The 72,089-nt window shown below is 41.8% G+C and overlaps 2 long non-coding RNA genes across 2 annotated transcripts; both read left to right on the plus strand.

Moving 5' to 3' along the window:
* Positions 1-17,648: 17,648 nt before the first annotated feature.
* Positions 17,649-24,382, plus strand: LOC136872647 (uncharacterized). Its single transcript, XR_010859968.2, has 2 exons — positions 17,649-17,940; positions 24,196-24,382. It is a non-coding gene; the product is annotated as an uncharacterized lncRNA (long non-coding RNA).
* A 14,618-nt stretch (positions 24,383-39,000) lies between these two features.
* On the plus strand, positions 39,001-46,180 carry LOC136871876 (uncharacterized). Its single transcript, XR_010859841.2, has 2 exons — positions 39,001-39,050; positions 45,568-46,180. It is a non-coding gene; the product is annotated as an uncharacterized lncRNA (long non-coding RNA).
* The last annotated feature ends 25,909 nt before the right edge of the window (positions 46,181-72,089 follow it).

The following is a 72,089-nucleotide window of genomic DNA, read 5'->3' on the forward strand; positions in this document are numbered from 1 at the left end:
TTCGGTTGTTTATATGATCTATGACTCTGCCACTCGAGCTTCCGAATAATGTCCCATCTCCTTGTTAGTTGACACGTGGTCCATCTATTCGACTCTTGGTCTATATCTCGTTCTTAAGCCAACTACCTGACTTTCAAAGAAGGCCTCAGAATGCTTTGTTGGTTCATGTTGTGACTAGGGCGCGGATTTGTACGTGGTATAAACATTCATTTTAGGTTTTTAGTATGCTTAAAATAGATTTTTTTTTTTTGTTTTCCTCCGTGGATGCAGCTGTTGATATCTTCTAAGAATGTTTTAATGGTCGAGTTGGTTAGTAAGTTTCATGGGACGTTTGCAGACACCAACATCTGGCGTAGGCAAAAGTTAAGGTAATCTTCAGGATTGCCAACTGTGAAAGAAATAAGGGTTTGCTTACTCTTGCTGATGGACTTATTTCACCAGATCACTCCGTGTTATGAAAACAGTATTGTTCTTATGGGTATACAAGGAGCGTACACAACCCCTCTTAGACACACATAATTTCTCGTGATTAAGGAATATTATAATTAATTTATATTGTATTATGAAAGAAAGAAAAATTGATGAGGCATTTTCCTGCCCGGTACCTTATTAAAATAACTACTGAAGATTTTCTATTTAATAAATACTGTAAATTCGCAGTGAGAAAGCACAATGGCGGAAACAGTCATCGCTTTCTTGCCTTCCTTCATTTTTCTTTTGTGTCTCACTGGTACAAGTAAGCCTCAATCCGTGTTACTTTGTTGATCCTGGCAGCTTATAATTGAACGGATGAAACCATAACGGTATAAGTGATATTTTTTTAAATGAGTTAACTGCAGAATGTAACTCCGGAAGGACGTATCTTTTCACCAGCAAAGAGATACAAGTGAAAGCGGTAATATTCTGCGCTCTAGTGATGGGTGGTATAACTACAAATAGCATGCTTTATATAAGTGTTAAGATGTTTAAATGCCTTTTTCTCTGGATGACCAAAATGCCACTTATACCCAACGACATGAAAGATATAGACTGCTAAACATACTCGTTACAGCGCCCCTGGTTGAAGGACAGCGAACTAACTTTTGCCTGTAACTGTCATGGCGGCTGCCACTTCTTGGTCTTGACAGTTAGCCCTTATCAGTTCAATGAGTTGATGAGATTATAGTGTATGTTAATGCAAATTAAAGATTTATTTAAAAATAAACTCGACATTCTCAAACATGCTTAATGTTGCATTGATGCTATAGTGAAATAAGCGCAGTAAATATGGTGAGCATTTGCTTGGTTAAAACAAGAATTATGTATGTAGAAGGATGGATAATTCGGCGTCGTGCACTACCAATAAAGTCATTCACTACAGAAAGACGTGTTATACGTACAGCAGTTCATTGAGAAGTCACACGCGTAGAGAAAGATGCCACTGCCTTTTCATGACATATCTTCAGTGTCATTCTGGTATAATTTTTGAATTTTGCTTCTTAGTCTGGTTTGTTACGTTTTATGCTTTTTGCTACTTATGGCTACTTTCTAAGAACTGCTGTGCAACATGCAGCACATATGTCCGTTGGTTGCGGTGTAGAATATCTCTGCGGCATCCTCTGCCTGTCGTAAGGGGCCATTAAATGGGGTAACCCCAGATTCTAAAGTTGAGACCACCGGACCCCTGGTTGAGTGCAGCATTCCTTCCACACACGGTATCCTACCAGCTTTACCACTTTAATATTTCTACCGGACCTCTCTTGGTCAAAGCTCGCCTAACTTCATTCTACTGAATTTATAGCCTAAATTTATTTATTTATTTATTCATTTATTTATTTATTTATTTATTTATTTATTTATTTATTTATTTATTTATTTAGTTTAACCTTGCACACCTTCTCAAAGAACGTACTCCATCACGCAACAAATTCTCCAGATCCTTTCTATGGCAGATTCAGAGGAAATAAGCATATGTTTTACCTGCAAGTGTCATGGCTGCCAGTGGTTCAAGTAGATTCAAAGATGGCCATCAGTTTAGCAGTCTATGTTTTTAAGGTCGTTGCTTATACCGTTATGGTTTTCATTCATTCAATTGTTGTAGATAAGTTGTCTATTTAGGTGATGCTTATGGTTTTTTAATATCAGTGCGTACTTGCTTTGTGTTGAGTGAGTGTTATGTAAATAATTAGTCAACGTGTGCGATTTGTTTCTCTAACATTAATACAGTGATTTATTTACTTCATGGATGAAGGTGGGGAAGAAACTGTGCTTAATTTGCAGGGTTTTCTTCCTCTTTTATCTTAAACTTAAAACTTTCTTGGAATATGTCAGACAGAAGAATACTCGACCATCCATCGTTTAGTTTCGATCTGTAGCAATCCAGTTTTGATTGCGTTTTAGGTACGGTTTCACTATACAACATAGAATAGAATTGCAGCAACCATTAGGCACGCTTTATGCCAGTTGTACTCTGTGTGGATGACTGGAAGTCAACACGTTACCTCCCTCTAACCTACCACTGCATCGAGGTGTCACCAGACGTCACATTTGCAATAGGAGGCATGGGATGTGCTGCATTTGATGATAGTAACCTGAACTATCTCCGTTATGCTGCTTATGGGAGTGGTGGAAATCATTTTACGATACGATTCAATGGGAAGGTAACATTCTTCATTTGAATGAGGCAAAACAGCTATTTAGGTTATTTTAGAAAGGGGCCAATGACCCAGATGTTAGGCCCATTTAAACGGTAAGCATCAACATTATCATCATATTTTAGGCGTCAAACCCCTCATTTAGGTATTTTAAGATACAATGAAATTCACAAAATCTGCTTCAGTAAGTGTGAGATGAATAAATCTCTTTAAATTTATTCATTAAATTACCAGGAAAATTAAAGGTTAAAACATAAAAAATCCCGGCTCTAGTCATGATGTCACAAAACCGATGAATTGTGGCTCTTTCAGCGTGTTAACTACACTGTTTCGCAGTATAAATTGCAGGAGGCACATTCATTTCTCGCACGTGTACTCACCAACTAAATTAAAAATATCCTTTATTGGAAAGTTTGATCTTTAATATACATTGTATGTTTAGGTTCCCATAAGGAAAAGATAATATCGTTGTAGGCCTTATTTCCTTCAAAACACTATCCACCAGAACGGCGGTTGTGATTATTGCACAACTAGTAAAACCATCCTCTCATTACAACTGGGCTACCATCTTCACCAAAGCGCTCCTTTAAGGTTCAGTACAGTACAGTTGAACGACAGTTTACAGTAATGGAACATATTTTTGGGTCACAGAAGTTTTTATATACAGAGTGTATCAGAACTATACCGACAAAAATTCAGGGTTGCTCTTCGTGTTATGTTAAGACCGGTGGTGCAATCGGAATGGCGGAGAAATTTTTCTTTTCGAGAACATGAGGATACTTTGCTACTTCCGGATGCGCGATTCAAATTGACCACCTTGCCTATTTGCTATTCCAGAGAGCCCGCCGCTGCCTGTTGATGTGCATCAGAGGAGGGAAGTGGGGGACAGAGGTAATGCTCGGTGCCAATGCACCAGTTTGTCGTTCGTTTCGCACAGTCGCTTCCCAGCCCTCGTAGGAAGCGTGCAGTTTATGTATTTATGTATTTATTGATGAAGAACATTACAGGCTTTCGGCCTAAATACATGTTCCCGTTACAAAGAAAAAATGTCAAATTAAAAAAAAAACTAAATCTACTATGTGGACTCTCACATGGGCGGAGGAGCAAGAGCCACCCTCATAACTACCTTGTTCCCGTTATAATGAAAAAAAAAATATATATATATATAAATGACTGTTTGTATGTATGTATACAAATGACACATCTCCTCCTAAACCACTGGAGAAAAATCAAAGAATTTTGGTACACTCATATCTTACCATCTGGAAACGAGCACTGTGGGGGTAAGCCATCCCTAGCATCCCTAATAGAAAATAGTGTTGAATACATAGTTTTCGGATTCGCTGACATGAATAGTGACACGCCGGACTTTGTAAAAGTCCAAGTCAGCCCCCTTCGTGAAGGGGGACGAGGGGGCATTGATATATAAAAATAATCGATAATAGCGTCGAATCCATTGATTTCGGGGTCGCTGAGATGAATAAAACACTCCGAAAATTTTTAAAGTCCAACTTCAGCCTCCTTTGGAGTGGGGGGTTCCGAGGGGGAGTGATATATAAACATAATCCAAAATAGCGACGAATCTATAGATTTCGCGGTCGCTGAGGTGAATAGTGACATTCCGAAATTTTTTTTAGTCCAACTTCAGCCCGCTATGGAGTGGGGGGCGATTTGTTAGTGATACATGAAAATAATCGAAAATAGTGTCGAATCCATACTTTTCGGGGTTGCTGAGATGAATAGTGTCACTCACGATATTTTTAAAGTACAAGTTCGGCGCGCTTTGGGGTGGGAGGCGTATAAATATTACCTACTATCTCGAAAATATACTGTGGGGGCAGGACGCCCAAAACACCCATAGGAAACGGGGTTAAATATAACCCATATTAATAAATGAAAGTCGGTTTGGAACTATCTATATACGTAGTATACTGTACTGTACATATAAGTTAAGGCATAAAAATTAAAATAGACGTGAATTAATTATACACTTCCAGACATCCTAGAAACTTAAAACTTGGTACCAGAGACGCTGATGACTTCAGGAATCCAAGAAAAATAGAAAATTTTCAAAATACCCTGAGGGGCCTCGCTGGGAGTCTCAAATTTGGGGGTCAGCATAAGAACGCAGTCGGATATATTTATCATAAACGATAACCTATAGGTTTCATGGGCTTAAAAGTCTCGTGAAGGTCCTAATTTTTAATCCTCTCCCCCATATCAAGATGGCGGCAAAATCTGCCAGACGAGCTAAAAAATGGAAATTGAGCAAAATTATAGCTTTTAGCCTGTAATCGACGGAAAAATTACGAGATGTTAAAAATGTTTATTTTTTACCCCCAAAAAATATCGAAATATGGAGGCAGTTTTAAAGACGGCGCTGACCTTCCTTTTGAGGTATTTGGTGGCCAAACGGTAAGTCGTATCAGAAAACGGATGGCACATACTCAGTTCAATTTGGAGTGATCTACAACTTTGGTCCTATGACTATCCCTTATACGTTAAATTTGACTGTATTTCTGGATTGTACGTATTTTTTGCACTTTTTACACGTATAATTGGTAGTTTGATTCACTTATCCGAAAGATAGCATCATCAACTTCTACGTGAACCTTGGCCCACGCAGTAGCTATATGTGTACCAAATTCTATGTTTGTAGTTGCCACTTATGTGTCCGAAGAGTAATTCAATGTAAGAAAACTTTACCAAAATTTCAACATTCTAACTCAATCTTACCCAAAAATAGATGAGATACGAAAACATATCATATGACCAGCCATTTAGACCGTTATATATGGCGTCTCATCGTAGGCCTACAATCCTTTTGTCGATATGGTGTACCTTTTAGAGCAGTTAATCTTCAAATGAAGGTAAAAATGCACTTACTTTCGTATGTCGATCTCCATTTATTCATTTAAATCGATTTGTAGCTATCCAGAAGGAGTTTGCGTGCCTTTGTAATCAATACTTTACAAATCGATAATGACTCTCAGCAGGAGGGCATCTACTATTGTAATCAGTACTCCCCACATCGACTTAAACTGGCAGTATGAATGGGGTCTATCTCCAACTCCTGTGTACCATCATAATGAATATTTTCCTTCTCGATTTGACTGGCAGAAGGCTAGGGAATATGCATTTTTTTTAAACTCCCATAACCGATTGTGTTTGGTATTAGGCTGGGGTGCTCGCCATTATAAACAAATTTGCCCATCTAAAATATGCTTGACGTTAGGCATAGTGGCCTGCTATCATAATGGAAACTCACCAACTCGGTGTGACTGGCAGTAAACTGACTGGCATTAGGAAAAGGGGCCTGTCATTATATTGATAACAGCACAACTCAATTTTGACTGGCGGTAGGGAAGGTGCCTACCATTACAGTAAAACTTCCTCGATTGTTATCTGTCTGGAAATAGGAAATGGGGCCTGTCATTGCAACGAAAACTCCCCAAATATATTGTGACCGCGCAGCAGGCAATGGGACCCGTCATTATAATGAATATTCCCAAATCGATTGCGAAAGGCAGTAGGTTAGTGGACCTGCCGTTATCGTCACAACTCCGCAACTCGCTCTTTACATTAGAAGCAACGCATGTGGACCTCTCTATGCTGTTTGTCGGATAACGCTCAGAGACATGGAATTAAAGAAACATGTTATTCACTGCATGTACAGTAATTTACTTAGATATCCGTATACAATATAGAATACCGTAGCGAAGCACGCGTACATTTGCTAGTACAAAATAAAATAAACTAAGTCTACTATGTGGACGCTCACATGGGCGGAAAACCTGGCCACATGCAAGCGCCACACTTATAACTACCTTATTCCCTTTACAATGAAGAAAGGAAAAACATATAAAAATAAACTAAGTCTACTATGTGGACGCTCGAATGGGCGGAAAACCGGGCCACATGTAAGCGCCACCCTTACTGACCAGCCGTGCCGTCCCCCCTGGTGAGGAAAGAAAAGGAGCCGTCCTCCCTGGAACGACACGTCTGGCCCTCTACACAGTTGACAAAGCTATATACTCACCATTCCGTTTGATTACAGACCACACGCGTTCTGGAATCCAGCACCCCATGTGCCCCGTCTCCCTCTCTCCCTCTCGACCTCCCTCTATTCACCTTTGCCAAAAATATTTGGGATAGGCCCGCCCTATCCCTCCCTCTTGTGTCATTTCCTCCCTCCTCACAAGAAGCGTACAGGTTGTTCTGCATAAACTGAATACTATGCGAGTCCCGTAGAAAGAGAAGATGAACTTATACCAATAATTCAGGCAACTTTCCAGTTCGTTCGCGACACACCACACATTCTGAGCATAGTCCAAAGGTCGCTATTACACCGTTGTGAACTGTGCATCAAAGTAGGAGAGGGCATATTGAACATCCACTGCAATCAAACAATTGGATGTGTTGTTTCCTTCGTTCAGTATTTAAATCCATTGACAATGTTGTGAGTGAAGGAATACACAATCGTGGGGCGGCAGCGTAGCATCTTCGAGCATCTTAAATAATCGGATTTTTATGCAGTAACCGCTTAGATTGCAAACTAATTTGGTTAGTAGGAAGTGTCGGCCACCCGCTCTTGCACAATGTAGCAAGAGTAACATAAATTATAGGGGTTTTGATGGGCCGTACCCCTATTGTTTATGCAAACCCCGTAGCATAGTCGTTGTGAAGGCAGACTATACTTGTTACTCGGTTCAGGAAGTTTGCATTCTAACCTATTACTGCAGAAACATCCGGGCCCTAATAATAAAGAATGTTACTGCGACCAACAGACGAGAGGAAAAACGGTCTGGTGCATTCCTTGACTGACAAAAGTGTCTATTACAGTGTGTTGGATATTGTCGGAAATCCTGTGCGAGTCAAACAAGGAAACTTGTACGTACATGCTGTCTCCATCATACACCCCACTCCCCTCCCTCCCCTTCCCATCCCCGAAGCACGGTAGCGCCTTTTGCTCTGACACAGCAAATATGGCGAGTTCGACAATTTGAATCATGCGCCAGGAAGTAAAAAAATAACCTCATTTTATCCGCCAACTTCACGAAAAGTATCCCTGATTTTTTTCCGGTAAAGTTCTGATACACACTGTATAACTTTGGATTTTATGAAATTCAGTCCGCTGTCTCTCCTGATTGATTGTTTGACTCAGATGTTTTTGTCAAATATAATAATTTTTATAGAGTGAACAGCTTAATGTAGACATTTTAAAAATAAAGTTAGCGGTAACATAGGAGGTGCGATATCACATTTTAGTGAGGAAAGCAATGGCTACTACCAGAACCCTCAACATGCCTTGCAGGCCTCATTATGGCTCTGCCATCGGTTTTTGCGGTTTTCCTATAGCCGCACAATACCGGGTGGGCAAAATAAATCTGGCCCAGAAAATATTAACAACAGAACTGACGCGGGAATGACCCCTGGTAATGAACATCACAGAAGATGCTGGAAATGACCACCGTTGACGCCGAAGCAACGTTGTGCTCGATTAATCAATTAATCAAACTGTGAGACACGTATTATTATTGGAATACACCTGTTCCTCCGTCTTGTTAAAAATATCCGTACAGTCGTTCACCGTCTGTGAGCTGATCCACATCTAGATTAAACAGTGTCTGGACACAGCGGTTAGAATTAACAGTTTGGTGAAAGAAACGTGTTACGACGCGGACACCGGACATTGCGCATCACACACCAATCTTGAGATTCTGCAACGGCTCTTCGACGTACTGATGAGGATTTTCTGATGCATAATGGCGTGTGTTCTGTGAGTTCACATAATCTGACTGGCTGAACCAGGTCTCATATGAAGAAATGAAGAACTGAGGATCCAAAAGTCCTGACTACACTTCATTCAGAAACCACAGGCAGAACTGAACACGCGATGGCCCGTCTTGGACGCTTTTTTTAATAAATCGAGTTGAGCCTCTATGGACTGCGTGGTAACAACCAACTTCATTTTAGTGTCTAGGTCTTGTTCTTGTTCCGGCTTTGACTTCCTGCCAGTATCTTTTGAGCCCAGCGACGAGTGCCTCTTTATACTCTTCAGACAAAGGACCTTTCCGTCTTCTGGAAGTTAATGCCATTTTGAAACCTTGATAGTTGTTCACCAACCTTCTGAATGCGTTCCTGTCAGGAATTTCTTGGTCTGAAATACCAATCTGCCTCAGATCTTTTTCGCATTCCTGGAACCATCTCGGCCTTGTTGCTTTAGATTGAATACAATTCCATATTATTTGTGTTAGTCGATCATCAGTCATCCTCAAGAGATGACCGTACAATAATAGCCGTCTCTTCTTAATTGATGCTGTGAGAGGTTCTGGACGCTTTAGCGCACGCACATCAGTAATTTTTATAAGGATATAGACGCAGGTTGACACGACGATGTCTTAATTACCACTTGCACAGATAAACGGCCTTTAGATTTCGTCGGACCTCGTACCAGGCTTACCTTCACACGGGAAATGATTTCTGGTGATCGAACTCGCAGACATGTAACATGTGACAGCAATCGATTGGTATATCAAAAACACGGTTTCCAGCATTTCTTTTGATGGGAAATTCTCCAAGGGTCACTTGCACATCAGTCTTATAAATATTTTCCGTGCCAGTTTTATTTTGCTCACCGTGTACTTGATAGCGAATTTTGAGGATCTAACCACCTTTCGGGCTGAAAATTAACAGATATATTTTCAAAATTTTTTCAAAGGTTTGTCAAATCAGGTCGTTTAAGACGTTTCGTAATCATAGTGGCTCACGTTATCCCCTGGCTTTCAAGCGTTTGCTCACTCTCCTTTCTTTCACCAAACAATTGTATAAAATCGTTGGAAAAGTTTGATCCAACTTTATCTGAAGTTGATGAAATTGTACACAGTAAACTCTGTCGGTACGGGACGCAGATGAATAATTCACCCACGGTATCTCCTGCCTGTACTAACATTCGACTAAAAGGGGTTGCCTAGCTGCAGAAGTGGATTGCGGCTTTGGTACAATGAATTATATTCTCGATAAACGGGTCTGAAAACATCTACAGGTAATCCATGCCTGTCGTAGAGGCAACTAAAAGGGTCATGCAGCCATTGGACCGCAACTTTCTTCTCCCTTGGGGATTGCTTGTAGACCGATCAAAATTTGATGTTAGTGTTGCTTGTGGAAGGACTACGAAGAACTAGGAAGGACGTGCGCGACAACGCTCGAAAGCCAGACGGTATCCTCAACCCGTCGAGTAGGAGCAAAATGTACTCGGCACTAGTATCCACGTGACAACGCAGGTCTCCGCGTAGCCGAATGCCAGAAAATATTACTTATGAATTTATGTGTATTTCTTCCTTTATCACTCAGTATACACTATGTGGCACATGTTATTGTGGGTGACTTGAGGAATGGTGTCCTAGTGCTCATAACCTCAGTCAGCCCGTATTAGACATCATCCAACATCGGACCCACGGCATTACCTGCTATGATCAGGTGGGAATTGCCTTGGCTGCTTGGCTCGGCTAGAGAGGCCCACGATCGGAGTGGGTGGCATTCAGGGAAGATGTTTCCGGACATGGAAGGAAACAAACGTCAAAAGCGCTGTCCTCCACCGAAGCCCTTAATGCTTGATTCCCACAGGGGGGGAAACCTCTGGGAAAAAGCGCAGCGTGAAAACATGGGATCCAGTTTTCCCAGGTTTCAGATTCCTACCAGAACCGATGGACAAGATTTCAAACTGGTGAAGACTATTTTGTTCAGTGGACACATCGATGGTGTCTACGGCGAATTTGAAGAATTGAAGAAATGCTCAACTGTAGTTTTATATTGAAGACATGCAATAAAAATCAGGCTGTCCAGTTGCATAAGTGCAACCACTTTGGCGAAATCCCTGTCAAAGTGGAAGAGCACGAATTCTTGAATTTGGTCACCTTCCACTGCGACATCATTTTAAATACTGACGATGATTTGATGGAAGATATGAAGAGCCGTGGAGTGGCACACGTGCGGCGCATTACGAGCAAAATAAACAGTGAAGACATTGCCACCGGTTCCTTCACTGTCTCCTTCGAATTATCAGAGTTAGCAGAAAAGGTCAAGGTAACAACCTATCGTTACGATGTGAGACTGTACATCCCGCCTCCCATGCCGTGCTATGAATGCTAAAGGTTCGAACATCTGGTATCTCGTTGTTCGAATCAGTCTGTGTATGGTACATGTGAAAGGAAAGCTTGTGGCGCGGAAGAGTACACACCTCCGAACAGGTGCACTAACTGCCCTGGTTTTCTTTCTCCTCAAGATGGAAACTGTCCTGTCTATCTCTGTGAGAATAAGATCTTGGAGATAAAGAGACTAGATGATCTTTGCTACCTGGAAGCACGCCGTAAGTTTAATTCTATAAACGCACCTTTGAAGACACTCGACGTCAGCACGGCAGCACAGAGTCTACCAGGTTCGTCGTTTATTCTTGCAACATATGTAAGAACCGCTGCGTCCAAGATGGCAGTTGGTCCTGTGGGCAACGCCTCGAAGAGTAAAATCTCGAAGGTGGGGTTATCCTAGCTTTTAAACACAAAGGAGCCTGTGTGGATAGGAAACCTAAGCCGACACAGAAGTTTCCCTCCCACTGGAGGTCGGCGAAATCATTGCCCAAGCCGGTGAAGATGGCAACGATGAGTGGAGGAAATGCAGGCCCTAACCAGGCGTTACCTAACCCCTCTTTCGAATGGCGAAACACGCCCTCCATCCACAGGGTACGTGTCAGCCTCAGCAGGTTTACCTGCTGTAAAACCTCTGGTTTGAACTCGTAAGAGGAAAGTCCATTACCGAAAAGTGTTCAAGAAGCCTTTGGCGTACGTCGCCTGGAGGTTTGTTAGCATTTCGCTGCTTACAACCAAAAACTTCTTTTAAAAGGCCACGCTATGGCACTCTTACATTCGAACTGTAATTATCATGATAGGCATCTTACTGAGCTTCGCCAGCAAATCAGTCAGTTTACGGCGAGTGTTGTCTGTATCCCAGAAACTAATCTCACACCAGGTCATTACACGTTCTTGGGAAAATAACTTAGACTATAATGGACAGAACCGGATTATGTTAACCAGGCTTCCGGTGGTGTTGGTATTTACACGGTCTACTCTCCTTTATTGGATTGAAGCTTGGACGATAAAATAGGCCACCATAAAAAGACTGGAAGCCTTAGAACTTTCGCTTCATAGAAATGTTTAGAGCCTCGTGGAGTGGCCATGCCACTAATGAACAAGTATTACAGAAAGCAAAATAAAAAATAAAAAAAACGAACTGGTAGCCACCATCAAATGAAGAAAAATTGCATTACTAATGCATGTTATGCGTGGTGAAAAATCAGCAGTTTTACATCTAATTTTGAAAGGGAAAATTGAAGGGCGCTGAGGAGTACGCAGGAGGAGAACAACATGCATTATAGACATGATGCTGTATAGGCTTTTGGACTTATGCCGTGTCGAGAAAATAAGGTAAAATTCCTTTACGTTTCGCAGAGAACTGTGCTCTGCGTCATCGCAGTCGAGATTTTCTTCTGATGACGCAGAGTACAGTTCCGATGACGCAGAGCACAGTTCTCTGCGAAACGTAAAGAAATTTCACCTTATTTTTTCTTGACACGGCATAAGCTCAAAAGCCTATACAGCATCGTGTCTATAAGTACGGGCCGTGAAAGCATCAATAGCAACATGCATTATGAATATGAAAGACTGGACAGGCATAACAAGCACTGAAGAACTGCACTGTGTTGCTGAAGACAGAAAAGCACTCTCCACATTGATCGCCAGCGTCCGGGAGACTGGGCAGGGAGCATAGAAGAAGCAGGAGAAGAAGAATTGGCCTTACAGATCAGCACCCACTTACTTTCCTGCTACTGGGTGATTTTAACATCCATCATCCATTATGGGGCTCTGAAATGCCTTGCCCCAGCGGAAGGGAGTCGGAACAGTTGACAGTAGAGCTGGATTTATGCATTTTGAATACAGGGAAACCAACACATTTCAGCGTAGCACACGGTACCTTCTCCGACATTGACACTAGTCTGTGCAGCCGTGCGCTCGTTCCTCTGCTTCGATAGGGTGTAGCCGAAGCGTAGACGATGTTATATCTTGCATCATAAAAATTATTCTTGCTGCTGCTGACGGGTCAATTCGATCTTTTTCTGGGATACCTCGATGAAAACTCTTTCCTTGGTGAAACGAAGAAATTGCAGCAGATGTCGTCCTCATAGACGCTATTGAAGGCAGCTTACTGTGGCCAACTTGACAATATTTAAAAATCTCCGCATTAAGGCGAGTGTTCTCATTCGACATAGTAAGAAATATCCATGGAAATGAAATGTTTCGTCCATAATGTTACATACACCGTCATCTTAAGTGCCAACTTCGACGAATTTCGTGTGTACAAGGGCCATCCTTAGTACTGGGAACTTCCACTGAGGCAGTATGATCACCCACGGTTGCTAATTATGTAGCAAGTTATTTCGCATATGTATCTTGTTTCTGGAATGACAAACCTGAATACTTTGTTCTGAAACGCGAGGCGGAACCTATGTTTTTCCACTAACGCTCCATTGGATTATAACGTACCCTTTGCCTAGTGGGAAATCCGCAGCGCCTTTACGCTTTGCAAGAACACGGCTTCCGAACCAGGTAAGGTCAATAACAAGATGTTGAAACACCCAGCGAAGACAGCCTATTTTATGTTCTTCGGGTGTTCAACCGAACCTGGATAGAGAGTGGGTTTCCGTCACAGTGGCTGGATGGATGGATGGAGTAGTAATTCTTCTCCTCAACCTGACAAAAGTCCTACGTATGCAGTAAGTTACGGGCCTATCTGTCGTCTGTGGAAACTAGTTGAGAAGGTGGTGAATCGACGATTTGTGCGGTGTTTGGAGAAAAGTGGACTTTTGTTTGAGTACCATTGTGGTTTACGAGCTGCTCGCTCCACCACTGATAACTTGGTATGCCTGGAGAGTTCCATCCAGGACGCGTTTTCCCGAAATCAGCATTTGGTGGCTGTTTACTTTGATAGCGATATGTCATCATTTCGGTCGTGCATCAGTGGTTCGAGGGCAGAAGTTAAATTAGGTTGTGCGTTCATTGTTGATAATAAGATGTTTACTTTTTCTCTGCCAGAAATCTGTAGTGAGTACACAGCAGAACTTCATGCTATCCTTGAAGCTCTGCGGTACGCGCTGTCCGATGAAAGTCAGCACTTTCTGCTTTGTACTGACTCCTTGAGCTAGTTACAATCTATTGATGCATGTTTACCGCGGCAGCCTATGGAGAAGCGGATCTAGGACCTTCTGTGTGGATGGTAGAGAATTAGCACCAGAATTTCGTTTTTGTGGCTTCCAAGCCACATTTTTGTAGTGGGAAACGAGTTAGGTGACAGGGCTGCCAAAGGAGATGGTCACATTGACCCCGTTTCTCTGCAAGTTTCCAGCTTATGATATTCGTTCTCAGCAGAGACATTTGATAAAATCCCGTTGTGAAATGGAGCGATAGACCACCCCTACTTCAAGTAAGCTGAAAGCGATTAAAGGAACTACGAGGGACTGGAAGACATCCCTTTGTGTTTCTCGGAGAGATACAGTGGTATTATGTTGTCTTCCAATCGGCTATGGTATAGTACCTCATTCCTGTTTACCTAAGGGAGAAGCCCCCCACTGTGTACGTTCGACGGTCATGGCGGTCATCTCACCGTAGTACACATTCTTACGGCGTGCACGGACCTGGCCGATCTGTGCCGTAGTCTGAAATTTCCGAGTGCATCTTCCTCACTTTACGAGATGGCGAGCAATCAGTAGACCTTGCCATCCGTTTTATTAGGGTAAGTGGCCTGCTTTTCGTGATCAAGGGTCAATTCTCTATTTGTTTTCAATTTTTCATTGTTAACTGCGTTTTTATTCTATTAGCTCTGTTTTAGTCTGATTTTTTGTATTGTTACAGTTTTTACCTTTAATTTGAATGAAATATATAACTGACTGGGTTGGAGGGGCCCTGTTCGTTGTCTTTGTGCATTCATGTGTGGTTGGATGTTTGATTTCCTAAAACTAACAGCATTAGTGGCATGTGATCGTGATCGCTGCTGTCAACGGGTGCTCTCTCCCACAGCAGATCGTCATTCGCGACTGGGGATTTTTATGTTCATTCTCTTCGTCCATTCTTATGTAGTATAATAAGGATGTATAATATGTATGGGGTATGCAACATATACTATCATTATGTAACATTTAAGGAATTGGAATACCTTTGGATTTTTGTTTCTTAATGTTTGTTTGTCTTTTGTTAGTTTGTGTGTTTTGTAGTAAGTTCAAATCTAACTCTATGTAATATTTCAGTTTACAATAAATCAATACGCTCTCCCCAGTTGGTGGTCATCCTTGACTGGAAGAGAATTGTATTCATTCATTCATTCATTCAGAAATATATTATTTAGTTTCAAAGTCAATGCCTTATTCCATTTTGGTACATTTAATCTCTTTTTAAATCACTTATGAGGAAATAAGGCATTGCGAATCAGATCCACTGATTATTTTAAATTGATAATAATTTTGTTCACATTATTATTTTAAATTTTAGTCAATGGTTAAATTTTAATTATTATTATGTTTATTTTTATCTCGTACCATTAGGAGCCGATGACCTAGATATTAGAACCCTTTAAACAACCATCATCATCATTATCATAATCGTCATAGTACACCGTAAAGCGTATGCTTAAAACTGATATCAAAATAATGCCGTCTAATATCAAATGCTCTCCAAAAACCGCCTAATAGACTGGTATTTGACCTCAAAAAGCACAATACTTACACTAAGGGATTATACTTTGTGTCTTTCTTCTAGCACTTTGGTGCAGAAAGAGACTTAACTCATTATGAACACATGTATCTTTCATTTTTGTCTTAATCAGTTAATAGCTCAATTACCCCCAGGACCAACGAATTTCATCTCTCTTCCCCTTCTCTGATTAGCTATTTGGCTCAGCTATTTTTGTCACTGGACCTGTTTGTTCAAATATCTTACGAAACATCCAGTTTTCGTCAATTTATTATATTTTGTAAAATGTTTTAAAAAATTATTTGATTAAATATCTGACTGCACGCAACGGGCTCAATTCATAGTGTATGATCAAGGAATGTTGACCAAATCTCAAAGTACCTAATGAAGATGATAAAAATAATTGAGGCCGAGGAAGTCGAGTAGTTTAGTCACTGGTTTTCTCGTAATGATAACCGCCGTTCGAATCCTGGCCAAAGTATTTGGGACTTTTGAAATGCAAAAGCTACATTCCTGAGGTTCGGGTTCCAAGCAAAACTGGAGGTAGCATTCGCGTAGAATTACAAGCTCGCTTAGGATTAAAACCAACTGTATCTTTACTAACCCGTCTTTTAACAGACAAGCAATCGAAGGTACCAACATTATATTTTATGCTTTCTCTCTTCACGAATAACCTGCAACTGATGCAGTCAGTTAGGTAGTATTATGTTGCCCTTGTCCATAGGATAGTTGTTTTCTTATAAGGATTTCCTGTCAGTTAAATATAATTGGCTTAGTACCTAAAATATAATCGAAGTGTAATTTTGTCTTAACACATCTCGCTTTGTCCTTTGTGATAGATACTGTAAATGAAGATATAGGTTGAAAAGTGCTGACCATTATAAATTGCTTGAGTTTCTCTGTTGCAGTGTTCCTAGTGGTTATTTGTCAGCTTTTTCCAGTATGGAGCCGAAGAAAACATTACCACCCACATCCCCCACCTCCGCCACCTCCTCCACCATCCCCTTACAGGCATTACCCTCCACCACCACCACCACCACCACCACCACCACCACCACCGCCACCCCCACCCCCACATAAATACCCACCACTACCACATCCCTATTACCCTCCATATCCACCGCCTCCACCACCACCACCACCACCACCACCACCACCACCACCACCGCATCTCTATTACCGTCCACCACCACCCCGCCACCCACCGCCACCTCCTCCACCACCACCGCCACGTCCACGACACATAAAATATCTACTAACAATCAAGCATCCGCCTCTTCTTGCTCATCCACCTCCACATCCTCCCGCACATCCCCCACCTCATCCTCCTCCACCCCCTCCTCCACATCCACCCCCTCCTCCTCCGCACCCCCCTCCATACCGACCACCACGTCCACACCGCCATCGTCCTCCACCGCCACATCCTCCTCCCCCACATCATCCTCTATACCCTCCTCCACCCCCACCCCCTCACCCTCCTCCACCCCCACCCCCTCATCCTCCATACCCTCCACCGCATCCACACCACCATCCTCCTCCACCGCCACCCCCTCCTCCTCCCCCGCATCCTCATCTATACCCCCCACCACATCCACCTCCTCACCCTCCTCCACCCCCACCCCCTCCTCCTCCACATCCTCCTCCATACCCTCCTCCACATCCACCCCCTCCTCCTCCGCATCGTCCTGCATACCCTCCACCACATCCTCCTCCACCGCCTCCCCCTCCTCCTCCGCATCCTCCTCCATACCCTCCACCACATCCTCCTCCATACCCTCCACCACATCCTCCTCCATACCCTCCACCACATCCACCCCCTCATCCTCCTCCACCCCATCATCCTCCTCCGCATCCTCCTCCATGCCCTCCACCACATCCACCCCGTCATCCTCCTCCACCTCCACCTCCTCCGCATCCTCATCCATATCCTCCACCACATCCACCCCATCCTCCTCCACCGCCACCCCCTCCTCCTCCACATCCTCCTCTATACCCTCCACCACATCCACCCCCTCATCCTCCTCCACCCCCTCATCCTCCTCCACCCCCTCATCCTCCTCCGCATCCTCCTCCATGCCCTCCACCACATCCACCCCGTCATCCTCCTCCACCTCCACCTCCTCCGCATCCTCATCCATACCCTCCACCACATCCACCCCCTCATCCTCCTCCACCCCCTCCTCCTCCACATCCTCCTCTATACCCTCCACCACATCCACCCCCTCATCCTCCTCCACCGCCACCCCCTCCTCCTCCACATCCTCCTCTATACCCTCCACCACATCCACCCCCTCATCATCCTCCACCCCCACCCGCTCATCCTCTGCCTCATAAACCCCTCGCACTTCCCCTACCTCCTCATACAGTGCCAGTGATAGTTCTCCTGCCAAAGAAGTGCCCAGATCTGTGTCCATTGACATATAACCCAGTGTGTGCTGCCAGTGCTACTCACCCTATGAGGACTTTCCAAAACCCGTGTCTGTTGAAGCTCTACAACTGCAAGCACGATCAAAGTGAGTTCAATTTCAGAAAATAATATCATACCTATGAAAATATATTATTCCGAAAAGTCAAGAACAGTTCCATGTAAAATAAACCTGCCAACCTTAAAGTGTGTTACTCGAGTCTTTCAAAATGGTCACTCTCGCAGTCAACACATCACTGCCACGGGCTCTGTAGATTTTCGAAGCAATCATAGAAATCACCACTTCACTTAAAATTCAGTACTCTCTTCATCTGAGAGAAAAAGTAGCACGTGTTGGGAGTTTCTAAATCAGCATCTACTAGCCCTCTGCACTGGAAAAATCCACTGTTTCTTTAAAAATACGTTCATATAATAAGGCTCGATGTAAGTAGACTTGTGGTTTCAGTGCCGTCCTTCGAATGTTAAACACTAAATTTAACACTCAAGCACTACTTCATTTCTGTCTTTGCTACCAACAATAATCAGCTATGCACCCCCTCCTACCAAGCGAGAACTGCCCTGGAGCCAACTTCAGATGCGCAAGAAAAGGAACAGTTTCTTCAGTAAGTTTTTAAGGACAGGGCCAAGCATCTACACGTCCAGGCAAGCAACTCAATGTTGAAGACATCCTAGGGATACGAGCTACGTTTAGGTAAAAGAATATAATGAAATATGAAAGTCCGCCTCTGTGGTGTAATGGTTAGTGTGATTAGCTGCCACCCCCGGAGGCCCGGGTTCGATTCCCGGCTCTGCCACGAAATTTGAAAAGTGGTACAAGGTCTGGAACGGGGTCCACTCAGCCTTGGGAGGTAAATTGAGTAGAGGTGGGTTCGATTCCCACCTCAGCCACCCTGGAAGTGGTTTTCCGTGTTTTCCCACTTCTCCTCCTGGCAAATGCCGGGATGGTACCTAACTTAAGGCCACGGCCGCTTCCGTCCCACTTCCTTGTCTATCCCTTCCAATCTTCCATCCCCCACAAGGCCCCTGTTCAGCATAGCAGGTGAGGCCGCCTGGGCGAGGTACTGGTTATCCTCCCCAGTTGTATCCCCCGACCCAAAGTCTGAAGCTCCAGGACACTGCCCTTGAAGTCGTAGAGGTGGGATCCCTCGCTGAGTCCGAGGGAAAAACCGACCCTGGCCGCAATCTCCTCAATTCTAATCACGTAGGCTGAGTGGACGTCTAACCAGCCCTCAAGTCGAGAGAAAAATCCCTGACCCACACCACGGGGCCGGCGTGTAAGTATGAATACAGCATGATAAAGAAGAAACATCTTCTCATAAATGTAATCGAATATCAACAGCTAGCTGAATGTGTCTGCACTACGAATGTTTTTTTTTTTCTTTTCTGATAGCCGCAATACAGAGAAAGCCACGGAAAGTGATGTGAACCTAATTAAGCAGGCTGAAACTTAACTGTCATAGCAGTCCTCGAACTACCGCTCCGCAACATTGCCCATTTTTTCATGATTTTATTCTCATAGAGGATTATCACCTACGGGTAAGGGTGGTGGAATACATCCACAGTATGTCGCAGAATCGCGATCTAGAGGGACTCTCAACTTAGGAACGTGGGGTGGTTGCTACGGTTCTCCTTCGCATTGCTTCCACTTAGTTGTGGCCGACTCCCAACTATCACCAATCCTATCCACCTTCCCTTGGTCAACTCTTGTTGTTTTTTGACCCCGACGGTGTTAGGTTTGCAAAGCCTGGGGAGTCTTTCATTTTTCACGCTCTTCGTAGCCGTTCCCTCTTCATAATTCGAAGTGTCCGACCTCTTCCAGTTTTCCTCTGATTAGTATTAATAGAGAAAGACTAGCAAATGTACCCGTGCTTCGCTACGGTAATCTACATTGTATACGGATATCGACGTAAATACTGTGCGTGCAGTAAATAAGATGGTTCTAAAATTGCATGTCTCTTAGCCTTATCCGAGAAATAGCATGAGGAGGTCCCCATACGTTGTTTCCAATGTAAAGTGAGAGTTGCTGAGTTGTGATGATAACGGCAGGCTCACTTGCCTACTGCCATTCACAATCGAGTTGGCAAGTTTAGATTATAATTGCAGGCCCCATAGCCTACTGCGTGGTCACAATCGATTTGGGGAGTTCTAGTTACAATGGCAGACCCATTTTCGATTTTCAGACAGATTACAGTTGAGGAGTTTTTATTATAATAGCAGGAAACTTCCCTACCACCAGTAAAAATTGAGTTGTGCTGTTATCATTATAATGACAGGCCCTTTTTATTGCTGCCAGCCAGCTTGCTGCCAGTCACACAGAATTAGTGAGTTTCCATGAAAATAGCAGGCCACTATGCCTAATGCTAGTCAAATTTTAGATTGGAACATTTGTTTATAGTAGCGGGCACCCTGGCCTAGAGCCAAACACAATAGGGTAGGGGACTTTCGAAAAAAACTGCATGATCCCTTGCCTTCTGCAAGACAAACCGAGAAGTGAATTATTCATTAAAATGGTTGGCCCTCCTTACTAATGCCAGTTACACAGGAGTTGGAGAAGGACCCCATTCCTACTGCCAACAGTCAAAGTCGGTGTAGGGAGTACTGATTACAAGAGCAGACACACCATTTCTCGATCGCTACAAATCGACATCAATGAATGTATATAGATGGACATACGAAAGTATATGCATGTTTACAATATTGCAGACCTTCATTTACAGATTAACTGCTGCTAAACGGTGCGTCATATTGTCAAAGGATTTGTACCGTAAGGCGCAGTATTTAGCGATCTAAATGGCTGGTCCTATGATATTTTCTCGCATCTCATCTACTCATGGGTTAGATTGAGTCGAAGAAGTTGAATAGGTTGAATTTTGTGTACGATTATCTTACATTGCATTACTTTTCGGATAATTATGTGACATAGCATTTGGCTCACATATGGGTACTGGGTGGGCCAATGTTCGCGTAGATTTTGATCATACTATCTTTCCTGTAAGTGATTGAAAGTATGAATTATATAGGTAAAGAGTCCAAATTTACTTAAAATCGAGAAATAGAGACGAATCTAACGTATAAGCGATACAGATACGACAAAAAGTCATAAGACCAAGGTTGAAGATCACTCCTAATTCAACGAAAATTGTGCCATCCGTTATGTCATAGGACTTCCCGTTTATCCTACGAAATACCTCGAAACGAAGGTCTGCACCATCATTAAAATTGCTTCCATATTTCGATATTCTTCGGGGATAAAAAATGAAAAAATTAAGATCTGTGAAGTTTTTCGTTCGTTACAGGCTGAAACGTATAATTTTGCCAAATTTCAATTTTATTGCTTGTCTGGCAGATTATGCTGTAATCTGGATTTTGGGTGAGGGGCTAAAAACATGACTTTCAGGAAATTAAACCAAAAAATATGCAAACGATCATTATTACCCCTCAAACGGGTATCTGTACGAAAATTTCACGAAAATAGTTAATGTACAGGCAAACACAGTCGTTACGATTTTATTTATATAGATAGATAAGGAATCTGCTCCACGTACAACACATTTTGGCTACGTCCGCTGGACTTAACCTGCAAAACCAACCGTTTATGTTATCTCACTTATTAATCATCATGTCGAAAATTTCACATGGGAACAAAAGTTTTAGAAATGGATTTCCATTTAGGATTGTAGATTTCGATTAATTTGGGATGTGCATATTTTGAGGAAGTGCAAAATCATGGTTCCGGTTTCGGATAAACCCCCAGTAAATTTAGGTATTCAGAAATAACATTGGCCCTAAAACCTACACAAGGACAGGTGGATTCTAAATATCATGTTTGGTAGAAATATATTCAGTAGTTCTCAAGTTATAAAAACTCATAAATCAAACCGACAAACAGATACCAAAGTAAAGAAATATGCAGATGGTCATTATTACAACTGAAACGGATAACTGTACGGGAATTCCGCGAAAATATCCAATGTATAGACAGACGGTCTTTGCGATTATATTTATACAGATGACAGATATGCATGGGCACGTTTGAAAGTGCAAACCTTCATTTCGAGATTTACTGCTCCTAAACGGTACATCATACCAACAAACGGTTTGCACCCCCAGACGTCCCTTTCATCGCTCTACACGTTTGGTGTTAAAACATTTTCTCGTATCTCACATATTTATGAGTTCGATTGAGTTACGATATTTGAATGGGGTAAAATTTGGGTACATTTTCATCATTATTTTTCACATACTTATGTGGAAGCTAGAATCATGAATTTGGGTTCGCATATAGCCATTGGTCGTGTCAATGTGCGTGCCAAATTCGATGACCCTACCTTTTCTATAAGTGTGTCAAATTAAATAATACACGTGTAAAAAGCACAACATTTACGAACCATCGAAATATACAGCCAAATCTACCCTATAAGGGAGAGAGAGAGAGATACGACAAAATATCACAGGACCAAAGTTGTAGACCACTCGAAATTGAACGGAGATCGTGCCATCCGTTTTGTGATAGGACTTGCCGTTTAGCCGCGAAATACCTCGAAACGAAGGTCTGCACCGTCATTAAATTGCCTATATTTCGATATTACTCGCCATAAAAAGTGAAATATTTAAAGATCTTGGAAGTTTTCCGTAGGTTACCGGCTAAAACGTATAAATTTGCTTAATTTCAATTTTTCAGCTCGTGTGGCAGATTGTGAGGCAATATTGATGTTGGGCGAGGGGGAGGGGTAAAATTTAGGACTCCCAGGAAACTATAGCTAAAAAATATGCAGGTCGTCATTATTACCCCTTAAACGGAAAGCTGTACGAAAATTTGTCCAAAATAGTCAGTGCACAGACACACGGTCCTTACGATATGATTTATCTAGATAGATAAGGAATCTGCTCCACATATAACACCTTTTGGGCTATGTCCGCTAGACTTAGCCTGAAAACCGACCTTTCATTATCTCCCTTATTAATCCTCCCGTTGAAAAATGCACATGAGAAAAAGAAATTAGAATTGGATTTCCAAACAGTTTGATCGATTTCCAGTTAGGTTGGTCTTGTACTTTAAATCTTGTGGGAGAGTAAAAATCGCCATTTCGGTCCCGTATAAAACCCCAATCCATTCCGCGAATTTGAAATGCTATAAACCTTAAAACCTACCCTTGGAGGGGTGGATGCTAAATATAAAGTTTGGTTCAAATATCTCAGTAGTTTTCAAGTTGTAAGAAATACGCTTTACGCGCACCCGCTCTTGCGTTAAGTCCGGTGGGACTTGTACCAAAAAAACGGTTCGTTAATGATATCTCCGTTATTAATCCTGGTATCGAAATGACGCACATGAGAAAAAAAGTTTAGAAATTAATTTTCATTAAGGCAAGTAGATTTCCATTAAGTTCGGTTGTGTATACTTTGAGGGAGTGCAAAATCACGGTTTCGGTTTCGTAAAAATCCCCACTCATTTCAGGGATTTAGAAACGATATTTGCGCTAAAACCTGCCCAAAGACAGGTGGATTCTAAATATGTAGTTTGGTGGATATATATCCAGTATTTTTCAAGTTATGGAAGGACAGAAAAACAGACAAACAGACAAACAGACAAACAAACAGACAGACACCACAGCTAAAAATTATGCAGATGGTCATTATTACACCTGAAACGGATAACTGTACGGAAATTACGCCAAAATAATCAATGTACAGACACACGGTCGTAACGATTTTATTTATATAGATTGCTCAGTTGTAGTTCTTGTGTACGCATAAAGTCATCAGCCCGAAGGTTGGGTGGATCATCAACACCTCCACCATCAGCTGTCATAGATGGCCTAGGCATCATTGAAGAAGCATAATAATGAAATGAGGAGTGAGGTAGTTTCCCGTTCCTTTCCTCACTGAGTCAGAAGTTGCTATTACATAATATATCAGCCCACTGAAATGCACGCACCAACCGACCCGATGAGCAACATTTTCATACATTCCAAGCAGGGACTGGCTGCTTAAGGAACGGCATTACTAGCATCGCTCAAACTTCAGTCAGTTTTATATTATCTAAGCCAAGGATAAGACTGAGACAGATCAATGAAAGTAACAAAATTGCTCTAGCACATTCCAGAAGAAAACGACACTGTAAACACTAGGTCTCACCAGCAGAGGCATACCATCACTCTTATGGTGGTTGAATTTTTCAAAACGTTGCCTTAACTTTTACTTATGAACTTGATAGTTCTGAGATTTCGAGATTGGTGATGGAGTGTGTGTGTGTGAATGAACTTCATATTCTATAAACATACAACTTATTTAAAATGCCTTACGTGGTCTAGGGAATAAAGTACTTCTTTTCCTTTGTTTTCAGGTCTTCGTATAGTCGCACATGGGCCATGTAAATGCCATGGTTGTGATCCCACTCCTGTTACAGTCTAACTTGAAACGTAAGAAGAAGAAGAAGAAGCATACCTTTATTATTTAATTCACATACATATATCATTGTCTATATTGTACCAATTTCTATGAAAGTGTAAAATATATGTTTTAGTTAGTGACGTATTTTTTCCATTAAAACACACATTTTCTTTACCTATATACAGTTTTTTGTCAACACATTTTACAGTGGCAACAAATATGAAAATACAAACAATTATTTCGTGTGGCTATTTCTAGCCGGGTGCAGTCCTTGTAAGGCAGACCCTCCGATGAGGGTGGGCGGCATCTGCCATGTGTAGGTAACTGCGTGTTATTGTGGTGGAGGATAGTGTTAAGTGTGGTGTGTGAGTTTCAGGGATGTTGGGGACAGCACAAACACTCAGCCCCCGAGGCATTGGAATTAACCAATGAAGGTTAAAATCCCCGACCCGGCCGGGAGTCGAATCCGGGACCCTTTGAAGCGAAGGCCAGTACGCTGACAATTCAGCCAACGAGTCGGACAAACAATTCTGTAAAATAATATTATTAGTTCGGACAATATAGGCCATTAATAGGCGACCTGCGCGTCGTGATGAGGATGAAATGATGATGAAGACAACACATACACCAAGCCTCCATGCCAGCGAAATTAACCAATGATGGTTAAAATTCCCGACCCTCCTGGTAATCGAACCCGGGACCCCTGTGACCAAAGACCAGCACGCTAACCATTTAGCCATGGAGCCGGACATCTTTCCCGGTTATAATAAATAATGAATTCTTACCATTCCTGACTCATTACGACAAAGACAGCTTCATGATCACTTGTACCATCTATCGCTTCACTTTCTCTATAGAGCTCATTTGGGTTTTATTGCACCATGTCTAGAATATTTTTCCCTATAGTTGGTTCCATCACTTTCCGATTAATCTGTCCTTCCCATATTAACGTATTCACCATTTGGTTGTCATACTTTCTGCCGTTCGCTTTCCCTTCCCGGTAAACATTCGGTAGGTTCTGATCACCCGGTACAATAACGTTCCTTTCTGTGTCGGTCCGCACATAACTGATCGATCATCTTATCAAATAATTCCGCATCAACGTGAGTGCCAGGCTTGCAGGTCTGTACACCTCATAAACCTCAAGTTGCCTGTTATCTTTAGAGGTAAGTTTTACACCTAGAATTTCATATTTCTCATCCTTATTTTTTTTTCGTATTTTACTCATTCTCCCTTCACTAGTATGAATACTCCCCCTCCTATCGTTCCTAAACTGTCTCTGCGGTAAACACGCCAGTTCCGTGAGAAAAAGTCCGCATTACGCTATGAAAAGGAGCACAGAAAACTGTACCGTTACGTCATGGACGTCATGCACAGAAGAGATGTGAACACTGCAGGATCCTACACAGGTTTCCCGGAGATATATATTCTTCATTGTTTTCCATAATACAATAAATATGCATCAAGGGAATATATAAGCCTTTTGAACCACAGAAATTTCTAGTTTACTTAATATACTAAATCATTCCTCTCTCCGTGCTATGTGATTGGTCAGTTGCTGGTATTTTGAAAAGAAAGCTTTAGTTTGAATCCCCGCCCGCGGAAATGAGATTTTTTTGAAAGGGAAGCCACGTCCTTAAGATTTGGATTTCTCGAAAAATCGCTCGTCCTGTGACATTTGATAATGATGTTAATAATCACGTAAAATGTTAAACATTCTCATTGGATCTCTTCAGGAATTTTAATTCGTTAAGAAGTAAACGCTGAATCAGTGGCGTAACGTTAGAGCTTGCAAGGTCTGATGCAGGCGGGCCTAAGGGGCCCACAGACCTCCCAAGAAAAATTAAATGAATAAATAACTTTACTCTGCACGGGAAAGATGACATCGTAATGTGTTTGTAGAATGGGCAGAAAATGTTTTTTCTACGTGCCTGCCTCTTAGCCGTGGCCCCGGGTTCGTTTCCCGGCCAGGTTCTGAGGGATCTGAGGGCTGGTTCAAGGTCCACTCAGCCTGCGTGATTACAATTGAGGAGCCATCTAACGATGAGATGGCAGCCCCGGTCTAGAAATCCAAAAATAACTACAATACGACACCTCGTAATCTACATACCTTCGGGCTGAGCAGTGGTCGCCCGTTAGGCCATAACCCTTCGGGGCTGTTGCACCATGGGGTTTAGTTTTGGTTTGGTTTGGTGGTACCTTAAGTAAGATCACAGTCGATTCCTTTAGAATTCTAGCCCTTTCTTATCCCATCGTCGCCATAGGACCTAAAGATAACGTTGCGACGTAAAATAAATAGCAAAAATAAATATTCGTTATAGACCCTTATGCCTCTCAGCGTTCAGTCTGCAAGCCTCAGTGAATTAACTTAGCGCCCCCATAATATTCTACTTACAACTAGCCATGTGGTCACTTCTAATCATCAAATTAAAGACAGGCCCGTTATTCTCCTAGGTAACCTATCCTGCTCCATTCACCTCACATGACCCTACCACTAAATCCGGTTTTATACCAACAGCTACACCCACCGAGTGTATTCCCAACTTATGCTTTATCTTCTCACTTCGATTTTGTTCTTACCTATTTGTATCAGCAATTGTTCACACTACTTGCATTTCTGTTACATCTGAATATCTTCAATCCATCCACCTTTCACTTGTGTGCACTAAAGCCGGAATGAAAACAGACATGTTTTGCAACACCCCTGTGTGCGATTTAACTGTGTTGCTATCTTGGCCTGTCCTATGCAGACCGGAAAGACGACCCTTCGGATGTCTGTAATCATACAAATCCACATACCCCAACTCACATCAGGCAGAACGCCACGCTCAAAGAAGGCAGTATTTTTTTTTTTTTTTTGCTAGTTGCTTTACGTCGCACCGACACAGATAGGTCTTATGGCGACGATGGGATAGGAAAGGGATAGGAGTGGGAAGGAAGCGGCCGTGGCCTTAATTAAGGTACAGCCCCAGCATTTGCCTGGTATGAAAATGGGAAACCACGGAAAACCATTTTCAGGGCTGCCGACAGTGGGGTTCGAACCTACTATCTCCCGAATACTGGATACTGGCCGCACTTAAGCGACTGCAGCTATCGAGTTCGGTAAGGAGGCAGTATTTCAGTTGTAGTATTGGTATGGAAGCATTAGAGCCAGTGCCGGATTAAGGTGTTTGGGAGCCCTGGGCTATTTAAAAATGTGGGGCCCCTTCTTCGTAACATCACGTAAAACTAGCATACTAAAGTCGTTATAGAACTACTTCCACTTAAATTGATGAATGGGGAAGTGTTGAAATAGACTACAATTTTTCACGTTAATATTTCATAATGCGAAAAAAATTTACCTTTGTCTCATCATCACTATCAAATCGACATACAAAACAGAATTTACATTTTTTTGGCACCACTGGGATATTTTCTATCCATTTTAATAAGAACATTATAGTTGTAACTTACGAATGGTTCAATAATTAGAGGTGAACTGGAAGTTCTCTTCCTGATACAAATATATAGTATAGCATGCGCATTCCACCGTGCTTCCCTTGTACCCTCCCGCTCATTTCCTAGACCTCTCCCCCCCCCTCTTCCCCCTCTGCCCGTACTCGCAAGCTGCCAGATTTAAATTTTCGTTAACAATAACCTTTACAATAATTACAGTGCGTAAGTAGCGAGAATTCGTGTCGCCGGGCGATTGATTCTTGCAGTGATTAAATACTAACGCGGACAGCTGATAAGAAGGAAGGAAGGAAGGACGGAAGGAAGGAAGGAAGGAAGGAAGGAAGGAAGGAAGGAAGGAAGGAAGGAAGGAAGAGTGCGTGTTCGATATTTTGCGAGTGTAAATATTCATATACATGCACGAAGGTGGAGCAGCAGGCCTTTTTATACAATTTTAGGTTCGGCCAAGGGCCGGGGCCCCTTGGCACGTGGGGCCCGGGGCTGCAGCCTCTTTAGCCCCTCCTTTAATCCGGCCCTGATTAGAGCTGTGTTCTTAGCAGTGTAGTGAGCATCTAGGATGGCACGTCGTACAATGTCGACCTGTTATCGTCCACGCATAATCACATTATGTCAAGAAGGATGGAGTCGTCTCCGAAAACCGTGAAAAGTAATTAGACGTTAGAGGGACGTAAACCAATAACATTGATGTTATTAAGAAGAATGGTCAAGAAAAGCAGTTTCTCGACGTGTGGGCCGTAATCAAAGTGATGTGGTTCGAACAGATGATGGTTGGTGGTGATGATTATTGTTTTAACAAGAAGTACAACTGGGCACCCACACTCTATGTGGTACAGCGAGACAGGAGCCGTTGATGACTTGCCTCGCAAGGACTACGACAGCAGTCGATGACCGTTACCTTCCAATTTAAGGTCTAGGAAACCTTAAACATTTTAGAATAGAATAGAAACCGAGCTCGATAGCTGCAGTCGCTTAAGTGCAGGCAGTATCCAGTAATCGGGAGATAGTGGGTTCGAGCCCCACTGTCGACAGCCCTGAAGATGATTTTCCGTGGTTTCCCATGTTCACACCAGGCAAATGCCGGGACTGTACCTTAATTAAGGCCACGACCGCTTCCTTCCACTTCCTAGACATTTCCTATACCATCGTCATCATAAGACCTATCTGTGTCGGTGCGACGTAAAGCAAATAGCAAAAAAAGAAAAAGAAGAAGAAGAAGAATAGAATAGAATAGAATAGAATAGAATAGAATAGAATAGAATAGAATAGGATACTCTCGTCCCTTGGTTCCGGATCGCCTGGATCTGAGGAGAGAGTAATCATTTATTGCAATCAAATTAATTGTTACATGCATACTTTTTTTATTTCAATTAATTTATAATAATAATAATAATAATAATAATAATAATAATAATAATAATAATAATAATAATAATAATAATAATAATAATAATAATAATGTTATTTTACTTTACGTCCCAATAACTACTTTTACGGTTTTCGGAGACGCCGAGGAGCAGGAATTTAGTCCCTCAGGAGTTCTTTTACGTGCCAGTAAATCTACCGAGACGAGGCTGACGTATTTGAGCACCTTCAAATACCACCGGACTGAACCAGGATCGAACCTGCCAAGTTGGGGTCAGAAGGCCAGCGCCTCAACCGTCTGAGCCATTCTGCCCGGCTATTAATTTATCTACTAGTACCTTAAAATTGCAATTACACCTAATCGCTATTTACGCCCAATCTCTAAATTGTAGTTTTTAAAAATGTACTAATTTTTTCCCTAGACATTAGCAGGATTATATCGTCGCTGTTCGGTCATAAGATCATATCTCACAATGCTCTTCCTATCCATTACTTTCCTTATGACTGGTCGCGCCTCCCAGGTACGTATGCATATGTAGTCCATCTGAACCATTTCCGTTGTGTTCATTTTAGTACGCTAACGTTAAAGAAAAATAAACCTTAAGTACTGTACATTATACTGTAGGAGTGCGTTAGTAAGTCATGCAAACATACATTCCTCGAGTGTGGTACGGTATGGTTCATTTTCCTTTACCGGGCGAGTTGGCCGTGCGGTTGGGGGCGCGCAGCTGTGTACTTGCATCCGGGAGATGGTGGGTTCGAACCCCACTGTCGGCAGCCCTGAAGATGGTTTTCCGTGGTTTCCCATTTTCACACCAGGCAAATGCTGGGGCTGTATCTCAATTAAGGCCACGGCCGCTTCCTTCAGAGTCCTAGCCCTTTTCTATCCCATCGTCGCCATAAGACCTATCTGTGTCGGTGCGACGTAAAGCAAATAGCAAAAGAAAAAAGTTTTTTTCCTTTACACGTAAGCATAGGGAAATGAACACAACGAATGTTGTTCTGATGAACTAAATATCGATATGAAGCTGGGAGGCGTGACCAGTATTAAATAAAATAATGGATAGGAAGAGCATTGTGAGATATGACCTTGTTTCCGAACAGCGACGATATAACCTAGGACAACATGTATCTTACTCTTATTAATAATTAGTGCAAGTATTTGTTTTGTTACGAGTCCGAACAGATTTCTCCTTAGCTTACAATAGACTTTATGAATTAATTGAATGACTGCACTACGCCCTTCTCGCGTCCAGGATGGGTCACGTAAAAGAAATCCCGGCCAGTCTCTCAGAGTTTTTGATTGAATAGTTGTTTTACGTGGGATCAGAAAAGAAAGTCGATACGCCGATTAATTATTTTATGTACCATTAGACTCGATGAACTTCTCCATCCGACGTATCCATAAATCATATGAATACACAAAATTCCATCACTTCGACTCTATGGCATCTTATGCTATCATATCAAGCTATAAATAAGACATACAGTAAATCTTAACTACTATGATTTATTAATACAAATCAAATCTTGGAAGAGAAAAGTGGAATAATAAAATAAAACAAAATTCAAATTTAATTAAGTTAACATTTGGTAGGTTGGAATTATTTATTAACAATCACATTCTTCGTAGCATATTTTATATCATCATTGAAATAAGCCAATGCTGTATTGTATTTACAATATTTTCAACATAACATTGTTAATAAATACAAGTTGAACATGGGAAGCTTGGTTATATTAAGGTACCATATTCCTTGCAGCTAAGGTCCCTATCCATTGTAATATTCTTATTTGTCCATAGAATATTTTGATAAGATATTGTTTAGTGACTTCTAATGGTGAATTATCTCATAATGTTTACTATATCTCCTCACAAGATTACGGAAAAAGTGATAAGTTTCCAGTTATTCAGCAAATCTTGCTTTAAGTCAGTTGAAATTATCTATTCATTCAAATTCATATCTCAAAATAACCTTCCTATTTACATTAAAGTAATGATTAAATCTAGCATGGTATCCTTAACCCATAGTGGGTCTCAACATGACTGTGTGATCTCGCGTGGTTCAATTAAAGCATTAGGGAAAATTTATTTTTGAAGATACTGTATGGAACAAACTTATTTGCATTCTTATATACAATAGCAATGATCCTTCATGTTAATCTAATTATGCCATACTCAATTTTAGAAGAGTGCAACTTTACAGAAGAAATCCTAAGTGTAATACGTATTCGTAATTATAATGATATATTTTGATGACCACGTCTTAACATCCTATTCTATGAAGGTTAAGATACTCCAAAATTATTGTTATACATGGATTCTTGACAAAATATGCAATGTTATGCCATCTCGAACATAATTGATCCTAGTCTGCGCCAATCATCTCCTATCTTACTTTAAAAATTCCATTTCTTCTTTCATTTCATCGTGGAATACAATTCATCCAACTAATCTTTCATTTCTTTCATATAACATATCTGTATCCTCTTCATTTACTCATTTCAACTCGCATCTCTTCCTACTATATCCAACCTTTCACATAACCACTTCTTTCTGGCGCACAAATAACCCCATTCTCATGTCTTCTCATCATTGAATCTATATCTTCTTGAATTACAATAACATTCCCCCTGTCTACTGACATTTCCATATTTAGTAATACTCTTCTTCATTATAGCAACCTATCACCTGTTCATATTATTTAAATATATCATCTACATTCATATTAACCTATCACTTAGAATGTATACAATATCATATTCTTCTTGTCAGCACTTCACATCCGCTATGGCATTACTTGGATACTCTTTTCTGTATCTAAGGTTTGGTTATATTTCTGTAGAAGACTGCTTAATTTATTTATATCGATCTAGTGAAAAATCACTCGCGAGAATCTAACACGATAAAGTGTGATTTGAAGATTATACGGCCCAATATCAACACTTCATCTACCAATTATCTACTTAAAATAATACCTACCTAACTTCATGTTCTTATTTGTGAAACTTATCACTTTTCCGTTGCTTTTTTGGGATAATTCATGCATCATTCATTCTCCGCTGTGTAGGGTGATCTCCATGCAGCGTGGCTGGCTTTGCAGTCGTCATCTGCAATGTCGGTCAATCACCGTTCAGCTCAGGTTATCCTAGATAGCCTGTCACCCATCTTGTTAAAGAACCATCATCTTGTCTCGTTCAATTATAGAAATACAGAACATACATGAAATCAGCTGATACTTGTGGATGCTAACAAAGCCTTTTGATGTAACAATTATTTATCTCGTTTTAGAATTTCTTTGACTGATCTGTAACTTTTATCAGACTCCCAATATGTCTGCAATATTATCAAAATATTATGATTTATGCTAGCAATGGTCTTGCGTTCTTTCGACATTGATTCTCTAGTTGATTCGATTCCCTTGGCGTCTTCAATTTGACTGATTTTCAACTCTTGGTAAATGTTTCAAGTGAAATTAACGCGTTTTTTGTGTTCAAATATTACCTTGTTGCGCGTTGTTTCGACGAATAATCGTAGTTGATATCTTCTTTGACCAAACTCTCTTCTTTCTTGATGCTTTTATCTGATTCAATTCGCTGCTTACTTGAGATACATCTACTCGCTGGAAAAGTCAGTCATTTAGTTACTTTCTACAGTGTTGGGTCCATTATTTAACAATCCGGCTCCTGTTTTATTGTCATTGTTTTCACTGCCATTATAATTATATCTACTTCGATATTGCGTCAATCTTAGCTTCTATGATCTTCTCTGAAGTTAATCATTCTGTTTAATCTCGATGTGGGAAATCGCGCTTACTCCGAATCGAATGGATTTTCACTTCGGGAATAGTGTAATAGCACAGTACGAATGAATGAATAAATGAATGGATGGCTGAGCTGCATGCCTGGATTGTATTCATGCATGCGTGAATGAATGAATGAATGAATAAACACTTCTCTCTACCAGTAACGGATAGTCACCAACTGGGGAGGGAGCATTTGTAATTAAATGTGTGATTAGACGATTGAATTAATTGGATGCTCTCAGCCTACATTTACGGAGCCCCAGCAGATAAGGTGAAAACACTCCAGTATGGATGGATGAGTGAGTGGATGAGTGAATAAATGACTGAGCTGAATTTAAAAGTCTCTCCCCCAGTCACGGATAAGAACCTTAAATTTAATGCCATCATGCTGAGAAATGATCCTAGGAGAGCCAAAGGTCACTGCATTTCAACTCAAAATATGAAAAACAGGTTACACGAAGCACATACTCTGGACATCACTGGGCACAGTACAGATGGGTCTCTTCAAACATGGTGGTGGTGGTGGTGGTGGTGGTGGTGAGCATGAAGTCCTTCTCACCAACCAGTGTCTCATAAGTCTTATTCCTGACGATCGTCGGCAACATGATTGGAAGTAGTCTGGTCAGGTTTCACGTCTCAGACACACTGTCCAGGATGTGCAGAAAGTTGGTGGCTCCCTCAGATTTTGGGGTGTCATTATGTGGGCATACCGTACGCCACTCCTAGTCATACAGGACAATGCGATGGATGGACGATACGGGGACGACATTCTCAGCATCGCCAGCATATTAGAATAGACGATAATGCGCGCGTCCATCTTGTGGTTTTCGTTAATGACTTCCTTCGTGATCGTGATATCGCTGCACTAGAGTGGCCGTCGTGTTTCCTCCACATGGGCCCTATCCATCATGCCAGGGATACATTAAAGTGGGCTGTTTATGGACGTCCCAACCCACCAGCTACGCTGAGAAATCTTTGCCAAATGACCATTGAGGACTGAAACAGTTTGAAACAACATTACCTTGACGAACTACTGCGAGAGATGAGCTCAGACATCCATCAATTCAAGTGGAGGTGTTATTCGATATTAAAGGCACTGGTGCGTGGTGTATTCAGTAACTCAAATTGAGAAGGCAAAGCTGTATTGTTTAAGAGCCTCTCATGTGTTGTTTTGTTAGGCAATAAATAACGCTGCCCGCATCTGTGGTGTAGTGGTCAGTGTGATTAGCTGCCACCTCCGGAGGCCAGGGTTTGATTCCCGGCTCTGCCACGAAATTTGAAAAGTGGTACAAGGACTGGAACGGGGTCCACTCAACCTCGGGACGTCAACTCAGTAGAGGTGGGTTCGATTCCCACCTCAGCCATCCTGGAAGTGGTTTTCTGTGGTTTCCCACTTCTCCTCCAGGCAAATGCCGGGATGGTGTCTAACTGAAGGCCACGGCCCTTCCTTCCCTCTTCCTTACCTGTACCTTCCAAACTTCCCAACCCCCCACAAGGCCCCTGTTCATCATAGCAGGTGAGGCCACCGTGGGAGGTACTGGTCATCCTCCCCAGTTGTATCCCCGACCCAGAGTCTGAAGCTCCAGGACACTGCCCTTAAGGCGGTAGAGGTGGGATCCCTCGCTGAGTCCGAGGGATGAACTGACCCTGGAGGGTAAGCAGATTAAGAAAGAAAGAAAGAAAGAGAGAAAGAAAGAAAGAAAGAATAACGCTGATATGGTACCTGTAAAAGTATGTCCTTTCGTTTATTTTCAATCAATCAATCAATCAATACTGATCTGCATTTAGGGCAGTCGCCCAGGTGGAAGATTCCCTATCTGTTGCTTTCCTAGCCTTTTCCGAAATGATTTCAAAGAAATTGGAAATTTATTGAACATCTCCCTTGGTAAGTTATTCCAATCCCTAACTCCCCTTCCTATAAATGAATATTTGCCCCAGTTTGTCCTCTTGAATTCCAACTTTATCTTCATATTGTGATCTTTCCTACTTTTATAGACGCCATTCAAACCTATTCGTCTACTAATGTCATTCCACGCCATCTCTCCGCTGACAGCTCGGAACATACCACTTAGTCGAGCAGCTCTTCTTCTTTCTCTCAGTTCTTCCCAACCCAAACATTGCAACATTTTTGTAACGCTACTCTTTTGTCGGAAATCGCCCAGAACAAATCGAGCTGCTTTTCTTTGGATTTTTTCCAGTTCTTGAATCAGGTAATCCTGGTGAGGGTCCCATACACTGGAACCATACTCTAGTTGGGGTCTTACCAGAGACTTATATGCCCTCTCCTTTACATCCTTACTACAACCCCTAAACACCCTCATAACCATGTGCAGAGATCGGTACCCTTTATTTACAATCCCATTTATGTGATTACCCCAGTGAAGATCTTTCCTTATATTAACACCTAGATACTTACAATGATCCCCAAAAGGAACTTTCACCCCATCAACGCAGTAATTAAAACTGAGAGGACTTTTCCTATTTGTGAAACTCACAACCTGACTTTTAGCCCCGTTTATCAACATACCATTGCCTGCTGTCCATCTCACAATATTTTCGAGGTCACGTTCCAGTTGCTCACAATCCTGTAACTTATTTATCACTCTATAGAGAATAACATCATCCGCAAAAAGCCTTACCTCCGATTCCACTCCTTTACTCATATCATTTATATATATAAGAAAACATAAAGGTCCGATAACACTGCACTGAGGAACTCCCCTCTCAACTATTACAGGGTCAGACAAAGCTTCACCTACTCTAACTCTCTGAGATCTATAGTCCAATTGCACTCATTTTTGCCAGTAGTCTCCCATGATCCACCCTATCAAATGCTTTAGACATGTCAATCGCGATACAGTCCGTTTGACCTCCAGAATCCAAGATATCTGCTATATCTTGCTGGAATCCTACAAGTTGAGCTTCAGTGGAATAACCTTTCCTAAAACCGAATTGCCTTCTATCGAACCAGTTATTCATTTCACAAACATGTCTAATATAATCAGGAAGAATGCCTTCCCAAAGCTTACATACAATGCATGTCAAACTTACTGGCCTGTAATTTTTAGCTTTATGTCTATCACCCTTTCCTTTATACACAGGGGCTACTATAGCAACTCTCCATTCATCTGGTATAGCTCCTTCGGCCAAACAAAATCAAATAAGTACTTCAGATATGGTACTATATCCCAACCCATTGTCTTTAGTATATCCCCAGAAATCTGATCAATTCCAGCCGCTTTTCTAGTTTTCAACTTTTGTATCTTATTGTAAATGTCATTGTTATCATATGTAAATTTTATTACTTCTTTGGCCTTAGTCTCTTCCTCTATCTGGACATTATCCTTGTAACCAACAATCTTTACATACTGCTGACTGAATACTTCTGCCTTTTGAAAATCCTCACATACACACTCCCCTTGTTCATTAATTATTCCTGGTATGTCCTTCTTGGAACCTGTTTCTGCCTTAAAATACCTATACATACCCTTCCATTTTTCACTAAAATTTGTATGACTGCCAATTATGCTTGCCATCATGTTATCCTTTGCTGCCTTCTTTGCTAGATTCAATTTTCTAGTAAGTTCCTTCAATTTCTCCTTACTTCCACAGCCATTTCTAACTCTATTTCTTTCCAGTCTGCACCTCCTTCTTAGTCTCTTTATTTCTCTATTATAATAAGGTGGGTCTTTACCATTCCTTACCACCCTTAAAGGTACAAACCTGTTTTCGCATTCCTCAACAATTTCTTTAAACGCATCCCAGAGTCTGTTTACATTTTTATTTACCGTTTTCCACCGATCATAGTTACTTTTTAGAAACTGCCTCATACCTGCTTTATCAGCCATATGGTACTGCCTAACAGTCCTACTTTTAAGACCTTCCTTTCTATCACATTTATTTTTAACTACCACAAAAACAGCTTCATGATCACTAATACCATCTATTACTTCAGTTTCCCTATAGAGCTCATCTGGTTTTATCAGCACCACATCCAAAATATTTTTCCCTCTGGTTGGTTCCATCACTTTCTGAATCAGCTGTCCTTCCCATATTAACTTATTTGCCATTTGTTGGTCATGCTTCCTGTCGTTCGCATTTCCTTCCCAATTGACATCTGGCAAATTCAGATCTCCCGCTACAATCACATTTCTTTCCATGTCATTTCCCACATAGCTGACTATCCTATCAAATAATTCCGAATCCGCATCAGTGCTACCCTTTCCCGATCTGTACACTCCAAATATATCAAGTTGCCTATTATCTTTAGAAATGAGCCTTACACCTAGAATTTCATGTGTCTCATCTTTAACTTTTTCGTAGCTTACAAATTCTTCTTTCACTAGAATGAAAACTCCCCCTCCCACCTTTCCTATCCTATCTCTGCGATACACACTCCAGTGCCGTGAGAAAATTTCTGCATCCATTATATCATTTCTCAGCCATGATTCAACTCCTATTACAATATCTGGTAAATATATATCTATTAAATTACTTAATTCTATTCCTTTCTTTACAATACTTCTACAGTTCAACACTAACAATTTTATGCCATCCCTACTTGATTTCCAGTTCCCTGTTCCCTTATCACCGCTCCCTAGGCCATCCCGTTTCCCTGAATGTACCTCCCTATTACCCTTCCAAACAAATTTCCTAACTTATACGTACCACTGCAGTTTAAATGAAGGCCATCCGAGCGCAGATCCCTATCTCCTACCCACCCATTATGATCTAGAAATTTCACTCCCAGTTTCCCACATACCCAATCCATAGTCTCATTTAAATCCGCAATCACCCTCCAGTCAGTATCCCTCCTACACAGTATTCCACTAATAACAATCTCCGCTTTCTTAAACTTCACCCGTGCTGCATTTACCAGATCCCACACATCTCCAACTATGTTGGTACTTATATCAGCTTGCCTTACGTTGTTGGTACCAACGTGAAACACTACCACCTTCTCCTTCCCCTCCTCCCTCTCTTCTACTTTCCTCAACATCTGCCTCAACCTAATTCCTGGATAACATTCTACCCTGGTTCCCTTTCCTCCACACACTTTCCCCACGTGTCTAACGATGGAATCCCCCATGACCAGAGCCTCAACCCTACCCACCTCATTTGATCCCCTCCCCTCCTGGTCAGCCCTATCTTTCCTGACAGCTGCAGAAGCTACTTCCTCCTCCCTTTTCTCCTTCCCATTTTTGCTAAAGGTCAGGAACTCTTAAGCCCGAGGTGATGCATAATATTTTTTGTGTGTTTAGTTTCGTCCGAGAGCTCAGTTCTTTCTTACAGAAACTGCAAGCGCGAGCTTCTTGCGTTAAATTCGCTGCTCAGTATTTCTTTTTTACAATTAGCTTTCGCACTGACACTGGGATAGGAAAGGACTAGAAGTGGGAAGGAAGCGGCCGTGACCTTAATTAATGTACAGCCCCATTATTTGCTTGTTGTGAAAATGGGAAACCGCCGAAAACCATCTTCAGGGCTGCCGACAGTGGGGTTCGAACCCACTATCTCTTGGATGCAAGCTCAGAGCTGTGCGCTCCTAGCCGTTCTTCCAACTTGCTCGGTCCTTCAATAAATGATCCGCGTGTAATACGAACAACAAAAATTTAATGGCGTATGGCTTTTGGTGCCGGGAGTGTCCGAGGACAAGTTCGGCTCGCCAGATGCAGGTCTTTTGATTGGACTCCCGTAGGCGACCTGCGCGTCGGGATGAGGATGAAATGATGATGAAGACGACACATACACCCCACCCCCGTGCCAGCGAAATTAACCAATTAAGGTTAAAATTCCCGACCCTGCTGGGAATCGAACCCGGGATCCCTGTGACCAAATGCCAGCACGCTATCCATTTAGCCATGGAGCCGGACTACGAACAACAAAGGTGAATAATTTCAGCCTTGTGCAATGCCTGTTACTACTTTGAACCATGGACTCATTCCACCATAAATTCTCAATGTGAGCCAATTTAATATCATCAGATTATTTTAGGCCTCGCGCGATCACACACCTGCAACTTACTGAAAGTGACACATTCTTCTCAGCTGTGGGCTTATCATCCTGACCACGTTTCAGGTGGTTACTGATAGATTTGCTAACCGTGACACATCAACACCTATATAAGCAAAAATCAGAGGGATATTTTACAGACAAACCATGTTAGTTCCATCTCTGAAAGCACTGCTTGGTAAGTATAATAGTAAATTATCATATCGTACATTTAGTTATAGGCCGTTCCGTTTGAATCCATGATTTAGTTACTCACCCAAGTTCTTTCTTTCTTTCTTTCTTTCTTTCTTTCTTTCTTTCTTTCTTTCTTTCTTTCTTTTTTCTTAATCCGTTTACCCTCCAGGGTTGGTTGTTCCCTCTGACTCAGCGAGGAATCTCACATCTACCACCTCAAGTGCAGTGTCCTGGAGCGTGAGACATTGGGTCATGGGATACAACTGGAGAGGAGGACCAGTACCTCGCCCAGGCGACTTCACCTGCTATGCTGAACATGGGCCTTATGTAGGGGTGGGAAGTTTGGAAGGGATAGGCAAGACAGTGGGAAGGAAGCGGCCGTGGCCTTAAGTTAGGTACAGTCCCGGCATTTTCCTGGAGGAGAAGTAGGAAACCACGGAAAGCCACTTCGAGGATGGCTGGGGTGGAAATCGAACCCTCCTCTACTAAGCTGACTTCCTGAGGCTGAATGGACCGCGTTCGAGCCCTCGTACAACTTTTCTAAATTTCGTGGTAGAGCCGGGAATCCAACCCGGGCCTCCGGGAGTGGCAGCTAATCACGCTAACCACTACACCACAGAGGCGGATTCACTAAAGTTCACGAAGATAAAATTAGTGCGGTATATACAGTAAATTGTGGGATGAGTGCGGCTCCTCGACTGAATTATCAGCGTCAAGGCATTCCCTGCAGAGGGTTCACACATTCAACAAACCACAGTAAAAATCAACACAGAGACTCAACACTGAATACATGCCCCCTCACCCCCCACCCCCTCCACTTTGGGTTGGCATTAGGAAGAGCATCCGGCCATAAAAGAGGGCCAAGCCCACATGAGCTACACAGTTCACATCAGTAGCCCCACCCCCATCCTCAGGGCGTAGGAAAGGAGGCGTCTGCTGTAAATTATGGCAAGAGTCATAAAAACGGATATAAATTTATTCCCCTTGTGAGTGGGTGCGTAGGATACATCAACGGTATCCTCTACCACTCACAACAGGCGATAAAATTGATTAACTCCTTGGAGCTCACCATTGCGAGAGTGGCTTGGTGATCACGGGCCCGTAGAGTGGTCTCGCATTGCTCCCATGTGCTTGTGGCAATCTCCTCGCATTCATCCTTCTTATCAGACCTCGCCTGGTCAAAACTTTTTTTCTTTTCTTTTCCGACCACGACTCTATTAGGTTTGCTGCGACTAAGGAACATTCAACATATTAGTGTCGTGCATTGTTCGAACTTGAGACGGGTAACCAAGACAGAACATCATGTGCCTTGCTCCATATGCAACCAGTATCACGCATGAGTGGAGCGTGTAAGCTAAAATGCCCGAGTTTGCTCCAATTCGTTCGACAGGGCATGTTCGAAGCGAAGCTTGCTGACTAGGGAGGATGCCCTTGCTTGCTTTACTAACGTTGCAAGCAATGTAGTTTTTTCCAGATAGAGGGAATCCCTTGTTTACATAGAGCAAAGCCCGGGAATTCGGAGGTGTAAAAGGGCGAAGGAATGGTTGAGTTACCCGTTAGTTTGAAGCTGAAGTTCACTGTGCCACTTGAATCGACGGACAGCGTTATGGCTAAAATTCAAAGCAGTGAATATAAACTAATCAAGAGAGATGAGCTCAGTTCTGATGTTTGAAAGAAGTTCCTGCTTGTGGTCACTGCAGATAGTCAGCAGACAGGGTATGTTTCCTGTGAAATGTGCATTTCTCCGATAGGAGCATTATTTACTACACTATTTTCCAGTATTGCTTACCTATATACACAAGGCCACCCGAGTTCAGTATATTGTAGAATCACAGTCTAAAAATACGTGTTGAACTATTGACAGTTACATGCCTAGTCATAAGTCCACTATTGAGGCAAAAGCGAATATTCCCATAGATAAAGGCGCGGGAGACAAACAGCAGAATACAGCTAAACAAGAACGAGGGGAAGCGAGCACTTCTACCTGTGCCTGAGACAGCGCGTAAAGGAGCGAGTATGAAGGGGCAAGTTCGAACGAACATAGCTCGCCTCGCCTGTGAGAAGCGAGGCTCGGTCATAGCCATACTCGCCAAATATGAACCGAGCACAGAGCGTGTTTTACACGACACTACAACATATACGGGGAATACACCACGAAAAGGGCTCTGGACAGCTGGCGTGGTGGATTGTCAGTTGGAGGAAGGATGTTACAGAATTTGCTGATGATGTATTCTATTTGTTTGCTCCCCACCACCACTCCACTCCTTCTGTTTCAATGTTTATATAAAACAGGCACTAAAGGAAATCAAAGATAATATGGAAAGGGAATCACAATCCAAGGAGAGGAAATCAAGGCCCTGAAATCTCTCGATGATATTGTTATTTTATCTGAGATTGCAGAAGACATAGAGAAATTGCTGAATGGTATAGTCAGAGTATTGGATAAGAAGTACAAGATGGAAATAAATAAGTCCAAAACAAAGATAATGGAGTGCAGTCGAACGAAGTTAGGTGATGCAGGTAATATTTGATTAGGGAATGAAGTCTTAAAGGAAGTAGATGAATATTGTTACTTGGGTAGTAAAATAAATAACGATGACAGAAGTAAGGAGGAAATAAAATACAGACTAGCACAAGCAAGGAAGGCCTTTTTTTAAGAAAAGAAATTCGCTTACACTGAACATTGATATAGGAATTCAAAAGATGTTTTTACGACTTTCATCTGGAGCGTGGCAGAGGTACTGAATCGAATACGTGAGAGGAGATTGATTTGGCTAAATTTGACGAGAAGAAGAGACATAATGATAGAACATATCTTAAGACACTCGGGACTTGTTCAGTTGGTTTTTGAGGGAAGTGTAGGTGGTAAGAACGGTAGGGATAGACATGCAGATTAGAGCAGGTGTAAGATGTAACAGTTATGAAGAAATGAAAAGGTTAGCACATGATATGGTGGCATGGAGAAGTGCATCAAACCAGTCTGCGGACTAATGACTCAAACACAACTAATCTCTTGGCAACCGGTGGAGATGAACTTGCTGTATTGTTGCAGCGGGTAGAAAATGAAAGTCTTCAGCTTGGATTGAAAGTGAATCGCAGCAACACCAAGGTGATGGTTGTCGATAGAGGAAAGAGGCGGTCGTGAAGTAGGTCTAGATGTTGTTAATGAATTTGTTTACCTTGTCTGAACAACACTGGCAGCTGCAAGAAAGAGATCAGAAGAAGAATTCCTCTCGGAGAAGTTATCATGGACAAGCTTCGAACGATCTGGCGTGACCGATAAACCAGTAAAAACACAAAGGAATGTCTAGTTTATGTTTTAGTATTTTCAGCATCCTTTTATGGCTATGATTCACGGACAGTGAAGGCCAACGTCAAAAAAGAATGTCGACACATTTGAAATGTGGTGCTGGCGTAGGATTCTACGAACACCTTGGACGAAGAAAAGATCTAACTCCTCGATAATCGAAGAGCTGGTATCTCGAATCGACTGTCAACTCTTGTTAGACAGAGAACTCTGAAGTTCTTTGGACATGCATTAAGGAGAGAAAATAGCCTTGAAAATCTAGTTGTCCACGGAAAACATAAATGGAATCAGGCTGCGTGGAAGAGTTCCCAGAAGATGGATAGACTCCAGAAACTCACGCACCTCTCCGAGTGACAATCCGGAAAGCAGAAGACTGCAGATAATGGCGATTGCTAGAGGACTCCGTCGAATAGCGCAGTAAGCATGAGATCACGACATTCAGACATGAGTTATGCGACTGAGAATAGAAGAAAAGATGACTAGGGAGTCCATTTTCACGTCTTCATGCCCTTTCCCTTTCTTCGAAAGATTGGAATTTCGATTTTTTACCCTTTGCTTAACCTAAATAATAATCAGTGATGGGAAGAGTACAAAAAAAAAGTAATTGGGCTCAATTACAGTTACTTGAGAAATATTTTACTCAATTACAATTACAAATGACTTTTTCAACAAGTACTCAATAAAATCACTATTTTCCCTCGCATGGGGCTGGAATAGTACAACAATTTGGAGGGAACAGATACTACTTCATTTTGTGAGACTAAACATGTTACCTACCTTGGAACTTTCGAAATGACCGGGCTGAGTGGGTCAGACGGTTGAGGCGCTGGCCTTCTGACCCCAACTTGACAGGCTCGATCCTGGCTCAGTCCGGTGGTATTTGAAGGTGCTCAAATACGTCAGCCTCTTGTCGGTAGATTTACTGGCACGCAAAAGAACTCCCGTGGGACTAAATTCTGTCACCTCGGACGTAAAGCAAATAACATTATTATTATTATTATTATTATTATTATTATTATTATTATTATTATTATTATTATTATTATTATTTTATTTCGCGCTTCAAGAATCCAATTACCTCCGCCAGATTTGAACCTACGATCTAGGGATCCTGAGGTGACACTGTACCACTGATCCATGGAGTGAAGTAATAATAAAGTGAAGGAGTGGAGGAAAACTAAGCGCCAAAATCCCAGATAACTTTATTAAGAGTTCCCTTCCGGGCTAACTACTGTACAGTACCATGGATGGCGAATGGAAAGCACTGATATCGCTGTACACTGTATTCCTAATTTATTCTTTCTTTCTTTCATTCGTTCTTTCTTTCCTAATCTGTTTACCCTCCAGGGTTGGTTTTTCATTCGGACGCCAAGAGGGATCCCACCTCTACCGCCTCTACCCTGCAGCGTGAGAATTTGGGTCAGTGATACAACTGGGGAGGAGGATCAATACCTCGTCCAGGTGGCCTCACCTGCTATGCTGAACAGGGGCTTTGTTGGGGGGATGGGAAGACTGGAAGGGATATAAGGAGGAGGGAATGAAGCTGCCCTGCCTTAAGTTAGGTACCATCCCGCATTTTGTCTGGGGGAGAAGTGGAAAATCACGGAAAACCACTTCGAGAATGGCTGAGGTGCGAATCGAACACCCTCTACTCAGTTGACCTGCAGAGGCAGAGTGGACCCTATTCCCGTCGTCGTAACATATTTCGAATTTCGTGGCAGAGCTGGGAATCGAACCCGGGCCTCCGGAGGTGGCAGCTAATCACATTAACAACTACACCACAGAAGCGGAACATTTACTGTTTGTTATTTAATCCAATTACCCTCCAGGGTTGTTTCTCCTCCCGGACTCAGCGAAGGATCCCATTTCTATCCCCTCAAGGGCAGTGTTCTGGAGCGTGAGACATTTTGTCTGGGATACATCTAGTAAGGAGGACCAGTACCTCGCGCAGGTGGTCTCATCTGCTATGCTGAACAGGTACCTTGTCAGGGGGATGAGAAGATCGGAAGGAGTAGACAATGAAGAGGAAAGGACGCGGCCGTGGCCTTAAGTTAGGTACCATCCCGGCATTTGCCTGGGGGAGAAGTGGGAAACCATGAAAACCACTTCGAGGATGGCTGAGGTGGAAATCGAACCCTCCTCTACTCAGCTGACCTCTCGAAGCTGAGTGGACCCCATTCCAGTTCTCGTACCACGTTTAAAGTATCATGGTAGAGCCGGGAATCGAACCCGGGCTTCCGAGGGTGGCAGCTAGTCATACTAACTACTACACCCCAGAGGCGACATTCCTTATTTAACACTTTTAAAATCATGCCTTTTCATATTTAAGGTGTCCCAAAAGCATTACTGAAAGAATGATGTAAATAAGTTAATTTGGGTAGGACTTGCATAAAAAAGAAAACGAGTGTCCGCCACTGTGGTGTAGTGGTTGGTGTGATTAGCTGCTACCCCGAGAGTTCCGGGTTCGACTCTCGGCTGTGCCACGAAATTTGAAAAGTGGTACGCGGGCTGGAACTGGGTCCACTTAGCCTCGGGAGGTCAACTGAGTAGAGGTGGGTTCGATTCCCACCTTAACCATCCTGGAAGTGGTTTTCCTTGGTTTCCCACTTCTCCTCCAGGCAAATGTCGGGATGGTACCTAACTTAAAGCCACGGCCGCTTCCTTCGCTCTTCTTTGTCTATCGCTTCCATTCTTCCCATCCTCCCGCAAGGCCCCTGTTCAACATAGCAGGTGAGGCCGCCTGAGCGAGGTACTGGTCATCCTCCCCAGTTTAATCCCCCGACCCAGAGTCTGACTGCCTTTGAGGCGGTAGAGTTGGGATCCCTCGCTGAGTCCGAGGAAAAAACCGACCCTGGAGGATAAACAGATAAGGAAGAAGAAGAAGAAGAAGAAGAAGAAGAAGAAGAAAACGAGTAAAGAGAAGGCGAATTTAGGCTGTTTTTCCGGAACTGCATTTAGGTTGGAAGTGATTTTCTAAATTTGTTTTTATTTTTTTATTTTTTAAGTTTGATGGAGCTATCCAAGACACAATTTGAAACCATTTCCGGGCCCTTTAGCCCTTCAACTTTCAGCACAATTGAGGAAATTGATTAATTTTACATTTTTCGTAGTATGGGGACCCCTATGTTACCTGCTAAGAAATGTTTAAAACGTTTTAACTTTTAATGTTTGTCCTCTCTTGTGCAGCAAATATAATCTGTATCCCCTTTTTCAGCAGGTCTGTTGCTGGTATGCAGTGTTCTCCATATAGAAGCTTATTTGGTGTATCCGGGTCGAGGTCTCTTCACAAGTGGGAACTCTCCTCTTCCTTCCGTAACACAAGGATCATCACAGAATGCAGAATTTCCCTGGCATCTTGTCCGCTATATTTTTCTCCGTCAAGCATCCCGATGTGCCCGATATCCTTCCAGTTTAGGGACAGCAATTAGCATTGACGAGCAGTTTCAGCGGACGATTGGAAAGAAATGATGAATGTGACCTTTGTCAACTGAAATGAGAAGGAACTGGAGAGGCATTATGGACATCCGCGCACTGGACGACAGCTGCCGCCTGGCCTCAGCGTTGGTCGCTGACATCAATGACTTTCAAGCGACCAGCAGCGCGGCTCTTTGAACAGACTTTGTCAATTCAGTGAGTGGCGAGTACATAATGACCATAGATATCGACAGTGTGCAATTTATAGAAGAAATCAAAAAAGACCTGCAATATGGGACATGTCCTTGGAAGCATATAGTGATTGAAATGTAAAGAAAAAATGACAGGAAATGGTTGAATTATTTAGAAGACTATAATATTGCAGATAGTAAAGAAAAACAATGTTTATGTAAGTACTGCTTATTTTATTAATTGCTTATGTCATTTCTCACATATATTCATTTTGCTATGGGACACTGTCCTCACCTAGAACTAAATCCGGGCCGATGACCTTCGATGTTAGGCCTCTTTAAACAAAACGCATCATCATCATCATCAGAACGTAATTCGCTAAGTAATCTCTAACCGCAAATGCATTTCTATTCCGTCTTGCTCCACAATTCTGAAGTCCAGATAATCATTTCATGTATTTGAATCTTCATCAGACTGCTCAAACATACCACGATCATGTACTAATTGTGTACAATGAAACATGCTTTCAGTATAGCCTATTAGAAAGCGAATGCTAATGTCACCTACGCGATAACGGAATGAAATAAAGCGTTCATGTTTTTGCGCAATCACAGTGAACTTTGTGCAATTTAATTGTGTAAACCCACGAACGATGAAATGGCTGTTGTAACCTGACAATTTATGGAAAAAGCATGGAATAAATTTAGGTACACGATATGAAAGATTGCACGAATCATGTGCAGGTCCGCGATATTTCCCAGTAAGGTGGCAATGATCTGGGAGAAATAATTGACTGTTTACCGATGTGACATTGATCGGTTTCTTCATGCAAAATCATCTCATCCAATGTCATTTGAATGGGCTTTTAACAGCCATGCCGTGCAGTTTTCTCCGCAATACATCTTAAAAAAGGATAGAGATGTATCGTAGGAACAAACGACTTTGTAAGCTATCGAAAACGGAGTATGCTTTCGCACGTAATCCGTGTAGGGTTCGCTGAAGTCTGGTTGGCAACGATGAAAAGGTACAGTAAAACATTCAAAATCTGCATAAACAGTAAAGGGAACAGATTCCTGACGATAATACTTCTTAAACTTCATTTCTGCATTTTCTCTGGTTGGCAGAACAAGTTTTATGGCTGGATATGTCATGGAGACAAAGATGCTTAGGTGGACAGCTGGCATCACTAGACTGGATCATATTTCAAATGACAATATTAGGAAACGCTTTGGCGTTGCACCAATCCAGAAGAAAATGCAGGAAAATCGTCTGCGCTGGTTTGGACATGTATTGCCTGCAGAAGACAATACACTGGCAAAGTCAGCGTATACATTGGAAGTCGCTGGAAAGAGGCCCAAGGGACGACCAAGACAGCGATGGATCGATACAGTGCACAACGACCTGAAAGCTGTAAGACTACATCCTGACGTGGCCCGTGACCGAATTAAATGGAGACAACGAATCCATACAGCGTACCCTGCCACCAGGCGGGACAAACGCTAAAGAAGAAGAAGAAGAAGAAGAAGAAGATATGTTGCACAATCGTTTACATGTGTGGCTAACAAGCTTTCTGTTGTAAAGTACTGCAAACATCTGTCGCATATATACTTTTGCTATCGTGCGATGCAAGTTGAGAACATAACAAGCGCGAAAGATTAGTTATAAGGCAGTAGTGGCTTGTGTTTTCATTGCAAACATATAAAAGATGAAGATGGTGTTGTTTTTGAGAAGAAGCGGTGTAAGGTGGTCCTACGATACGGTCTCCGTCGACACCGTAAACAGGAAAAGAAAAATTCGGGTTGTTTTCCTCAAACGTAGAAATGTTTGTTAAATCCATAGGAAAAGGAACACCTTCACAATTTAATGACTGTTGCAAATGAACAAACATATCCTTATGTTGAAATATTGTTGACGGTCTATCTGTTGTTGCTGGTTTCAAATCCATTGCGATACACCATAAAAGCAATAGTCATCGTTATTCTCAATATTGATCACTGCTTATTTACAGTCGCTTGAGGAAGTTTAATGTATCGCCTACCTGAAATCAAGGGGTCGAATTTACACGCATTAATTTGAAGATGCGAAATACTTTCGAGTGCTTTATTGCTCCCTCCCTCTTCAAACTTTTGAAATTTAGTGAGCAATGCGTGGACAATGTGTTTGCGAAACCATTCCGAAATATTGTATGAACCTTAGATTTTCGTCATTTTAGATGAAATGTAAAATGTTTCATGAATTTCTTGATCATCTTTGAAAAAATGAAGGAACAAGCAAGGCTGGCGTTTAGTTTAAGCGCCGTATGCATAGTCAGCACAGAAGTGACTTTTTCTTCGAAAACATAGCAAGAGTGTTGCGAACGACGAAACAACATATCGGCCGCACATAACAAAGTTCAGTTCCATAGGCGCACAAATACAATTTTGAAACAAATCAAATGGAGGACCAGACTGCCCCAAACGAGCAGACACAAACACATCACTCACAAGGTGATTCAAACATTTATTACACATGAATAAAACACTGCAGATTTACACATTATGTACAAGAAATTCGGAGGTACACCAAAACACGTGTACTGCTGCCGGTCGCCATGTTCAGTGTCTGTGTAAAACAAAAACGCAGCAGCACATTGCCAACTGTTACAAAATGAAATGCGGCAGACGAGTACCAACACAAAAGCCGCAACATACTCCCCCCTTTGAGGGATCTCAACACTCAAAATAAAAGTCAAGTGTTCATGTTCATCACAGACAAATTAATAAAAAAAATAAACTCAGATACAACATATACAAATATACAACTATACAACATCCTTGGGCAATGGACACAATTTCACTATGGCACGGCGCAAAACACCAGTTTTAGTCTTTACACTGACCACACGAGAAATATTGTCACAACCAGGATGGAGCTCCTGGATTATACCAGTTTTCCAAACCAGAGGAGGAAGGTTATCCTCCCTTAGAAGCACTAAATCTCCCACAGTTGGAGTCCACTTTCCTACAGAAGACCATTTGCGTCTTTGTTGAAGTGATTGTATGTATTCTTTTGACCACCTCTGCCAAAAATCGTGATACAGCTGTTGCACCAAATTCCATTTAGTTAGGCAGGAGCGGGAGCTGTTGGATATGTCTGGAGAGGGGATAGAGGTCAATCGTCTCCCTACTAGAAAATGTCCAGGTGTCAAATAGCATTGATCATTGGGGTCGTCAGTCATTGAACAGAGAGGTCTCGAGTTCAACACAGACTCAATTTGATACAAAAGAGTACTCAGCTCTTCAAAATTAAGAATGCATTTTCCTAGGGTCCGCTTTAAAAGTGATTTTGTGGACTTTATTCCAGCTTCCCAAAGTCCACCGAAATGAGGACTGGAGGGTGGAATAAACTTCCAATTCACATTAAAATTAGATGAATATTCCTCTATTTCAGTAGAACTATCCTTAATAAATCTTAATAACTCATTGTTGGCTCCAACAAAATTTGTGCCATTATCACTCAAGATGAGATTTGGAAATCCTCTACGCGCCGTGAATCTTCTAAATGCGGCGAGGAAGTCCTGAGTCGTTAGACTCTTCACAGTTTCAAGATGTATTGCTTTAGTGACAAGACAAACAGAGAGAGCAATGTACGCTTTAAACTTTATCTTACTCCTCGGGTTATCACCTTTAATGATGATTGGGCCACCATAATCAAGACCAACCTTAACAAAGGGTAATGATGGCTCAACTCTATACGTGGGTAACTGACCCATTATGTGAGTGGTGAGTGGAGGTTTGCTCTTGAAGCACTTGTAGCATGAATGGATCACACCACGAACAACTGCCTTCCCACGTGGAATCCAAAATCTGTTACGCAAGGAAAACAATACAGCCTGAGGGCCGGAATGCAACAGCATCTCATGTTCATGTTTAACAATCAATTTAGTAACAAAGTGTTTCGGAGGAAGAATGATGGGGTGTTTTTCATTGTATTCCAACTGAGAATTCATGAGTCGACCACCGACTCTCAACAACCCGTAATCATCGAGGAATGGATTCAAAGTTTTCAATGAGCTCGAAGAGGCAACTACATTATTAGACCTCAAGTCATGAAGTTCCTTTCCATACTCAATAGCTTGTATCAGACTTATTATTTTCATTTCACTAATCATCAGTTCTTCAGGGGTGAGTGGACCAATGACACGAGCATCCTTAGTGGAGCGAACATTGGTAATAAATCTCAGAACATAGCTATAAACTCGCTTAAGTTTGAGAAAGGACGAAAACTTCTCTAACTCAGGTGGGTACATGTTAACTAGCAAGACTCTCAAAGAGGGTTTCGATTCTGCATTCACAGCAGATGGTGTATTACTGGCAACAAAATCAGGGTACACGGGGGACAATTCGTGCAACCAGGAGGGACCATGCCACCATACATCAAGAGAAAACATTTGTGAGGGTAAAACACCTCGAGACAAGTGGTCAGCTGGGTTGCTGTGGGTCGGTACGTGTCTCCAGTCTGAGACTGAAGTGAGGGATTGAATTTCAGCAACTCTATTAGCGACAAAGGTTTTCCAACAATTGGCGGGTTTCTGTAACCAACACAGAACTATCGTGCTGTCAGTCCAGCAGTATGTTGAGAAAGGAATGTGCAATTTCAGCGATTCAGTTACCTTACTCATTAGGCGAGAAAGCAATAGAGCAGCACAAAGCTCTAAACGGGCAATAGATTGCTGTTTTAATGGAGCAACTCTCGATTTAGAAGTCAACAGGATCACTGATACCTCATCATTATCAGATACTGTCCTAATATACACACAAGCACCATAGGCAGCTTCTGAAGCGTCAGAAAAGCCATGGATTTCAATAACCTTATTCTTAGCAGAGGGCATTACATTTCTTTGCACTCTGAGGTCATTAAGCAAGGGGAGCTCACTGTAGATAGCATTCCATGTTTCAATAATTTCAGATGAAGGTTCTAACACAAAATCCCAATCAATTTTCAACTGCCAAAGAAACTGCAGGATAAGTTTACACTTAACTACGGCACATCCTAACAATCCAAGGGGATCAAATATGGAAGCAATGATAGTGAGAATGCTTCTCTTAGTGACTTCCTTAGGTGCTTTCTTCAAGTTTATTTGAAACTGAAACTCATCACATTTAGGATGCCACACGATACCTAATGTTTTAATAGCTTCATCCTTAGTGAGGTTACAAGGTGACAACATTTCTCTATCCTCTACAGGGACATTGGCAAGAGCTTCTGGACAATTTGACGTCCATTTTCTAAGATGAAAATGTGCACTATCGAGCACAGAAGAAATTTCTGATTGAAGCTCCTTAGCTCCTTCAACTGAACTAGTACCTGTCAGCAGGTCGTCAACATAAAAACAAGAGCGAATGATCTCTGATGCAGTGGGGTGAGATTCCTTGTGTTCATCAGCAAGTTGAACTAGACATCTCGTGGCAAGAAAAGGGGCGGAACTTGTACCGTATGTGACAGTAGTAAGACGGTAGTCCTTGATTTCTTCATCAGTAGATTCACGCCAGACAATTTTCTGAAGATTTCTGTGGTCAGGATGAATTAGCACACATCTATACATCTTAGCAATGTCAGCCGTAAGAGCAACAAAATAGGTTCTGAACCTTAAAACAATGGACAGCAAGTCAGGCTGAATAGTAGGACCAACCATTAACATAGAATTCAATGCTATCCCATTTGATGATTCACAACTTCCATCAAAAACAACTCTCAACTTGGTTGTAGTGCTAGAATCCTTGAGCACACAATGATGGGGCAAGTAAAAGCTTACAGAGTTAGAGGTCTCTGGAGGAGCAATTTCCATGTGACCCATTTCACTGTATTCACACATGAAATCTACATACTTCCCTTTCAAGTCTGGAAGCTTAGCAAATTTATTTTCCATCTGTTTGAGCCTTCTAACAGCATTATGCTTAGACTCAGCTACAGGTGGCACTTCAGCACGAATAGGAAGTTTGACAACAAACCTACCAGAATCATCTCTTTGAACACTATTCACAAAGTGTTCTTCACAAGCCCTTTCTTCAGGAGTAAGAACTGGTTGATGAAGTTCTTCAAGCTCCCAAAACCTTTGGAGTTTAGTGTCAATAGAATCAAGTTTTACAAGATTAGCACGACGAGCCTTGGCATTATTCTTAATGCACGACTCAGGGAAAGTGCCTGACAGCACCCAACCAAATTCGGTATCTAATAAGGCGGGATAACCCTTCTTATGCAAAGTATTAGAAGACACAATTTCATAGTAGACATCAGCACCTAGCAAAATATCAATAGTAGAGGGCTGATTAAATGTCCTATCACTCAAAATAATATCATCAGGAATAACCCAATTGGAACAATCAATTTCCTGCGCCGGAAGTGGACTTGTGATTGTGTTCACTACTGCACAGTTCAACTTCAATGTATAATCTGATACATTGGAGAATAAAACAAGGTTACATGTGGAGCTTACAGGAGACACATTCGCATTGCCTATACCAACAATAGGTAGACGACAAGACCTAGTACGAATACCAAGCTTCTTGACAAGATCAGAAGTCACAAAGGATAATTGACTCGCAGAGTCTAACAAAGCTTTAACTAGTATAATCTCTCCTGAGCTATTTTTTACTCCTACACACGCTGTGCTCAGCAAAACATTCGAACCTAGTCCTGAAACAACCTTCATGGCAGTGGGTGAAACAATTGCAGAACTTGTAGCATTCATATTATTATTGTTATTATTGGGACTTGTTTGTTCCTTGTGAACCAATAAGTTGTGGGGCCCATTACACTGGGAGCATTTGTTTTGCTTACAATGTTTAGAAACATGAGAAGCGGAAAAACAAAGATAACAAAGTTTATTTTCCCTCACAAACTTGCGACGGTGATCAATGTTTGCTTGTTTGAACTTTCTACAATCAGAAATGCTGTGATTATCAAGTTTGCAAAACCTACAATTTAAGGAAGTGCTATTGTTGGCAATGTGAAGGGCTTTTAGGTTGGATTTTAAGTCTCGTTTTTGCTCAATAACAGGTTTCTTGCATTCTGTTAGCTCTAATGTTTGACATTTTCTTTCCAAGAAATCAATCAAATTATTTAGTGTGGGAATATCAGTGGAGGCAAATTTGTTTTCCCATTCACTCCTATGGTTGGACTTGATCTTACTTAGAATCAATTCCTGTAGCAAAATTTCATGTAGTGGAACCTGACCCTCTAAATTGTCAACAGCACTAAGATTAGATTTTACTTGGTTTATCAATTTGCGATATTCAACGGAAGATCCACTAGTACAATTATGGAGATTGAGCAAATGTTTTACATGCTGTGAAACAATCAAGCGTTTGTTATTGTACCTTTCATCAACTAAATTCCAAGCAACAGTGAAATTATCAGCACATATGTATAGGTTATCTAACAAATCCCTGGGTTCGCCTTGAAGAGACGACAATAGGTAGTGTAGTCTTTGCACATTGTCAATGCGGGTATTGTTAACAACTAAGCTTTGAAAGGTGTTCCTGAAACTCAAGTATTTTGTCAAATCTCCTTTAAAAACAGGCAATTCAATGGGCGGGAGCTTCAAGCTACAGTTGGACCGAGTAGAGTTATCAGAAATAATGGATGCATTGCTTGGACTTGTGGGTCTCTCAAACGAGCAAAGCAATTCTTGAATCCTAGCAACTATTGCATGATATCTGTTTTCAAATTCATCATGCTCTCCAAAGTGAGTTTCGCTAGATTTTGAGTCTAATTCACATTCTAGACACTCCCTAACAATGCTGAATTCCTTCCAAATTTCTGGCAGCCTATTTTGCCTAGAAATTAGTTCGTGATGGTTGATGTTATCTTGCTTTAAGTAATTTTCAAGGTGAGTTAATGACCTTTTAAGTAGACCACGTTTTGAACAGCCTTTGCTTCGGATTCAAACACCATGATGAATGGTTCAGGTAATCAATTATTGACAAGATAATAATAGAAATCAATCTTACAACAATGGTGACTATACAAACAATAAGCTCTATATTCAGTGCACTGCATTCATTTTGCATTGTTGAAATGAGTGACAGTCTTTGAATGGAACCAACAATGTAGGTAGATGAACAAAAGCATGAAATAACGTATAATAAACCACGTACGTTCTAAAATATACAAAATACACAAAGCGGCCCAACAAATTATTAGCACGAAATCGTATAATGCCCATGAGAAGTCAAGACAAATCTGTTATTCTATACACGGAAAGTGCTAGCAGTAGGGTTAGGATATCAGGCAGGATGTCTACCCTAGTCAAGATAGGAACAATAAAGACAAATGGAACAGACTTACAGTACATGGCGGTGCTGTATCATCAATCATCACTACCACTGGAAACACTCCTTGGCTGGAATCACATGCCCAAAGTGACTGGAAAGTCCAAAGGATGACGTCTGCGATGTAATGTTCACTGGAGTCCAAATTCCAAGTAGCATTTAACATCTCGAACATCAGGGTATCAGATAAAGGCTGGCGTAAACAGCTCACAAGAACAAATGCAATAAATAGCACGTGGTAACTTCCACAGATTGTTAACGTGCGATATCAAGGCAGTTCCAAAACAATGTAGACTTCGTTGAAATCTCAATATGACGAATTCAAACATTCGTAGTAATTAGCCTTAAGCACGACATCCTGGTGCTTTTATACAATAACTGTTCACGATGCTTTTCGCGCCAAGCTCGTTGCTATGTTCAAACGGCGATTGCAGGCAACAATTCATGACGATAACAATTTTTAGGTGACTAGCACAATGTTCAAAGTTCACAATGATTCTCATCGCGGCCCGGAAGGACCAAAATTTTATGTTGCGAACGACGAAACAACATATCGGCCGCACATAACAAAGTTCAGTTCCATAGGCGCACAAATACAATTTTGAAACAAATCAAATGGAGGACCAGACTGCCCCAAACGAGCAGACACAAACACATCACTCACAAGGTGATTCAAACATTTATTACACATGAATAAAACACTGCAGATTTACACATTATGTACAAGAAATTCGGAGGTACACCAAAACACGTGTACTGCTGCCGGTCGCCATGTTCAGTGTCTGTGTAAAACAAAAACGCAGCAGCACATTGCCAACTGTTACAAAATGAAATGCGGCAGACGAGTACCAACACAAAAGCCTAAAGAAAGAGAATAAGAAAGAATTTGGATCGAAAGCATTCAAACAACTTCATATAATACTGCTTAGTATAACTTACGCGATGAAAAACATGTTATTTATAGTTTCCCAATTCGTTGCCATAATTACACATCAACGAAACTAATGACACAAGATTTGTTCTCTATTCTATGGTGTATAATACAAATAGATCCTTGATTTAGTTGTTCTATTTCTAAATCGGTTAGCACACTAAATCTATTGAGTAGAACTATTTGGAAGTCCTCACACACGCACAAAATTCTTTCACCAAATTTTGTTTTTAGTTTTCGAAGCGTAATCACTTTAAATCATTCATTTAGCGGAAGACTGATCAGCGGTCTAGTTGTAGGAACCGAAAGATGACCTAGCTGGTTAATTCTCTCCAATTTTTCTATAAAGAGCGAAATACTATTTTTAGAATTAAAAAATCAATTTATACAGATGAGTTAATGAAACAAACGGAAACATACATTAAGACGTCCGCGTCCAATGTAGATATACCTTGCGTGGACAGCAAACAGCGACTCGGATGAAGTGAACGGCAAACATTAATCGCGATAATAATCCTCGTCACAATCAACTGAGACTCTTCTGTTAAGAAAAAAAATATTAATGTATGTCTGTAGCTCGAAGGATACTTAAATCCTCAACAGCTCCGCTATCAGCTGTTATAGACAGCCTAGGTATCATTGAAGAGGAGTACCAAGTAAGGTAGCTTTCCTCACTGAGCTAAGCCTACTAAAATGCATGCAACCCTATAAACATTAGTTTTTACACGATTTATAGCAAGCACTCAGCTCGAAGGTTAGTAGGATCCTCAACAGCTCTACTATGAGCTGTTATAGATAGCCTAGGTATCACTAAAGAGGTGTACAAAGTAGATGAGGAGTAAGGTAGTTTCCTGTTGCTTTCCTCACCGAGCCAAAAGTTGTAGTCTGCGAAAATGCAAGCACTAACCGGACCTATAAGCAATAGTTTTACGTTAGACATTAGCTCATATCTCGTTAAATATTCAACAGCTCCGCTATCAGCTGTTATAGATAGCCCATGCATCACTAAAGAGGCGTTAGGTAAGGTAGCTTTCCTCACTGAGCTAGAAGTTGCTACTGCTAAGCCTAATAAAATGCATGCAACCCTATAAGCATTAGTTCTTACACGATTTATAACAAGCACTGAGCTCGAAGGTTAGTCGGATCGTCAACAGCTCCGCTATGAGCTGTTATAGATAGCCTAGGCATCAGTACCTTTAAAGGTGGTAAGGAATGCTAAAGATCCACTATATTATAACAGAGAAGTAAAGAGACTAAGAAGGAGGTGCAGATTGGAAAGAAATAGAGTTAGAAATGGCTGTGGAAGTAAGGAGAAATTGAAGGAACTTACTAGGAAATTGAATCTAGCAAAAAAGGCAGCTAAGAATAACATGATGGCAAACATAATTGGCGGCCATACAAATTTTAGTGAAAAATGGAAGAGTATGTACAGGTATATTAAGGCAGAAACAGGTTTCAAGAAGGACATTCCAGGAATCATTAATGAACAAGGGGACTGTATATGCGATGAACTTCAAAAGGCAGAAGTATTCAGTCAGCAGTAATAAAGATTGTTTGTTACAAGGATAATGTCCAGATAGAGGAGGTGACTAATACTAAAGAAGTATTAAAAAATACCTATGACAACAATGACATATACAGTCAGACACAAAATTTGAAAACTAGAAAAGCAGCTGGAATTGATAAGGTTTCGGGGGATAGACTAAAGATAATGGGTTGGGATATAGTACCATATCTGAAGTACTTATTTGATTATTGTTTGCAAGAAGGAACTTTACAAAATGAATGGAGAGTTGCTTTAGTAGACTCTGTATATAAAGGAGAGGGTGATAGACATAAAGCTGAAAATTACAGGCCAGTCAGTTTGACAGGCATTGCATGTAAGCTTTGGCAAAGCATTCTTTCTGATTCTATTAGACATGTTTGCGAAATTAATAACTGGGTTGATACAAGACAGTTTGCGTTTAGGAAAGGTTATTCTCCTGAAGCCCAACTTGTAGGATTTCAGCAAGATATAACAGATATCCTGGATTCAGGAGGTCAAATGGACTGTATCGCGATTGACCTATCTAAGGTATTTGATAGGTTAGATAATGTGAGACCACCGTCAAAAATGAGTGCAAGTGGACTTGACAAAAGAGTGAGCGAATGGGTGGCTCTGTTTCTAGAAAACAGAACTCCGAGAATTAGAGTAGGTGAAGGTTTATCTGTCCTTGTAATAATTAAGAGGGGAATTCCTCAAGGCAATATTAGTGAATCTTTATATTTTCTTATCTATATATATAAAATAAGAGTTTTTTCTGCACATTGCTCAGAATTTGAAAAGAATGGTATTTCTGCATCGGTCATGTCCACAGTAACCAGGAAATGCACTTTTTATTTTTCCGTAATTTCTGTCTGTCTGTCTGTCTGTCTGTCTGTCTGTCTGTCTGTCTGTCTGTCTGTCTGTCTGTCTGTCTGTCTGTCTGTCTGTCTGTCTGTCTGTCTGTCTGTCTGTCTGTCTGTCTGTCTGTCTGTCTGTCTGTCTGTCTGTCTGTCTGTCTGTCTGTACACGCATCACTAGAAAACGGCCAAAGAAAATTTAATGAAAAATCGGTATGCAAAGTCGGGGAATAAGTCGCTACAATCTATGCCATAAATAATTTTATTCACGCTGATAGAAATGGTAGTTTAGGGGAAGGCCTAAAATTTAATTTTCAAATAGTTATGTTTTTAGTAGTCCTATCTTCATAAAAATTGGTATGCAAAGTCTAGTAATAAGTCGCTATAATCTAGCCTATGAATAATTTTATTCACGCTGAGTGAAATGATAGTTTATGGGAAGGCCTAAAATTTAATTTTTAAATACTTACGTTATTAGTGGTCCTATTTCATTGGAAATTGGTATGCAAAGTCGGAGAATGAGCCACTACAATTTAAGCTATAAGTAATTTTATTTACGCTGAGTGAAATGGTAGTTTAGGGGAAGGCCTAAATGTAATTCTCAAATATTCATATTATTAATTGTCGCATCGATAAATACTACATAACCAAAGTTATAGAGAATTAAATTTCCGACCATTTATGTCTTATACATTTTTACCGTACCGGCTATGATAACACAGATATTCATGAATTTGTATTTTTGTTGCTAAGTCCATATCAATGCCGAGCCACGAGAAAATGGGTTAACAGAATTTAATGAAATCGGTAAATAGAGTAGGGGAATAAGAAACTACAGTCTAAGCTATAAACAATTTTATTCATCCTGGATGAAATTGTAGTTTAGGGGAAGGCGCCTAAAATGTAATTTTTAAATACCAATGTTATTGGTCCTATCGAAAAGTACTATATAAAAAAGTTACAGAGAATACAATTTCTGATCATTTATCTTTTTATTCAGTTTTACCGTACCGACTATGATAAGAGTGGTATTTCAGAGTGGGAATAAAACGAAATGTGAAGGCCTATAATATCGAAAGTGCATAACATTGATCAACAATAACATTACATTGACCATTGTTTATTGTGATGTTCTTTGTCTCTTATGCTGCCTCTCAACTTCGAGAGATGGGATTACTTCTGCGTACCGAGTATAACAGCCTGACTGAATATTGGCGGGAAATAGCCGGGGAGTTAGAAAACTTTCTTCTTTAGCATGCCATTCCTCTGGTTCATACATTTTCTGATACAGCTGGTACGTAACACACTGGATCATCATAGTATTTCAGCTATTCGATCCCTAATCTGACGCGCTGTTTGAATGAGCAGTGTGCATACTTTAGGCAGAGCCTCACTTAGTGGTAGTAGTAGTAGTAGTAGTATGGCCTGGTCCAAATTATAGCACCACAATATTCACTAAATAACTCAAAATTCAACTCTGAAAAGAGCCGTTTCTTTCTCTTCACTTTTATTAAATTCTACATTCAATTTATTCCAAACTAGCAGTGAAGAGGGGGTTCCTCTTCTGGCTTGGAGGAAAAAAATTGCCTTCAAGTCAGATAGATTTTTCCGCCGCCAGTGTAGTGAATTGATATTTTCCGACTCATCGGGTACTCCTAGGAAACAGAATAGTAACTGGGCATAGTTTTTGCCCTGGGAGTCTCCACTATTCGACCCTCTCCCCGCCGAAGAAAGCCGAAGTGTGTTCACGGATCACGGCTGTCTGCAGTTTGGTCATTCCAGGTCTGGAACTTTGGACTGTTAAATAGGCAGCGTAGTCCTGTTCGTTAAAAGTGAGGAAATGTGTGGTGTTTAATTTAAACGAGTATTTCGTAATATGAAAGCATTGCTTTTAATCGCGCCATTCCTATTGACGTCATTGTATGTTCATTTCAGTTGGGAAAACCACTAAGACAGTCTTTCTGAAGATGTAAAAAGGCATTACTGTATAATGAAAACATCCCAACGTGATTGTGACTGATGGTATGAAATTGGGTCTACCATTACAGTGAAAATTCCCTCAGACTTCATATGAGAAAAGATGTTTGGTGACCTCCCGCCGCGTTTCTAGGGTAACGTTAAGAGCTAAGACAATCTTGCTCACAACATGTACACTACCTAACCTAGAATTCTGTATACAATGTAGAATTCCGTAGCGAAGCACGGGTACATCAGCTAGTATATATATGTATCAATGATATGTGTAAAGAAGTGGAATCAGAGATAAGGCTTTTTGCAAATGATGTTATTCTGTACAGAGTAATAAATAAGTTACAAGATTGTGAGCAACTGCAAAATGACCTCGATAATGTTGTGAGATGGACAGTAGGCAATGGTATGATAATAAATGGGGATAAAAGTCAGGTTGTGAGTTTCACAAATAGGAAAAGTCCTCTCAGTTTTAATTACTGCGTTGATGGGGTGAAAGTTCCCTTTGGGGATTATTGTAAATACCTAGGTGTTAATATAAGGAAAGATCTTCATTGGGGTAATCACATAAATATGATTGTAAATAAAGGGTACAGATCTCTGCACATGGTTATGAGGGTATTTAGGGGTTTTAGTAAGGATGTAAAGGAGAGAGCATATTTGTCTCTGGTGAGACCCCAAATAGAGTATGGTTCCAGTGTATGAGACCCTTACCAGGATTACTTGATTCAAGAACTGGAAAAAATCCAAAGAAAAGCAGCTCGAATTGTTCTGGGCGATTTCCGACAAAAGAGTAGCGTTACAAACATGTTGTAAAGTTTGGGCTGGGAAGACTAGGGAGAAAAGAGACGAGTTGCTCAACTATGTGGTATGTTCCGAGCAGTCAGTGGAGAGACGGCGTGGGAGGACATCAGTAGACGAATAAGTTCGAGTGGCGTTTATAAAAGTAGGAAAGATCACAATATGAAGATAAAGTTGGAATTCAGTAGGACAAATTGGGGCAAATATGCGTTTATAGGAAGGGAAGTTAGGGATTGGAATAACTTACCAAGGGAGATGTCCAATAAATTTCCAATTTCTTTGCAATCATTTAAGGAAAGGCTAGGAAAACAACAGATAGGGAATCTTCCACCTGGGCGTCTGCCCTAAATGCAGATCAGTAGTGATTGATTGATTGCCTGCCTGGCCGGAGGTTCCGAGTTCGATTCCCAGCTATTAACGCTAGCTTCTTTTTCGGAGTTTACGAAGCAACTGCTGAAGTGCCGTTGAGCAAGCCAAGGCCAGCCCCCGTAGTGTAGCGTGCGTGCTTCTCGCCCGGAGACACCGAGTTAGATTCCTTACCAGGTCAGAGATTTTTTCCCCTCAACCTAAGAGCAGAATTTGAAATTGCCCACTATTACGTGCATAAGGTAGCAGCCTTAAAGTTTTAACCCCGTCAGGATGTCAGCACTTAAGTTAGCCATGTTTAAGGTCTATGGCCCACGTAGTTAAAAGATGACAGCTGTCAGAAAAAGCAGGTAGAATTTTTCAAATTGCCCGCTACCACGTGCATAAGGTAGGAGCTATCCGGATTCAGCGCCGTCAAGACGCCAGCACTGAAGTTAGCGATGCTGTCTTGTTTAAAGATAAAACTCTCGCGAACATAGCAGCAGTAAGTTTTTATTTTCTACCGCTAGAGCGTGTGCGCGCGCACCTATCGATTATGCTTGCATCGACTATCATACTAACTTCTTCCGCTAGAGTGTACAACGATCGCATGTGTGCGAGCGCACCTGTCGATATGTTTACACATCGACTATCGTAGTAAACTTCTTCCGATAGAGTGTGCAAACATCGCATGTGCACACACACCTCCACTGCTCATCAACCTGCGCGCGCACACATGCTGTTCTATGCCTTCTCCCCCACCCGCTTACAAGATGTAATAAAAAGGCAGTGAACAGTGTCTATTCTTTACCACTCTCTCGGAAGAGAGAGGCGGCCGTCCCTAACTTCTTACCCGGGCAATATTTTTTTGGTAGAGGACTACCAAGGTGGTAGACTTCTACGGAGAGAGCACATCTCTCCATCCCCTATTTTTGTACGTGGAGATAGGGGAAAGAGGACTAGCTCTTTGATCCCCCTATATTCCCCGAAGTCAATAAAGCATAACAATTTACTTAGGTTAGCCTACTATGCCTAAGATAACAGCCGTGGAATTCCAAATTGCCCGCCACCATGTGCATAAAGTAGCAGCACGATGCTCTCTTGTTTAAAGATGCCAGAGCTGACAGCTGTCAAAAAGCACGTGGATATTTTTAAATTGGGCGCCACCACGTGCATATGAAGTTTAGTGCCGTAAAGATGGCAGCAATGAAGTTAGCGATGCTCTGTTGTTTAAAGGTAGGAGCTGTTTACTGTCAAAAAAGCACGTGGATTTTTTCAAATTGTCCGCCACCACGTGCCTAGAGTGGTTGCTGTAAAGTTTAGTGCCGTAAAGATGGCAGCACTGAGGTTAGCGATGCTCTGTTGTTTAAAGATGACAGCTGTCAGCTGTCAAAAAAGCACGTGGCTCTGTTTACAAATTCAAATTTCGCGCGCGCCGAATTCAAATTTCTCGCGCGCAGTCACGTGACCCGCTCCGCGGTCTCTGATTGGCCTGCCGTTGAACTGTCACTGCCCTACTACTAAGGACATTGTCGTTTGGTTTCCCAACTAAAATTTGAAGGTTATCTGATCTACCTATGAATTAAAGAACAATTAATTGTATTTGATTCTAAACAAAATATATTCTTTAAGTTTAGAATTTAAATGACAAGATTTGCTGCGATAATTTTAAAGATAATATAAAACTCTGAAATTACAACTGAAAGAAACTCTAGGCATTAAATTTAGTTTCCTCTTGACCGGACATTTAAAAGTTGTACAAGATATTTATCCCTCACTGTTTCACTTAACAGTACCTTGAACACTTCGAGTGTTAATATGACGTATTCCTTTGAGTTGGTATCAGGTGTAAGTAATCCCAAAAATAGGGTCTCCTACTTTTTTATAAATACAGAACTTGTTCGTGTGGCTGTTGGTCACAATATTGTGAAGAGTGTTTCCTGCGCTCGCATACATGCGCACGCCGCGCTGAGGCACTCAGTCTTGGCTTGACAGCCGTTGAGAATGGAGCTCCCGTTGGATGTTGCCGCCAAGTGCGAAGTGCGCGCAGTTATTAGGTTTTTGAATGCAAAAGGTACTGAACCGATTGAAATCCATCACCAATTGACGGAAATGTATGGTGAGTCGTGCATGGATGCCAAAAATGTTCGTAAGTGGTGTAGAGTTTGCAGCCGGTTGGACTGAAATTCACGACGAACAAAAGAGCGGGAGACAGTCAATTTTCGTCGAGACAGTCATGAAGGTTGAGCAAATCATGCGTGAGGATTGGCGGATCACCTTGGATGATCTCTGCACTTTGGTTCCTGAGGTTTCCCGAAGTGCCACTTACAGAATATCAACGGTAAAGTTGAATACCGGAAGGTGTGCGCAAGATGGGTGCCACGCATGTTGACTCAAGACCCCATGTGGCAACGAGTTGATTCTTCCCGCGCATTTCTTCGACGCTTTTCAGCCGAACAGGACAACTTTTTGGACTCAATTGCCACGGGTGACGAAACCTGGGCGTTCCCCTTTACACCTGAGACCAAGCAACAATCACGCCAGTGGCGGCATCCCGCTTCGCCAAAGTCGCGGATATTCAAGCAAACACAGTCTGCCGGTAAAGTCACAACAACTGTATTTTGGGAACAAAAAGAGGTATTGTTGGTCGACTTTATGCCCGCTGGGACCACAATTAACGCTGACAGCTACTGTGGGACCCTGAAAAAATCAGACGGGCAATTCAGAACCAGAGAAGAGGAATTTTGAGCAATGGCGTAAACATTCTCCATGACACGCACGTCACCCGGCAAACCGTTGCTCTCCTGCAACAGTTTCAGTGGAACATCATCACTTACCCACCATATAGTCCCGACTTGGCGCCCAGTGACTATCATATGTTCCTTAAGTTGAAAGAACATTTGGCTGGAGAGCGATTCAGCACCGACGACGAGGTAAAAGGTGAGGTTCAAAACTTCCTGAACAGCATGGCGGCAAGCTGGTATGACATGGGCATACAGAAACTGTCACAGCGTCTAAAAAATTGCATCGATTGAAAAGGTGATAATGTGGAAAAATAGGCAAATATTCAAGCTTTAAAATGTTGTAAACCATTGTAGAAATAAACAGGTCTATGCGTTTATAAAAAAATAGGAGGCCTCATTTTTGGGATTACCTTCGTATCTCAAACCTAATTTGGTGAAGTATCCATTTAGTTTCAAAAACGAGATAAAGCATAGCTTGAAAATATAATCACACTTCACAATCAACTTTACAAAAAATTCACTGATAACTGTTAGTCTGCATAACGACGACTCAATATTCGGCTGTCACCGAACTGACACAAGAACTCGACCGAACAGATGCACGAAACACACTCCGAACATTTAATCCATTTGGTCACTGACGACTACTTATCCATGTCACTGCTCTATCTCCAGTTGACTGACTGACCAACTGTGGCCTCACTCTCCATATGACTATCCATCTACAAAGACTCCTTCCAACTGAGTGACCGCTATAGGGTACTCCTCCTTATATAGACACTAGTTGTCACATGGTATTACACCCACGTCATAGTTAAAACAGTCCATGAGATCACTCACACACAGCTCCCAAGTGTTACATATTGTGTTGAAATAGCCTCAGGCAAATTAGGAACTCCCTACATTATCTCATACTTCTAAATGCATACAATGACACAGCGATGACTCGACAGTTACTGTAACAGTATTACACCACGTAATGCAATGTCTTAAAGTTGTTTCACAAAATAAATACATGTCTTATATTAGGCAGCATATCTCACTCTACATTATCTTAATGCTAACACACACACACACACACACACACACACATAATAAATTAAATACAATGAAGCAAGCGATAATTAATGAATACATAGTGAAATCAGATTATAGAACTGAATCAAATAATAACAACAGTTACAATAATAATAATAATAATAATGATAATAATAATAATAATAATAATAATAATAAAGTGGCGTAGGGATGTGGCGACCCCATCCCCCAGTGGGTAACCACTGCAATCAGCCACCCGAGTATTGGCGGGAAAACCATACCTAGTTAGAGTAGCAGGAAATGCCTGCTCTTAGCCAGAAAACATCGTGAGGCTCTCCAAGGCTCACAACCTTGGTAGTATTTTGGTCAGTGTGAAATATCACTGACCCCAATCTACAGTTTTTCAACTGTCTAAAGCATGGAGGGAAGTTCAGCAGAAGCTACTACCCCAGGTAGTATCCAATCCACCTTCGCCTTGAGCGAAGCATGCAGGCCTTCTGATTTTTGGGAGCCTGCACCGACATGCATGGAGGTATCGGAGACTCCAGGAAAGATCCAACACAAACGCCGGAATTTCTTTGCTACCTTTAACACGAATTCCCTTCGGAAGATTGGCAAATTGAAACAACTAACAGTATCCAGTAATCGGGAGATAGTGGGTTCGAGCCCCATTGTCGGCAGGTCTGAAGATGGTTTTCTGTGGTTTCCCATTTTCACACCAGGCAAATGCCGGGGCTGTACCTTAATTAAGGCCACGGTCGCTTCCTTCCACTTCCTAGGCTTTTCCTGTCCCATCGTCGCCATAAGACATATCTGTGTCGGTGCGACGTAAAGCGGATAGCAAAAAAACACAAACTAACATACATTATCCCACCATCAAGTATTGATTGCAGTGATTCAAGAAAAAGATTCACTGATAAAGAAGTCTTTGAGTCAGAGGGTTACAGAATCCTTAAAGGAAAAACTGGTAAACGTGTTCTAAAATCGGTTCCCCATCTTGGCACAGGTTTCATAGTCAGTAGGAAGATTCTAGATTCGGTCACTAACTTCACTTCACCTAGTGTCCGAGTTTCAACACTCCCCTTCCGGAGCACAAACAAAGTTTACACTATTGTGAATGTTCATGCGCCAATCAATCAAGCGAATAAGAGAGACCCGGAAGGAACAGATTAATTCTGGGAAGATCTTGAGGACGTTCTTTGTAAGATCCCAGACAAACACACGATTATACTTCGGGAAGATTTCAATGCACAGCTGGGTAAAGAGAGAAAGTTCCAAAATATTATCGAAAACTATCCGGCACACCAGAGGGCAAACCGCAACGGAGAGAGGTTAGTGGAGCTATGTAAGACCTTCAAGTTGGTTATGAAATCTACAGCTTTCAAACACCTACCCAGGAAGCAGAAGACTTGGACATCTCTGAATCCCAATCTTGGGGAGTTCCAAATTGACCACGTCGCAGTCTCCATAAAGCTCAAAGAGAGATACAGAATGTGAAGGTTCTAAGGAATGACAATCTAGATTCGGATCACTATTTATCCAAAATCAAAGTTAAATTGATTCCGAGAAACACCAGAAAGATCCACTTGAAGAAGATCAATTGATTTGATACTGAAGAACTACGCTCATGTCCTGAATTTTCGAAGAAATTAGAATCCCTGAATCCCAGAACTGGGAAAAGCTACAGGAGACCTTGGTTACAATAGCAAAGGAAACAGTCCCACTGATGAAGCCAAAGAAACATGCCTGGTGCAATGATGAATGTGGCTCAGTGGTAAAACAAAGACAACTCGCCTGGCAAAAATGAAATTCGGTAAAGAACCAAGATAACTGGGAAAACGTCGTGAATGAGAGACAATGTGCGGCAAAACTTATTCGCAATGTAAAACGTGCCTACAACGAGAATCAACTAACATAGATTGAACAAGATTTCCAGAGGAACAACACACGAGACTTCTACACAATCTGCAAACGCAATCTAAAGAAGTATAATCTAACAAGCTTACAGTTCAAAAACTCGGATGGGAAACTAGCTTACAACAACAAAGATAATTGCCATATTCTAGCGAAATACTTTGAATCTCTTCTCAATTGTGAAATTCCAGTATCCACTTTCTCATTTGAAGATGACATACACGTCCACCCAGATTCATACCCTCCAACGACAGAAGAAATCAAACAGATTATCCAGTCCCTTAAGAATAACAAGGTACCAGGTGAGGACTCGATAACTGCTGCATTTAGGAAGTATGCTGGTAACAAAATGATTGATAAATTGACTGACATCATCAAAAAGATTAGGGGAAACTGAGAAACTTCCACGTGACTGGACTTCTGCCTTGATTCACCCATTGCATAAGAAAGGGAACAAAACGGATGTCAGCAATTACCGTGGTATTTCCCTCCTATTGGTATCTTGCAAAATTCTCTCAAACGCTCTGCAGATTAGGGTCGAACAACAACTTGATCCACAACTGGGGGAGTGCCAAGTAAGGTTTAGGAAAGAGCGCTCATGTGCCGAGCAAATTATGAATCTGAAATCGATCCTCTCATATCTGAAACTAAGGAACAAGAAATTTGTTGTGACCTTCGTCGACTTCAAGAAGGCCTATGACTCTCTTGATAGAATCACGCTTATTCAAGTCCTAAAAGATAACAAAACTAGGGCAATCATCGAACAGACCCTAACTAACACAACCTCCAGAGTTAAGTTCAGAGGATAAATTTCAGACTCTTTCAAGATAAAGACAGGAGTTAGGCAGGGAGATGGACTCTCACCACTGCTCTTCAACTGCGTCCTTGAAAAATTCATCCGTGAGTGGCGCAATGAAATTAACAACGATGGGCTTCAAAATGGTGTGAGATTGGGTTACAAGAACATGAACCTTTCAATTGATTTCTTAGCTTTTGCAGATGATCTAGCAATTTTCTCTGAATCTTTGGACATGGCTACAAAGCACATTAATCACCTCAAGACACAGGCGGAAAAAGCAGGCCTCCAGATATCATTGGAGGAAACGCAATTCATAACTAACATGAAGGCAGCACCAAGAGGGCTGAAAGTAAACCAGGGGGCAATCAAACGGACAGATAAGTTTAAATATCTTGGCGAGTAGATAGAACCAAACATCTCTGAAAAAGAAGCTTTCGCGTCACGCCTGAATAAAATGGAACTGGCTTATCAACTGACTATAGACGTTTACAACAAAAAGTCCATATCCTTCAACGCAAAACTCAGACATTACTGCACTGTCATAAGACCAGAGGCTTTGTATGCAGCGAAATGCCTTGCTATCAACAAGAAAAGCCTGATGGAAAAATTGGAAATTAAGAGAGAATTATCTTATAGAAAATTCTTGGCCCAATTAAAGACAAAGATGAATATAGACGTCGGCATAACTATGAGCTGTCCAGAAGATCTCTGATGTGATGCGGAGAAGGAGAATTGCATTTTATGGCCACTTGCTAAGACTGAATCCCACACGATTATCGAACCAGATCTTTACCTATTTGAAAGATAAGAAGACCCAGCTAACTTAGTTCAAGGAGATGGAAAGGGAACTACAGGAGATGGGGATCACTTATGAAGATCTACAAGAACGCAACCCACTCAGGAGGAAACTAAAAGACCACCAGGGTTTTCAAGAAAGGCCAAAGTTGAAGACGGGAAAGACGTGGACGGAGGAAAGAAAAGAGGAACACCGGCAACGAATGAAGGAGCACTGAGGAAAGATCAAAGCCCAGAGAAGAACGTGGTCCTTAGTAGGCCGATACGAACAAAGAAGAATAATAATAAAGATGAAATAATAATACACACGAATGTTTGTAACGGGATTTGAGCCGTTACAACAGGAAAGGGTTAGGAGTGGGAAGGAAGTGGCCGTGATCTTAAGCAAGGTACAGCCCCATCATTTTCCTGGTTTTAAAATGGTAAACCATGGAAAACCATCTTTAGGGTTGCCGACGGTCGGGTTAGAACCGACTATCTCCCAAATACTGGGTACTGGCTGTACTTAAGCGACTGCAGCTATGGAGCTCGGGGATTCACATTCATGATAGGTTTTCTGTCATCACAAAGACCAGCTGCAAACTACGGGAATCGTAGTATTTTACAAAGTATGATTGCAAATGCCCGCCTCTGTAGTGTAGTGGTTAGTGTGATTAGCTGCCACTCCTGGAGGCCTGGGTACGATTGCCGGCTCTGCACGAAAGTTGAAGAGTGTACGAGGGCTGGAACGGGATCCACGCAGCTTCGGGGAGTTCTACTGAGCAGAGGGGAGTTCGATTCCCACCTCAGCCATCCTCGAAGCCGTTTTCCATGGTTTCTCACTTCTCCTCCAGCCAAATGCCAGGATGGTACCTTACTTAACGCCACGGCTGCTTCCTTCCCTCTTCCCTGCCCAACCCTTCTAATATTACCATCATCCACAAGGCACCCTGTTCAGCATAGCAGGTGAGGTCACCTGGGAGAAGCTCTGGTCCTCCTCCCCAGTTGTATCCACCGACCCAAAGTTCCACGCTCCAGGACACTGCCTTTGAGGTGGTAGATGTGGAGTCCCTATCTGAGTCCGAGGGAAAAACTAAACCTGGAGGGTAAACGAATTAAAAAAGATGTTCGCAGATATCTGATGGTAAACAATTGAATACTCAGTATTCTATAGAATTTATTTTTCTGCCACTTTTCCTTTGCGTTCGCTAAGTTAGGCACAGTTCTGAAGTTGCTTAATAAAGTCCTTAACCTGTCAGTATAAGTACGCATCGTATGACTGTGGAATGAAATGGTGTATGGCTTTTAGTGCCGGGAGTGTCCGAGGACATGTTCGGCTCGCCAGGTGCAGGACTTTTGATTTGACGCCCATAGGCGAACTGCACGTCATAAAGAGGATGAAATGACGATGAAGAACTCAGCCCCGTGGCAGCGAAATTAACCAATTAAAGTTAAAATTCCTAACCCTGTCGGGAATCGAACCCGGGACTCCTGTGACCAAAGGCCAGCACGCTAACCATTTAGCCATGGAGCCGGACATCACATGACTGTACTAGCGGAGTACTTTTCAGAGCACGAGGAGAGATGTGTTGAACAAGAGGAGTGGGTTATACTGTGGTCCTGTGAAGAACAGCATCATACAAAATATCTCTACGAGATTCGATCCGTAAATTACTTGCTTGTGTAACGGAGAGCTTGCTCGTTGTAGGCTACTGCGTGTTCGTTGTAGAAACGTATCGCACACGAAGCTGACGTATTTGAGCACAGTTAAATACCGCCGGACTAAGCCAGAATTGAACCTGCCAAATTGGAGTCAGAAGGCCATCGCCTCAATCGTCTGAGCCACTCAGCCCGGAACACACGTAATGGTGATTAGTGATTACTAGAGCCCGGAAGTTAGGCAAATTGCCTTTTTTATTTGGGTAGATATATAGAAGTGTCACATGGAGACAAACATGTTTCCGTACGTTTGGAAACGGTAGCACCAGTTATTATTTCGCCTTTTTTGCCTATCTTAGCTTTCCTAGCATATTTGATTGCTTAATGCCTTTTTTTTGCCTTTTTTTAAGTTGTGGATATTTTCTGCTGTTATTTATGTAATGAAATTAATCATTAGAAAGAAACCCTATATACTTACAATGTACTGTATTAATAATTTTAAAAATCATTTTTGCTTAATAGTCCGCCTCTGTGGTGTAGTGGTTAGCGTGATTAGCTGCCACCCCCGGAGGCCCGGGTTCGATTCCCGGCTCTGCCACGAAATTTGAAAAGTGGTACGAGGGCTGGAACGGGGTCCACTCAGCCTCGGGACGTCAACTCAGTAGAGGTGGGTTCGATTCCCACCTCAGCCATCCTGGAAGTGGTTTTCCGTGGTTTCCCACTTCTCCTCCAGGCGAATGCCGGGATGGTACCTAACTTAAGGCCACGGCCACTTCCTTCCCTCTTCCTTGCCTATCCCTTCCAATCTTCCCATCCCTCCACAAGGCCCCTGTTCAGCATAGCAGGTGAGGCCGCCTGGGCGAGGTACTGGTCATACTCCCCAGTTGTATCCCCGACCAAGAGTCTGAAGCTCCAGGACACTGCCCTTGAGGTGGTAGAGGTGGGATCCCTCGCTAAGTCCGAGGGAAAACCCGAACCTGGAGGGTAAACAGATGTTGATGATGATGATGATGATGATTTTAGCTTAATAGATAAAAAATAGCATTTACATAAATGATATAAGAGTTGCCAGGTCACGTCCTTAAATGCTGGTGGTGATTATTGTTTTAAGAGGAAGAACAACTTGGTAACCATCCTCTGATAACACTAATCGGAAGGAAAAGTGGAAGACGTTCGATACTTCGGCTAAAGAAATGGAAGGACTACGAAAAACGCTAAACGAAAGATTCCCAAGGCCTCGCAAATCTAATACCGTCGGGATAGGAAGAGAACTAGAACTGACCAAGGGAGGTCAGACAGGAAAGGTAAGAGCGAGGAACATGACACAAGTGGACCAACGCCAGATTCAGATAGGGGAACCGTGGTCTCCAACCCACACGTGAAAGTTGAGAGGCCCTGGTTCCCTTTTTAGTCGCCTCCTCTTACGACAGACAGGGAATACCGTTGACGTTATTCTATCATCGGGCCGATTACCTTCGATGTTAGGCCCCTTTAAACAACAAGCAACATTCTATCATCACCATCCACAGGGGGATGTAAGTACTGTGTGTTACATAGCTTACATTAAAGCAGCTTTATTACTTTGGTGCCCAATTTTTGTCATTATAAATGCCTATTGTAATTATTTTACTGCCAATTTCCAAAATGTTAAATGCTTATTTGCCTGCCTATTTTAGGAAAAATTAATTCCTGAACTTCCGGGCTCTAGTGATTACATTCCTCCATGTAGGGTTGTGGTTAGGAAGAGCATTCGACCGTAATCCGGGGGAAACCCGCACAAAGTGCTGACCCCAAGAAATTAGAAAAGAACAAAAGGAGAGAATAAAACGAATATCGTGCGCCTCTGTGGTGTAGTGGTTAGTGTGATTAGCTGCACGCTTGGAGGCGCGGGTTCGACTCCCGGCTCTGCCACGAAATTTGAATAGTGGTACGTGGTCTGGAACTGATCCACTCAGCCTCGGGAGGTCAAGTGAGTAGAAGGGGGTTCGGTTCCCACCTCCGCCACCCTCGAAGTGGTTTTCCGTGGTTTCCCACTTCTCCTCCAGGAAAATGCCGGGATTGTTCCTAACTTAAGGCCAAGGCTGCTTCCTTCCCTATCCCTTCCTATATTTCCATCCGTCACAAGGCCTCTTTTCAGTATAGCAGGTGAGGCCGCCTGGACGAGATACTCAATCTGCATTTAGGGCAGTCGATCATGTGGCAGATTCTCTATATGTTGTTTCCCTAGCCTTTTCTTAAATGATTACAAAGAAATTAGAAATTTATTGGACATCTCCCCTGGTAAGTTAATCAAATCCCTATCTCCCCTTCCTACAAATGAGTATTTGCCCCATTCTGCCTTCTTGAATTCCAACTTTATCTTTCCTACTTTTAAAGACACCACTCAAACGTATTCGTCTACTAATGTCAAGCCACGCCATCTCTCCACTGACAGCCCGGAAAATACTACTTAGTCGAGCAGCT

Source organism: Anabrus simplex, chromosome 4 (assembly GCF_040414725.1).
Source record: "Anabrus simplex isolate iqAnaSimp1 chromosome 4, ASM4041472v1, whole genome shotgun sequence".
Classification (NCBI taxonomy): domain Eukaryota; kingdom Metazoa; phylum Arthropoda; class Insecta; order Orthoptera; family Tettigoniidae; genus Anabrus; species Anabrus simplex.